The 71512-nt window shown below is 44.2% G+C and overlaps 4 protein-coding genes and 1 pseudogene across 5 annotated transcripts in view; 1 reads left to right on the top strand and 4 right to left on the bottom strand.

Annotated features, from left to right (window-relative positions):
* Positions 1-8436: 8436 nt before the first annotated feature.
* On the bottom strand, positions 8437-9949 carry LOC139391617 (MAGE-like protein 2). The gene is made up of 2 exons (XM_071138987.1): positions 9931-9949; positions 8437-9206 (listed from the first exon to the last, which is right to left on the bottom strand). The coding sequence occupies exons 1-2, from the start codon at positions 9947-9949 to the stop codon at positions 8437-8439; spliced, it is 789 nt and encodes a 262-aa protein (XP_070995088.1).
* Positions 9950-11824: 1875 nt separating this feature from the next.
* On the bottom strand, positions 11825-17434 carry LOC139392440 (protein FAM8A1-like; annotated as a pseudogene).
* A 29261-nt stretch (positions 17435-46695) lies between these two features.
* On the bottom strand, positions 46696-48112 carry LOC139392044 (myelin P2 protein-like). Its single transcript, XM_071139696.1, has 4 exons — positions 47975-48112; positions 47590-47765; positions 47393-47497; positions 46696-46937 (listed from the first exon to the last, which is right to left on the bottom strand). The coding sequence occupies exons 1-4, from the start codon at positions 48045-48047 to the stop codon at positions 46884-46886; spliced, it is 408 nt and encodes a 135-aa protein (XP_070995797.1). The 5' UTR covers positions 48048-48112; the 3' UTR covers positions 46696-46883.
* Positions 48113-49716: 1604 nt separating this feature from the next.
* On the bottom strand, positions 49717-53052 carry LOC139392352 (large ribosomal subunit protein mL53-like). The gene is made up of 3 exons (XM_071140281.1): positions 52856-53052; positions 51489-51601; positions 49717-49912 (listed from the first exon to the last, which is right to left on the bottom strand). The coding sequence occupies exons 1-3, from the start codon at positions 52948-52950 to the stop codon at positions 49794-49796; spliced, it is 327 nt and encodes a 108-aa protein (XP_070996382.1). The 5' UTR covers positions 52951-53052; the 3' UTR covers positions 49717-49793.
* A 4696-nt stretch (positions 53053-57748) lies between these two features.
* Positions 57749-71512, top strand: part of LOC139392421 (phosphoprotein associated with glycosphingolipid-enriched microdomains 1-like) — a 113287-nt gene continuing 99523 nt past the window's right edge. For both annotated transcript variants that reach the window (XM_071140397.1, XM_071140398.1), the window contains exon 1: positions 57749-57820. The gene's annotated coding sequence lies outside the window, so the exon portion shown is untranslated. The remainder of the gene's footprint in view (positions 57821-71512) is intronic.

Here is a 71512-nt window from a genome sequence, read left to right on the forward strand (position 1 = left end):
CCCACATTCCTCTCTCCCCCCACATTCCTCTCTCCCTCCACATCCCTCTCTCCCCCACATTCCTCTCTCCCCCCACATCCCTCTCTCCCTCCAAATCCCTCTCTCCCCCACATTCCTCTCTCCCCCCACATTCCTCTCTCCCCCACATTCCTCTCTCCCTCCACATCTTTTCTCCCCCTACATCCCTCTCTCCCCCCACAGGGAAATGGAATAGTGATGTCACAAATGTGACATGCTGTTATAAATTAAAAACAGTCCGATTGTACATTGAAGGTTTCTAACATTAATTTCTGGAGAAACATGAACTTGAATGAAGTATAAGACCGAATGTACAACATTTTTATAATGCAATAAGAAAACAACCTAATCTACTGTACCAGGCTTGACCTTCCCCCAACTTGGAATATCTACATTCATAAAAACTTCACTGTAAAGAATGGCTTCCACAGAGTAGGCTAAGTGTCAAACGCTCTTTCTTTCCCACACTGTGTGTGTGTGTGTGTGTGTGTCTGTGTGTCTGCCGTGAAGACTTGGGCGGCTGCCCGTGATATGTACTTTATTATGGAAGAAGAGGCTAGCCAAACATGAGGAGAGAGAGAGAGAGAGAGAGAGAGAGAGAGAGAGAGAGAGAGAGAGCAGAAGAAAGAGAGAGAGAGGAAGAGAGAGGGGAGGAAGAGAGAGGCGAAGGGAGAGAGAGAGGAAGAGAGAGAGGGGGGGAGGGAGAGAGAGAGAGAGGAAGAGAGAGGGGGAGGGAGAGAGAGAGAGAAAAAGAGGAAGAGAGAGAGAGGAAGAGAGAGAGAGGAAGAGAGAGGGGGAGGGAGAGAGAGAAATAGGAAGAGAGAGAGAGGAAGAGAGCGAGGAAGAGAGAGAGGGAGGGAGAGAGAGGAAGAGAGGGGAAGGGAGAGAGAGAGGAAGAGAGAGAGAGGAAGAGAGAGAGAGAGAGAGATTGGGGAAGGGAGAGAGAGAGGGGAAGAGAGAGAGAAAGGAAGAGAGAGAAAGGAAGAGAGAGGGAGGGAGAGAGAGAGAAAGAGGAAGAGAGAGAGAGGAAGAGAGAGAGAGGGGAGGGAGAGAGAGAGGAAGAGAGAGAGAGGAAGAGAGAGGGGGAGGGAGAGAGAGAGAGGAAGAGACAGAGGAAGAGGGGGGGGGGGAGAGAGAAAGAGGGAGAGAGGAGGGTGAGAGAGAGAGTGAGAAAGAACGATGATGAGAGGGAGGGAGAGAGAGGGGGAGGGAAAGAGGTTCTGATGACTGTGTGAACAAGGTCAACTGTAGCTGAGCTAACAGTAAGATTATACTGACGTGGTCCCATAAAAATTCCCCCCCCCCCCTCCCTTCATTCTTAATCAACTGTCCTATCCCCAGTGGTGAACGTCAGTCTAGACTGGCAGGTGTCCTTTACTAGACTCCCATGGATGACTCAGAGTCAGGGAGAAGCTGGACTAATGTCATAACCACAATCATGTGCTGGGGGTTTCCAGTGCCTCCACATAAATCTGCTTTTCCATCCATGAAACAACACTGTTGTCGAGCCAGAGCCTGGATAGTGTTTTCGTCCCAAAATGGCACCCGCTCCTTTATACAGTGCAACACTTTGAACCAGGGCCCATAGGGCTGTAGTCAAAAGCAGTGCGCTATATAGGGAATAGGCTTCCATTTGGGACATGAGCTGAAAAATGTCTCAGAGCACTACACCCAGGGACTCACAGGGAGTTTATTAAGGACAGTTAGAGATTGGAAAACTAGGTCAGGGTCCTGATAAAATTCCCACCATGTTCTTCTCTCTCTGTTACCTGATGTTGTTGAGGAACACAGCCTTCTAATTGGTTCAGCAGGGAGTTTGAAACTATGCGTGTGCTTTGTGCTTGAGGCATGGAGAATCCAGCCAGTTACTAAATAGGACCAGGAGGATGATGAGACAAAGTAGAAGTGCAGCTGAGAAAACAGCCTGAACACACAAACTACAGCCCTGTCATCAAGTGCTTAACATGTTCCCTCTCTCCCCTTCCCAGCCCGGCCCAGCCCGTCCCAGCCCAGCCCAGCACAGCCCAGCCCAGCCCAGCCCAGCCCAGCCCAGCCCGGCCCCACCCAGCCCAGCCCGGCCCCGCCCAGCCCAGCCCAGCCCAGCCCGGCCCAGCCCCACCCAGCCCGGCCCGGCCCAGCCCAGCCCAGCCCCGCCCGGCCCGGCCCAGCCCAGCCCGGCCCGGCCCAGCCCAGCCCGGCCCAGCCCAGCCCCACCCGGCCCAGCCCGGCCCAGCCCAGCCCCACCCAGCCCAGCCCGGCCCGGCCCGGCCCAGCCCAGCCTCACCCAGCCCAGCCCGGCCCAGCCCAGCCCAGCCCCACCCGGCCCAGCCCAGCCCAGCCCCACCCAGCCCAGCCCGGCCCAGCCCGGACGGCTGATAGTACTACACTGACTACGCAGCAGTAGAGGTGGAGCTGACAGCAGCACATGCCAACCCAGCACATTGCACATTGTTACTACTTCAGATGGTTGTGGCCCAGAAGTGCTCTGATTGGCTCGGGAGCCTCTGACATGGGAACAGAGAGAGCCAATGAGGATCGGGCTTTGGGGAGCAGCCAGGAAAGAGATAGTAAATCAATGTGGGATGACTCTCCTTCTGCTTTTGGCTTACAGCGCATTCAGAAAGTATTCAGACCCCTTGACTTGTTCCACATTTTGTTACGTTACATCCTTATTCTGAAAATGGTTTTAAAAATAAATAGATAAAAACAATAATTCCTCTCATCAATCTACACACAATACCCCATAATCACAAAGCAAAAACAGGTTTCTAGAATTGTTCGCAAATGTATTACTGGGTTGTGCCGTGGCGGAGATCTTTGTGGGCTATACTCGGCCTTGTCTCTGGATGGTAAGTTGGTGGTTGAAGATATCCCTCTAGTGGTGTGGGGGCTGTGCTTTGGCAAAGTGGGTGGGGTTATATCCTTCCTGTTTGGCCCTGTCCGGGGGTATCATCGGATGGGGCCACAGTGTCTCTTGACCCCTCCTGTCTCAGCCTCCAGTATTTATGCTGCAGTAGTTAATGTGTCGGGGGGCTTAGGGTCAGTTTGTTATATCTGGAGTACTTCTCCTGTCCTATTCGGTGTCCTGTGTGAATTTAAGTGTGCTCTCTGTAATTCTCTCTTTCTTTCTCTCTCTCGGAGGACCTGAGCCCTAGGACCATGCCTCAGGACTACCTGGCATGATGACTCCTTGCTGTCCCCAGTCCACCTGGCCGTGCTGCTGCTCCAGTTTCAACTGTTCTGCCTGTGATTATTATTATTTGACCATGCTGGTCATTTATGAACATTTGAACATCTTGGCCATGTTCTGTTATAATCTCCACCCGGCACAGCCAGAAGAGGACTGGCCACCCCACATAGCCTGGTTCCTCTCTAGGTTTCTTCCTAGGTTCCTGCCTTTCTAGGGAGTTTTTCCTAGCTACCGTGCTTCTACACCTGCATTGCTTGCTGTTTGGGGTTTTATGCTGGGTTTCTGTACAGCACTTTGAGATATCAGCTGATGTACGAAGGGCTATATAAATACATTTGATTTGATTACTAATAAAACGAAAATATCACATTTACATAAGTATTCAGACCCTTAACTCAGTACATTGTTGAAGCACAGTTTGGAGTCTTGTTGCGGTAGAACACTACACGCTTGGCAAACCTGTATTTGGGGAGTTTCTCCCATTCTTCAATGCAGATCCTCTCAAAGTCTATCAGATTGGATGGGGAGCGTTGATGCACAGCTATTTTCAGGTCTCTCCAACGATGTCAGTGTCACGTCTTTCGTAATAATGGTCGGACCAAGGCGTAGAGATCCACATATTTATTAGACAGTGAAACTTAGAAAAAACAAAACAATAAACAATAAAGGAACCGTGACGACAATGCAGTGCTGACAGGCAACTAGACATAAACAACATCCCATAACACACAGGTGGAAAAATGCTACTTAAGTATGATCCCCAATTAGAGACAACGATAGCAAGCTGCCTCTAATTGGGAATCATACAAATCACCAACATAGAAAATAAACCTAGAACCCCACATAGAAAATATAAACTAGAACAACTCCCCCAATCACGCCCTGAACTACTCTACCATAGAAAATAAAAGCTTTCTATGGTCAGGACGTGACAGCTAGATCGGGTTCAAGTCCGGGCTCTGGCTGGGCCACTCAAGGACATTCAGAGACTTGTCCCGAAGCCACCGTTGTGTTGTCTTAGCTGTGTGCTTAGGGTCATTGTCCTGTTGGAAGGTGAACCTTCGCCCCAGTCTGAGGTCCTGACCAGGTTTTCATCAAGGATCTCTCTGTACTTTGTTCCGTTCATCTTTCCCTCGATCCTGACTAGTCTCCCAGTCCCTGCCGCTGAAAACATTCTCACAGCATGATGCTGCCCCCACCACCATGCTTCACCGTAGGGATGGTACCAGGTTCCTTCCAGATGTGACGCTTGGCATTCAGTACAAAGAGTTCAATCTTAGTTTCATCAGACCAGAGAATCTTGTTTCTTATGGTCTGAGAGTCCTTTAGTTGCCTTTTGGCAAACTCCAAGCGGGGTGTCATGTCCCTTTTACTGAGGAGTGGCTTCCGTCTGGCCACTCTACCATAAAGGCCTCCAATCAAGTTGTAGCAACATCAGGATGATCAATGGAAACAGGATGTTCCTGAGCTCAATTTTGAGTCTAATAGCAAAGGGTCTGAATACTTATGCAAAATGATGGGGTATTGTGCGTAGATTGATGAGGGGAAAAACTGATTTAGTCAATTTGAGTATAAGGCTGTAACGTAACAAAATGTGGAAAAAGTCAATGAGACTGAAAACTTTTGTAATGCCCCATATAACGGGCAGACAGACAGACAAGTATAACAGACAGACAGACAGTCTGCCTGGATAAAGCCTTTAGCCGTGGTATATTGGCCATATAGCACAAACCCCAGAGGTTCCTTATTGTTATTATAAACTGGTTAACAACGTAATTAGAAGAGTAAAAACACATGTTTTGTCATCCTCGTGGTATACGGTTTGATAAACCATGGCTGTCAGCCAATCAGCATTAAGGGCTTAATATAAAACATTATTATTTCTGTCAAGTGACTTGCCGTCATTGTTGCCCTTCTTGAGAAGTTATCAGTCTCTCGCCAATGTTCCATTGCAAGCTGTTCACCGGTGTACGTATAGGAGAGACATTAAGAGATAAACAGAACAGAAAGACTTGAATACCATATTGTCTGGCTCTCCCCTGACAGAACAACAATTACAGCTATTGAAGAACAGAGAGAGAAGCTTCTGCTGAACTACTGGGATTTTTGTTATATAATAACTACTCTTGAGCTTTGGTGAGAATCAATGAATTTTAATTGAGTTCTGCAGGGTATTCCTTATAGCCTCCAGTCCCTCTGGTGAGAGATCTGAAAGAAATTCCAAGCACGGTCTCTCTCTCTCTCTCTGGGTCTCCCTCTCTCTCTGATTCTCCCTCTCTTTCTCTCTCCCCCTCTGATTCGCTCTCACTCTTTTTCTCTCTCTCTCCACATTGTATTAAATCCACTCGGGGCATAATTCTTGCTAAGCCTCTGTCAGTTCTCTGGAGTAGAGGACAACTTTCTTCTCCCAGCAACAAACTTGCTACTGAGAGACCTCAGCAAAGCAACAAACCCTTTGCATGTAGTTCAATGCTGTAACATGTTTGTATAAATGTAACCAGTTCATGCTCTATGTGAGACTGTGGAAGTATGGATAAGAGCATTGAGAATTGCTAAACGTTCTGCTAATTGCTCGAAGGATAAGGCTGGAGTTACAACGAAGCAACGTTCAAGCAATTTTAGTTAGCAGTTGGTAGTGACATCATCTCAAGCATCTTTGCTGTTACATGAAACTACTTTTTATTGACCAATAAAACGGAAGCTGCTTCTGTTTGAGAATCCTAAACTCACCCATGACTTCCTGTCCATTGGGGCGGCAGGTAGCCTAGTGGTTAGAGAGTTGGGCCAGTAACTGAAAGGTTGCTAGATCGAATACCCAGAGCTGACAAGGTTCAAATCTGTCGTTCTGCCCCTGAACAAGGTAGTTAACCTAGGAACAGTGGTTTATCATTGTAAATAAGAATTTGTTCTTAACTGACTTGCCTGGTTAAATAAAGGTTCAATTAAATTAAAAAAATTACCTGTTAGTTTTATTTGTTTATTGCTACAGGATATAGACAAAACGCAGCCTGTACAATTTACCAAGCTAGCAACAAATTCATCTAACATGAGGTAACTAGTGCAGTTCGTGAAGAACAAATTCAGAGAGGTCTGGGTTCACTTAAATGACATTTAATGACTGCCAAAGCATGTACAGTACCAGTCAAAAGTTTGGACACACCTGTAGAATAAGAGTGAAGACATCAAAATGATGAAATACACATATGGAATCATGGAACTCAAAAACACTGAAATGAGTAGGTGTGTCCAAACTTGGCTCCTGTTCACTTTGATCACGGTTCCCACGGGCAACATGACAACTGTGTAGGAGTTCCGAGCCTTTGAATGGATCATGTGACAAAAGCATTCATTTTGATTCGCTGTTGCTTGCAACTAGTTACACAAAGTTGAAAAGTTGTAGCTGAGTTGGTTATAAGTTGCGGGGGGGGGGGTTCAATCAAGAAGAAAATCAGTTGCAAGAAACTAAAGTTGTGTCCAAGTGGTTTCGTTTAACTACAGCCTAGAGATAGTTGTTTAGCGACTGTATTGTTATATGACATTGACTGCTTGTCTGGCATACAGGGGACACTTTTGAAAGTATAATTGCAGCTGTCAAAGAAATGCAATGTAGAAAAACACATTTTGCAAGACAAAAACACTAGCTTAGCGTCATACACACACAGGCACGCAGACACACACAAACAAAATGAGTGGTGTGATACTGTTCTTGTCACGGTGTTGTCTCCTTGTCAGCTGGGGCACAGTCTTTCATTACACTTCTTCAGTTCCAGAGAAAAGAGCCGAGTGGTTAGTCAGTCTGAATAGAACTGTACTGAAGGACATATCACAATACAAGTATTTATTAGACAGACAAGACAGAGGGAACGACACATGGAGAACGAGTGAGCAAGACAGCGAGGGAGAAAGAGCAAGCGAGACAGGGATGGAGAGAGAGCGCGAGAGAGTGAGCGTGAGCGAGAGAGCGAGACAGGGAGAGAGAGAGGGCGAGACGGGGGGAGAGAGAGAGAGAGAGAGGGCGAGACGGGGAGAGAGAGGGCAAGACGGGGAGAGAGAGAGAGAGAGAGGGCGAGACGGGGAGAGAGAGAGAGAGGGCGAGACGGGGAGAGAGAGAGAGAGGGCGAGACGGGGAGAGAGAGAGAGAGGACGAGAGAGAGAGAGAGGGCGAGACGGGGAGAGAGGGCGAGACGGGGAGAGAGGGCGAGACGGGGAGAGAGGGCGAGACGGGGAGAGAGGGCGAGACGGGGAGAGAGAGCGAGACGGGGAGAGAGAGCGAGACGGGGAGAGAGAGCGAGACAGGGAGAGAGAGCGAGACGGGGAGAGAGGGCGAGACAGGGAGAGAGAGCGAGACAGGGAGAGAGACAAAGCCATTGGAAACCACATACGTTTTCTTGCCACTACATGTTGTGGATAACCTTTACACTGTCCCATATGTGTTGACATAAATTATTGTTTCACTATGACATGCACGACTGGCCTAAGACCAATGCCTTATGGACTGACTCAGCAGAGGAGAGCAAATAATGTCCTAGGATGAGCAGTAATGTCTCCACTGTAGTTAACTGAACATGTCGTTGTACAGTGCAGGTGCAGGACAGAGGCTGTGTTGGTTTGAGTGTCATCTGAGTTAAAGGGTGGGACAGACAGACCGGGACAGGCACACACACAAACACACCTTGGTCAAGGAACAAACACAGATCGGGACATCTGCAAGGGACAGACAGTCAGTTGGCATCTGAGTCTCTGTTAAGGCAGAATGACAGGCTGTATAGCACATTAATACATATACTCTCAGTGCTGGTTATGACACCATCATCATCATGAGAACGAGCCAATCAGCATTTGCCTGCCGTGTCCTCAGCCAGCCAATAGAAGGCTGCATCAGCCCTCGCTGTTGCGTGACCTGTGAGAGGATGAAACTAAAGAGAGAGAGCCAGCTGTAAACCCACTGGCCCAGTCAAGCATCCCTTACCACCCCCCCCCGTACCGTCCCATCCTCCCGTATCGTCCTGTACCACCCACCCCTCCCGTCCCGTCTCACCCCTCCGTACCGTGTCACCCCCCGTACCGTCCAGTCCCACCCCGGTACCGTACCACCCCCTGTACAGTCCAAACCCCGTACAGTCCCACCCCCCGTACAGTCCCACCCCCCGTACAATCCCAAACCCTGTACAGTCCCACTTCACTCCAGACTAGCTCAACCTGATGTGTGCAGCTCAATCACATTCACATCAAGTCAGCGGGGTGTGGTACAGCGGGGTGTGGTGCAGCGGGGTGTGGGCCAGCGGGGTGTGGGGCAGCGGGGTGTGGTACAGCGGGGTGTGGTGCAGCGGGGTGTGGTGCAGCGGGGTGTGGTACAGCGGGGTGTGGTGCAGCGGGGTGTGGTGCAGCGGGGTGTGGTACAGCGGGGTGTGGTGCAGCGGGGTGTGGGGCAGCAGGGTGTGGGGCAGCGGGGTGTGGTGCAGCGGGGTGTGGTGCAGCGGGGTGTGGTACAGCGGGGTGTGGTGCAGCGGGGTGTGGTGCAGCGGGGTGTGGTGCAGCGGGGTGTGGGGGGGCGGGGTGTGGGGCAGCAGGGTGTGGGGCAGCGGGGTGTGGGGCAGCGGGGTGTGGTACAGCGGGGTGTGGTACAGCGGGGTGTGGGGCAGCGGGGTGTGGGGCAGCGGGGTGTGGGGCAGCAGGGTGTGGGGCAGCGGGGTGTGGGGCAGCGGGGTGTGGTACAGCGGGGTGTGGTACAGCGGGGTGTGGGGCAGCGGGGTGTGGTGCAGCGGGGCGTGGTGCAGCGGGGCGTGGTACAGCGGGGTGTGGTACAGCGGGGTGTGGGCCAGCGGGGTGTGGGCCAGCGGGGTGTGGGCCAGCGGGGTGTGGGGCAGCGGGGTGTGGGGCAGCAGGGTGTGGGGCAGCGGGGTGTGGGGCAGCGGGGTGTGGGGCAGCGGGGTGTGGGGCAGCAGGGTGTGGGAGGGAGATGGGGGCGTATCATGGAAGAAATGCCCTTTTCCTTTCTCTCAGAGAGAAATCAGACTGAGTCAGGGGAGCAGAGGAATTCAGAGAGAAATCAGACTGAGTCAGGGGAGCAGAGGAATTCAGAGAGAAATCAGACTAAGTCAGGGGAGCAGAGGAATTCAGAGAGAAATCCAACTAAGTCAGGGGAGGAGAGGAGTTTGATGACTGACTAAAGTGAATGATGCAGAGCATGTGTGTGTGACTGAGTGTGACTGTATTCTGTGAATGTGCGTGGGTCTGTGTCACTGTGTTCAAGCAGTCGTTAATAAAATGAAACCATGGAAAGGCGTTATTGTCCTCGGTCGAACTAGAGGCTGCTTCTCTTTTCATTCATTCCATCCAACTGGGTTCTATTAGGAGGAATTTCCCAGGATAGGCTGGCCTACAGGGACACTACTGTGGGAGGAGGAGAGGGGGGAGAAGAGGAAGAGGGGGGAGAGAAGAGGGAGAGAAAGAGAGAGAAGGGGAAGAGGGGGAAAGAAGAGGAAGAGGAGAGAGAAGGGGAAGAGGATGAGAGAAGGAAGAGGGGGGAGAAGAGGAAGAGAGAGAAGGGGAAGAGGAGAGAAGGGGAAGAGGAGGAGAGAAGAAAAAAGCAAGCTTAAGGAGCTTGGAAGAGGAGAGGAAGCCTTGCATGAATCTCCACCAGGCAAGCCAAAAGAGGACTGGTCACCCCTCAGAGCCTGGTTCCCCTCTAGGTTTCTTCCTAGAGAGTTTTTGCAACCCACCGTGCTTGTACATCTGCATTGCTTGCTGTGTGGGGTTTTAGGCTGGGTTTCTGTATAAACACTTTGTGACAACTGCTGATGTAAAAAAGGCTTTATGAATCAATTGATGAAGTCTATATTTTGCTCTGGTTTGTGTTCTACTATCTAGCGCCCCCCTGTGGCTACTAATCGGAATGTTCACTGAATATGGTTGTATTGTGGGAGTCTCACAACAGTGTTGGTGGTGCTGGTGAAACATGACATAAACATGACATGAACATGACATGAACAGAGACACGATAAGCCACAAAGGAAAATATCCATGATAACTGCACTACCTCACCACCACCAGATATACTCTAAATCAACAGTATAGCTCTACACATTGTATAGTGTGAAAAATGACAAAATAACTTCAGTGGTCAATTGCAAACTCACTTGAGAGTGGTCATTTACGCCACTGAAGGCTAGCCTTGACCGACCAAGCCTGCGTACGGTCATTTGAATACCCTGCGTGATGGGAATCCAGACAAGACCAGAGGTGTGTGCCTTCCTACACACTAACACATCTTATACACGCACTAGTCTACACAGACACATCCAGCAGACCTCTTATCAGCGAGGAGGAGGAGGAGGAGGGTAGACATATTGTATAACATCCAGATTCTGATCTGTGAGTCAGAATGAGAACTGCCTCAGTCTGGTTCTGCTGAAGAAAGGACTGGACAGTATAATGCAAACCTGCTGCTGAATATGTGGCCCAGCCAGCCAGATAGACAGACTGATACACAGTCAGCCTGATAGATAGACAGACATACAGCCCGATACACAGCCAGCCTGATAGACAGACAGCCCGATACACAGCCAGCCTGATACACAGACAGCCCGATACACAGCCAGCCTTATATCAAATCAAATTTATTTTTTATTTTTCAAATCAAATTTATTTATATAGCCCTTCGTACATCAGCTGATATCTCAAAGTGCTGTACAGAAACCCAGCCTAAAACCCCAAACAGCAAGCAATGCAGGTGTAGAAGCACGGTGGCTAGGAAAAACTCCCTAGAAAGGCCAAAACCTAGGAAGAAACCTAGAGAGGAACCAGGCTATGTGGGGTGGCCAGTCCTCTTCTGGCTGTGCCGGGTGGAGATTATAACAGAACATAGCCAAGATGTTCAAATGTTCATAAATGACCAGCATGGTCGAATAATAATGAGGCAGAACAGTTGAAACTGGAGCAGCAGCACGGCCAGGTGGACTGGGGACAGCAAGGAGTCATCATGTCAGGTAGTCCTGGGGCATGGTCCTAGGGCTCAGGTCCTCCGAGAGAGAGAAAGAAAGAGAGAAAGAGAGAATTAGAGAAAGCACATTTAAATTCACACAGGACACCGAATAGGACAGGAGAAGTACTCCAGATATAACAAACTGACCCTAGCCCACCGACACATAAACTACTGCAGCATAAATACTGGAGGCTGAGACAGGAGGGGTCAGGAGACACTGTGGCCCTATCCGAGGACACCCCCGGACAGGGCCAAACAGGAAGGATATAACCCCACCCACTTTGCCAAAGCACAGCCCCCACACCACTAGAGGGATATCTTCAACCACCAACTTACCATCCTGAGACAAGGCCGAGTATAGCCAATAAATAAAAAGAAAGAAAGAAAGAAAGAAAGAAAGAAAGAAAGAAAGGACGGACGTCCTTCCGTCCGTCGATCTGTTGGCCTAGATCTGTTGGCCTAGATCTGTTCTACAGGCGTTCTGTTCAGTTCCAGAAGCCCACAGTTTGGGTTTTGTTCAATAGAGATTTTTTTTTTTTTTCAAAACTTAGTGAAACAGAACCTGTTTTCATTTTCCGTTGCAAAGTGTTGGTGTGCCCTACTCGACACGACATTGATGTAAAGGGTATCAGTCATCTAACCCCTCTGTGCTGCACCACGATAGTTCCAGCTACGATATCATAGACAGTCCTGTTGTGTTGAAAGAAGAAGAAGGTGGTGAAGATGGAGAACAGGAAGTTCTTTTTCAACGCCCGCACCGTGGAGCTGGGAGGGGAGAGAATGGGTTGGATGACGACCCGCACCGTGGAGCTGGGAGGGGAGAGAATGGGTTGGATGACGACCCGCACCGTGGAGCTGGGAGGGGAGAGAATGGGTTGGATGACGACCCGCACCGTGGAGCTGGGAGGGGAGAGAATGGGTTGGATGACGACCCGCGCCGTGGAGCTGAGAGGGGAGAGAATGGGTTGGATGACGACCCGCACCGTGGAGCTGAGAGGGGAGAGAATGGGTTGGATGACGACCCGCACCGTGGAGCTGGGAGGGGAGAGAATGGGTTGGATGACGACCCGCACCGTGGAGCTGGGAGGGGAGAGAATGGGTTGGATGACGACCCGCACCGTGGAGCTGAGAGGGGAGAGAATGGGTTGGATGTTACTATTACAAGACATGATAATAAATAATACTAATTACATAGCAAACTACACATGTAATACCAGGTTAATATCAGTGGAAACAGTACCAGAAAATGAACTGCTACCAAAACAAGGGTTATTTGTCAAACTGACTCAGTTGGTAGAGCATGGCACGTGCAACAGGGGACTAGTACGAAAAAGTAAAAAAAAATGTATGTACTTACTACTGTGAATCGCTCAGGATAAGAACATCTGCTAAATTACTCAAATGTAGATCGGCATTAAAACCCACTTTCAAAGACAACTTTCTCCATCTCAGGAGATCGGCTTCACATTTATGTAGTACCTTATAAACTCATAATACTCAGGCTCCAGTGTGCCTTTCATTTACAACACTCAGGCTCCAGGCGTTCATGGTCACACCTTTCCATATGGAAACATAGTAGTACCAGTGGCAGATGGCTGTAGGCCAAACAAACATATTCATATCTGTTTTCAACGCTAACCAAGATGTGTCACATGTAGTCAGCGACTTACGCAGATAGGGTGACGTTAGATGCCGGTACCACCAGGACCCAGTTGGGTCGGACCAGGACTGAGCTGTCGCATGTCACGACTTGAAGACCCAGGAAGATCTTCCCCGGGGTGGCACCGCCCAGACCCCAGAAGATCTGAGAGGAGGAGAACAGAGAGGTGGTCAGAGAGATGCTGGTAATATAACACATGAAGTGAAAGATTCTTCAGAGAGATTGATGTTGATACAATCCACACATATCCTCCGTGCTTCTACACCTGCATTGCTTGCTGTTTGGGGTTTTAGGCTGGGTTTCTGTACAGCACTTTGAGATATCAGCTGATGTACGAAGGACATCAGGACAGGTCCAGAGCTACTGCACCTCACAGAAACAGACCAGCACCCTGTAGACCAGAGCTACTGTATCTCACAGAAACAGACCAGCACCCTGTACACCAGAGCTACTGCACCTCACAGAAACAGACCAGCACCCTGTAGACCAGAAATACTGCACCTCACAGAAACAGCACCCTGTAGACCAGAGCTACTGCACCTCACAGAAACAGCTGGTAATATAACACATGAAGTGAAAGATTCTTCAGAGATTGATGTTGATACAATCCACACATATCCTCCGTGCTTCTACACCTGCATTGCTTGCTGTTTGGGGTTTTAGGCTGGGTTTCTGTACAGCACTTTGAGATATCAGCTGATGTACGAAGGACTATATAAATACATTTTGATTTGATTTTGATTTGTGGTAGGAAGGAGGTGATTCAGGTCTTTTCCATTGTGAATACAGAGCTTTAGGTTTGCACACATTTTCAATGCTTTGTTACTTTATGGGTAACCAATATAACCCATATTAAGCTCATTGAAACAGACCAGCAACCTGTGCCTGTATTCACAAAGTGTCTCAGAGTACTGTAGGAGTGCTGATCTAGGATCAGGTCCCTCCTCTAATTCATTATGATTTAGAAGGCATAACTGACCCTAGATCATCACTATGACTCTGAGATGCTTTATGGTTACAGGTCCAGAGCTACTGCACCTCACAGAAACAGACCAGCACCCTGTAGACCAGAGCTACTGCACCTCACAGAAACAGACCAGCACCCTGTAGACCAGAAATACTGCACCTCACAGAAACAGCACCCTGTAGACCAGAGCTACTGCACCTCACAGAAACAGACCAGCACCCCCAGAGCTACTGTACCTCACATAAACAGACCAGCACCCTGTAGACCAGAGCTACTGCACCTCACAGAAACAGACCAGCACCCCCAGAGCTACTGTACCTCACATAAACAGACCAGCACCCTGTAGACCAGAGCTACTGCACCTCACAGAAACAGACCAGCACCCCCAGAGCTACTGTACCTCACAGAAACAGCACCCTGTAGACCAGAGCTACTGTACCTCACAGAAACAGACCAGCACCCCCAGAGCTACTGTACCTCACAGAAACAGACCAGCACCCTGTAGACCAGAGCTACTGCACCTCACAGAAACAGACCAGCACCCCCAGAGCTACTGTACCTCACATAAACAGACCAGCACCCTGTAGACCAGAGCTACTGCACCTCACAGAAACAGACCAGCACCCCCAGAGCTACTGTACCTCACATAAACAGACCAGCACCCTGTAGACCAGAGCTACTGCACCTCACAGAAACAGACCAGCACCCCCAGAGCTACTGTACCTCACAGAAACAGCACCCTGTAGACCAGAGCTACTGCACCTCACAGAAACAGACCAGCACCCCCAGAGCTACTGTACCTCACAGAAACAGACCAGCACCCTGTAGACCAGAGCTACTGCACCTCACAGAAACAGACCATAACACTGTAGACCAGTGCTACTGCACCTCACAGAAACAGACCATCACCCTGTAGACCAGTGCTACTGCACCTCACAGAAACAGACCAGAACCCCCAGAGCTACTGTACCTCACAGAAACAGACCAGCACCCCCAGAGCTACTGTACCTCACAGAAACAGACCAGCACCCCCAGAGCTACTGTACCTCACAGAAACAGACCAGACAAGCACCCTGTAGACCAGATCTACTGCACATCACATAAACAGACAAGCACCCCCAGAGCTACAGCACCTCACAGAAACAGCACCCTGTAAACCAGAGCTACTGCACCTCACAGAAACAGACCAGCACCCCCAGAGCTACTGCACCTCACAGAAACAGCACCCTGTAGACCATAGCTACTGCACCTCACAGAAACAGACCAGCACCCCCAGAGCTACAGCACCTCACAGAAACAGCACCCTGTAGACCAGAGCAACTGCACCTCACAGAAACAGACCAGCACCCCCAGAGCTACTGCACCTCACAGAAACAGACCAGCACCATGTAGACCAGAGCTACTGCACCTCACAGAAACAGACCAGCACCCCCAGAGCTACTGCACCTCACAGAAACAGACCAGCACCATGTAGACCAGAGCTACTGCACCTCACAGACCAGCACCCTGTAGACCATAGCTACTGCACCTCACAGACCAGCATCATGTAGACCAGAGCTACTGCACCTCACAGACCAGCACCCTGTAGACCAGAGCTACTGCACCTCACAGACCAGCACCATGTAGACCAGAGCTACTGCACCTCACCTCACAGACCAGCACCATGTAGACCAGAGCTACTGCACCTCACAGACCAGCACCCTGTAGACCAGAGCTACTGCACCTCACAGACCAGCACCATGTAGACCAGAGCTACTGCACCTCACAGAAACAGACCAGCACCCTGTAGACCAGAGCTACTGCACCTCACAGACCAGCACCATGTAGACCAGAGCTACTGCACCTCACAGAAACAGACCAGCACCATGTAGACCAGAGCTACTGCACCTCACAGAAACAGACCAGCACCCTGTAGACCAGAGCTACTGCACCTCACAGACCAGCACCATGTAGACCAGAGCTACTGCACCTCACAGAAACAGACCAGCACCCTGTAGACCAGAGCTACTGCACCTCACAGACCAGCACCATGTAGACCAGACCTACTGCACCTCACAGACCAGCACCCTGTAGACCAGAGCTACTGCACCTCACAGACCAGCACCATGTAGACCAGAGCTACTGCACCTCACAGAAACAGACCAGCACCCTGTAGACCAGAGCTACTGCACCTCACAGACCAGCACCATGTAGACCAGAGCTATTGCACCTCACAGAAACAGACCAGCACCATGTAGACCAGAGCTACTGCACCTCACAGAAACAGACCAGCACCCTGTAGACCAGAGCTACTGCACCTCACAGACCAGCACCATGTAGACCAGAGCTACTGCACCTCACAGAAACAGACCAGCACCCTGTAGAGCAGAGCTACTGCACCTCACAGACCAGCACCCTGTAGACCAGAGCTACTGCCATCATCTTCTGCAGGTCCTCCATGGACGTGTTCTCATCCATCTCCTCAACTATGAAGTGGGTGATGAACTTAGTGATGTCCCTGTGGGGGAGAATAGAATAGAATAATTATGGCCTACTATGATAATTAAAATGAATGTTCATTAACATGGTATTTTCTTATATTTTTTCTCTCATTCAAGGCCAAGGAAACTATAAAAGGCTAGACTGATTGACTCACTTCATGCCACTAAAGTGCAGAATGATGGTTGCATTGACACAAAACAGAATAAAGAAGTCCACCGTCTCAGCCAGGAAACTGTGGAGGGGAGAAGGGGTGGTGTATTCCAGACCTGTAGGGGAGAAGACAACTTCAGGGAATGTACCCAGGTAACGACAGTACAATAATCTGCCCTGCTTTAGACAAAGTTCAACTAACTTCCAGAAACCCCTGATCAATCCATTTCACTTTGTTCAGCCGAATCAGTCAATGTCTACGTGATTTGCCTTAGGTCTGGAGGGTTCAAGAACGGACATAAAACAAATGTGTACTATTCAGATCAAGGCCTCAGCAGATTGTATGCATGAGTGTGTACCCATCATGGTTAGCCAGCTGCTTGCTCAAGAGGCTATTCATGTGATCCTGTGCCATTAAAGCCATTAAATATTGTCATGAACAAACAGAAGAAAGGTGTTGTCTTTGTGTACATGATATGGATTCCCTGTAGCTATTTGACAAAGTAGGCCTAGTACAAAACCAAAAACGAGTGGCAGCCTTTCTAGAGTTATCGTGATTTTTGTAACCATTGACTTGTTGTAATTAGTGTACTTGTTTCGGGTGCGTTTCCGTTCTGTTGTTGCACCGGCCTTGTATCATGAGGCGGTGTCCCAGCTGTCATCTGCTGCCCGGTCGGAGTACCCGTGGTCGGGGGCGCAGATTCCCAGATAGTTGTACCCGTATCGGGCATCTAAAGTTGGTTGTCCTGCGGGCCACGGAGTTCCAGTCGGCGCTTGATAGTTTCTAACTACGGGGAAATTGCATGGAGAAAAAATGAAACGTAGTCAGAGTCATGCAGCTTTGACAATTTGCATAGCCCCGCCCCAGTAGTACTGCCACGTCAATTCCTGCGTCTTTGCGCAGTATTCAGTTGTAGCGTTGACGTGTGTTTGCGCTTCTTGGCTCGAACTCGGCCCATTCTCTGTAGTAGTGTCTGTGGCCATGGTTCAACGATTTCTAAATCTCACAAAAATCCTTTAAAACCTCTATCCCTAGCAGATCATATTTGCTACAGTTATCCACGCAGAACAGAGGATTTAAACCCAGAGGCGCAACATCACGAGACTTCTGGGAACGCTTGCTAAGCAGACCATGTTTGATGAGGTTTAAGGGCGATTGGCATCCAATACGTGTTGCATTACCGCCACCTACTCGAGTGGAGTATAACTCCCTTATACTTTTCTTGAAAAAAGTCAAATAAGTCAACAAATACACTACCATCTAACCCTGCACCAGTGGAGGCTGCTGAGGGGAGGACGGCTCCTAATAATGTCTGGAAAGGAGTCAATGGAATGGTATCAACCACATGGAAACCACATAGTTGATGTATTTGATACCATTCCGGCCACTATTATGAGCCTTCCTCCCCTCCACTGCCCTACACTCATTAAAAACCCACCACCCTACTCCACTATTTAAACCTATCTAGTCCTACCTCAGGCCAACAACCTGAAAGGACGGGACACCACCACTCAACACACCCTTTAACTCTTCTGACGTCAAATCTCTACACCCAAATTCCTCTCTGTAGCAGCTACCACAACCTCTATGTTCTGCAATTTACATCCAATCCCCGTAGTAAGGTTCGTAACTATTGCTATGAATGCTAAAAAGCCAATCTTACTCAAGCATACACTACCGTTCAAAAGTTTGGGGTCACATAGAAATGTCCTTGTTTTTGAAAGAAAAGCTACTTTTTTTGTCCATTAAAAGAACATCAAATTGATCCGAAATACAGTGTAGACATTGTTAATGTTGTAAATGACTATTGTAGCTGGAAATGGCTGATTTGTAATGGAATATCTACATAGGCGTACAGAGGTCCATTATCAGCAACCATCACTCCTGTGTTCCAATGGCACGTTGTGTTATTTAATCCAAGTTTATCATTTTAAAAGGCTAATTGATCATTAGAAAACCCTTTTGCAATTATGTTAGCACAGCTGAAAACTGTTGTTCTGATTAAAGAAGCAATAAACTGTCCTTCTTTAGATTAGTTGAGTATCTGGAGCATCAGCATTTGTAGGTTCGATTACAGGCTCAAAATGGACAGAAACGAAGGACTTTCTTCTGAAACTTGTCAGTCTATTCTTGTTCTGAGAAATTAAGGCTATTCCATGCGAGAAATTTCCAAGAAACTGAAGATCTCATACAACGCTGTGTACTCCCTTCACAGAAAAGTGCAAACTGGCCCTAACCAAAATAGTTATTAGGTTAAATCCTTAGGCTATGAGTAGGCCAGTTATTAGGTTATATCATTTGGCTATGAGTGTGCCAGTTATTGTACTGAAAATGTTTTTAAAAGCAACATGTAAAGTGTTTTTCCCATGTTTCATGAGCTGAAATAAAAGATCCCAGAAATGTTCCACAAAAAGCTTATTTTTCTCAAATTTTGTACAAAAATGTGTTTACATCCAGGTTAGTAAGAATTTCTCCTTTGCCAAAGATAATACATCCACCTGACAGGTGTGGCATATCAAGAAGCTGATTAAACAGTATGATCATTACACAGGTGCACCTTGTGCTGGGAATAATACAAATCAACACAACACAATGCCACAGACGTCTTAATGCTAATGATTCATGCAAATGTTTCTATGATAAACATTGTTTTAGAGAATTAAAGCTAATATATAGGTGTGTTGACTGTGATAAAGGCAAGGTATTATGGGCGGTGAAGGCAGATGAAGTAGGCAGTGGCCTGGTGCATACATTTGAAGTCGAGCGTTTACATACACTTATGTTGGAGTCATTAAAACTCATTTTTCAACCACTCCACACATTTCTTGTTAAAACAAACTATAATTTTGGCAGGTCAGTTAGGACATCTACTTTGTGCATGACACAAGCAATTTCTCCAAACTTGTTTACAGACAGATTTTTTTAAAACTTATAATTAATTCACTGTATCACAATTCCAGTGGGTCAGAAGTTTACATACACTAAGTTGACTGTGCCTTTAAATAGCTTGGAAAACTCCAGAAAATGATGTCATGGCTTTAGAAGCTACTGATAGGCTAATTGACATCATTTGAGTCAATTGGAGGTGTACCTGTGGATGTATTTCAAGGCCTACCTTCAAACTCAGTGCCTCTTTGCTTGACGTCATGGGAAAACCAAAATAAATCAGCCAAGACCTCAGAAAAAAAAATTGTAGACCTCTACAAGTCTGGTTCATCCTTAGGAGCAATTTCCAAGCACCTGAAAGTACCACGTTCATCTGTACAAACAATAGTATGCAAGTATAAACACCATGGGACCACGCAGCCGTCATACCGCTCAGGAAGGAGACATGTTCTGTCTGCTAGAGATGAACGTACTTTGGTGCAAAAAGAGCAAATCAATCCCAGAACAACAGCAAATGACCTTGTGATGAAGTGGAAGGAAACAGGTACAAAAGTATCTATATCCACAGTAGAGTCCTATATCGACATAACCTGAAAGGCCGCTCAGCAAGGAAGAAGCTACTGCTCCAAAATCGCCATAAAAAGCCAGACTACGGTTTGCAACTGCACATGGGGACAAAGAATGTACTTTTTGGAGAAATGTCCAATGGCAGCATCATGTTGTGGGGGTGCTTTGCTGCAGGAGGGACTGGTGCGCTTCACAAAACAGATGACATCATGAGAAAGGAAAATTAGGTGTATATATTTAAGAAACATCTCAAGACATCAAGTTAGCAGCTTGGTCGCCAATGGGTCTTCCAAATTGATAATGACGCCAAGCATACTTCCAAAGTTGAGGCAAAATGGCTTAAGGACAACAAAGTCAAGGTATTGGAGTTGCCATCACAAAGCCCTGACCTCAATCCTATAGAAAATGTGTGGGCAGAACTTAAAAAGCGTGTGCAAGCAAGGAAGCCTACAAACCTGACTCAGTTACACCAGCTCTGTCAGGAGGAATGGGACAAAATTCACCAAACTTATTGTGGGAAGCTTGTGCAAGGCTAGCCAAAACGTTTAACCCAAGTTAAACAATTTAAAGGAAATGCTACCAAATACTAATTGAGTGTATGTAAACTGACCCACTGGGAATGTGATGAAAGAAATAAAAGCTGAAATAAATCATTCTCTCTACTATTATTCTGACATTTCACATTCTTAAAATAAAGTGGTGATCCTAACTGACCTAAGACAGGGAATTTTTACTTGGATTAAATGTCAAGAATTGTAAAAAACTGAGTTGAAATGTATTTGGCTAAGGTATTTGTAAACATATGCCTCAATGCAGTCATATTGGTGGTTTATTGGAGGAGTGGCTTTCAGTTTGTTATTTTTGGCCACCCATCACATAAGAGTGAATGTCATTCCAGTTCATCTGAATGTCATTCCAGTGCACTGCTTGCTATGAATTCTATCTGATAGTGTATGCATGTTTAGTTAAAAAAAAAATACAAATAATGTCCTGTTGGGAACACTGATAAGTGGAGAGCAAGGTGGGCCGGGCCTACCCAGGCCCAGCCATGCCTAGGCGGCTGGGTCAACAACAAACTATTATTACCAGTTAAGTTAATACACCCTGCACATTCCAGGCATGTGTGGTGGACTCACCACAAGGGAGCAGCAGTGTCTTTCACACATTTAATAAAAAGTTAAACTTGTAGTTTTTAGAATTGGGCAGTTTTCTATCTGCTTTAGCTTCAGCCAAACTTTTAACCAATTTCCATCTTTTAAAGTTAACCTATTCTGTCACCGTGAACGACAGGTAGCCTAGCGGTTAGAGCGTTGGGCCAGTAACCGAAAAGTTGATGGTTTCAATCCCCTAGCCGACTAGGTTAAAAAATATGTCTTTGTGTCCTTGAGCAACACCCGCATTGCTTTTGTAAGTCAATCTGGATATTTAGAGCGTCTGCTAATGTGAAAAAAATGAACTAATTAAAAGTTCAATGCCAGCATCAGCCCAAGATCATTTGCAGATGCCGAGACTTTTGTCATTTATATTTTTGAAGATACATTAAAAGCATGAGAATTGGATAGAATAAGACTAGATTCTAACAGCAAAGAGGTGATCAGTTTTGTCATGATTCAGTGGGCTAAGTGTGTAATGCGCATGTCAACATCCAGCAGTAAATGCACCATCCTCTGTGATCTTTAACTGGACGAAGCTAGTTAACAACATGTGTAATACAGTGGCAAGAAAAAGTATGTGAACCCTTTGCAATTATCTGGATTTCTGCATAAATTGGTCATAAAATTAGCTCTGATCTTTATCTAAGTCACAACAACAGACAAACACAGTCTGCTTAAACTAATAATCGCTGAAGTTGGAGACTTGTATCTCCCTCACTAACTTTAAACATCAGCTATCTGAGCAGCTCACCGATCGCTGCAGCTGTACACAGCCCATCTGTAAATAACCCACCCAACTACCTACCTCATCCCCATATTGTTATTTATTAACTTTTTTTTTTGTTCTTTTGCAAACCAGTATTTCTACTTGCACATCATCATCTGCACATCTATCACTCCAGTGTTCATTTGCTAAATTGTAGTTGCGTCGCTTCAATGGCCTATTTATTTCCTTACCTCCGTACTCCATTTGCACTCACTGTATATAGATTGTTCTATTGTATTATTGACTGTACGGTTGTTTATCTCATGTGTAACTCTGTGTTGTTTTTTGTCGCACTGCTTAGCGTTTATCTTGGCCAGGTCGCAGTTGTAAATGAGAACTTGTTCTCAACTAGCCTACCTGGTTAAATAAAGATTTTTTTTTAAAATAAAACATAAAATAACACACAAATTGTTGTATTTTTTCTTGTCTGTCTGTATTGAATACATCATTTAAATATACACAGTGTAGGTTGGAAAACGTATCTGAACCCCTAGGCTTCTCCAAAAGCTGGAGTCAGGAGTCGGCTAACCTGGAGTACAATCATTGAGACGAGATTGGAGATTTTGGTTAGAGCTGCCCTGCCCTGTAAAAAACACTCACCAAAATGTGAGTTTGCTATTCACAAGAAGCATTTCCTGATGTCAACCAAGCCTCCAACAAAAGAGATCTCAGAAGACTTAAGATTAAGAATTGTTGACTTGCATGAAGCTGGAAAGGTTTACAAAAGTATCTCTAAAAGCCTTGATGTTCATCAGTCCACGGTAAGACAAATTGTCTATAAATGGAGAAAGTTCAGTACTGTTGCTAGTCTTCCTAGGAGTGGCCATCCTGCAAAGATGACTGCAAGAGCACAGAGCAGAATGCTGAATGAGGTTAAGAAGAATCCTAGAGTGTCAGCTGAAGACTTACAGAAATCTCGGGAAAATGCTAACATCTCTGTTGAAGAGTCTACGATACGTAAAACACTAAACAAGAATGGTGTTCATGGGAAGACAGCACGGAAGAAGACACTGCTGTCCAAAAAATAATAATTGCTGCACGTCTGAAGTTCACTAAGGAGCATCGGGATGTTCCACAGTGCTACTGGCAAAATATTCTGTGGACAGATGAAACTACAGTTGAGTTGTTTGGAAGGAACCCAACACTATGTGTGGAGAACAAAAGGCACAGCACACCAACATCAAAACCTCCTCCCAACTGTAAAGTATGGTGGAGGGAGCATCATAATTTGGGGCTGCTTTGCTGCCTCAGGGCCTGGACAGCTTGCTATCATCGATGGAAAAATGAATTCCCAAGTTTATCAAGACATTTTGCAGGAGAATGTAAGGCTATCTGTCCGCCAATTGAAGCTCAACAGCAGTTGGGTGATGTAACAGGACCACGACCCAAAACACAGAAGTAAATTAACAACAGTGCTATGTTCTAGTGCTCTGTTCTGTACTAGTGCTCTGTTATAGTCGTCTATTCTAGGGCTTTGCTCAAGTGCTCGGTTCTAGTGCTCCGTTCTAGTGCTCTCCTCTGCTCTAGTGCTCTGTAATGTGCTCTGCTCTGTTCTAGTGCTCTGCTCTGCTCTAGTGCTCTGCTCTGTTCTGTTCTAGTGCTCTGTACTTGTGCTCTGCTCTGTACTTGTGCTCTGCTCTGTTCTAGTGCTCTGTTCTAGTGCTCTGTTCTAGTGCTATGTTCTAGTGCTCTGCTCTGTTCTAGTGCTCTGTTCTAGTGCTCTATTCTAGTGCTCTATTCTAGTTCTCTGCTCTGTTCTAGTGCTCTGTTCTAGGGCTGTGCTTTGTTCTACTGCTCTGCTCTGTTCTAGTGCTCTGCTCTATTCTAGTGCTCTGCTCTGGGGTTGTGCTCAAGTGCTCTGCTCTGTTCTAGTGCTCTGCGCCAGTGCTCCTCTCTGTTCAAGTGCTCTGTTCTTGTGCTCTGCTCTGTTCTAGCGCTATGATCTAGTGCTCTGTTCTAGTGCTCTGCTCTGTTGTAGTGCTCTGTCCTAGTTCTCTGCTCTGTTCGAGTGCTCTGTTCTAGTGCTATGTTCTAGTGCTCTGTTCTGTACTAGTGCTATGTTATAGTGCTCTATTCTAGGGCTTTGCTCAAGTGCTCTGTTCTAGTGATCTGTTCTAGTGTTCAATTCTCATGATCTGTTCTAGACCTCTGCTCAGTTCTAGTGCTCTGCTCTGCTCTGTTCTAGTGCTCTGCTCTGCTCTGTTCTAGTGCTCTGCTCTGCTCTGCTCTAGTGCTCTGCTCTATTTGAGTACTCTGTTCTAGTTCTCTGCTCTGTTCTAGAGCTCTGTTCTAGTGCTCTGTTCTAAGGCTGTGCTTTGTTCTACTGCTCTGCTCTGTTCTAGTGCTCTGCTCCGGTGCTCTTCTCTGTTCTAGTGCTCTGTTCTAGGGCTGGGCTTTGTTCTACTGCTCTGCTCTGTTCTAGTCGCTCTGCTCTGTTCTAGTCGCTCTGCTCAGCTCTTGTGCTCTGTTCAAGTGCTCTGCTCTGTTATAGTGCTCTATTCTAGGGATTTGCTCAAGTCCTCTGTTCTAGTGCTATGTTCTAGTGCTCTGTTCTGTACTAGTGCTCTGTTATAGTCGTCTATTCTAGGGCTTTGCTCAAGTGCTCGGTTCTAGTGCTCCGTTCTAGTGCTCTCCTCTGCTCTAGTGCTCTGTAATGTGCTCTGCTCTGTTCTAGTGCTCTGCTCTGCTCTAGTGCTCTGCTCTGTTCTGTTCTAGTGCTCTGTACTTGTGCTCTGCTCTGTACTTGTGCTCTGCTCTGTTCTAGTGCTCTGTTCTAGTGCTATGTTCTAGTGCTCTGCTCTGTTCTAGTGCTCTGTTCTAGTGCTCTGTTCTAGTGCTCTATTCTAGTTCTCTGCTCTGTTCTAGTGCTCTGTTCTAGGGCTGTGCTTTGTTCTACTGCTCTGCTCTGTTCTAGTGCTCTGCTCTATTCTAGTGCTCTGCTCTTGGGTTGTGCTCAAGTGCTCTGCTCTGTTCTAGTGCTCTGCGCCAGTGCTCCTCTCTGTTCAAGTGCTCTGTTCTTGTGCTCTGCTCTGTTCTAGCGCTATGATCTAGTGCTCTGTTCTAGTGCTCTGCTCTGTTGTAGTGCTCTGTCCTAGTTCTCTGCTCTGTTCGAGTGCTCTGTTCTAGTGCTATGTTCTAGTGCTCTGTTCTGTACTAGTGCTCTGTTATAGTGCTCTATTCTAGGGCTTTGCTCAAGTGCTCTGTTCTAGTGATCTGTTCTAGTGTTCAATTCTCATGATCTGTTCTAGACCTCTGCTCAGTTCTAGTGCTCTGCTCTGCTCTGTTCTAGTGCTCCTCTCTGTTCTAGTGCTCTGCTCTGCTCTGTTCTAGTGCTCTGCTCTGCTCTGCTCTAGTGCTCTGCTCTATTCGAGTACTCTGTTCTAGTTCTCTGCTCTGTTCTAGAGCTCTGTTCTAGTGCTCTGTTCTAGGGCTGTGCTTTGTTCTACTGCTCTGCTCTGTTCTAGTGCTCTGCTCCGGTGCTCTTCTCTGTTCTAGTGCTCTGTTCTAGGGCTGGGCTTTGTTCTACTGCTCTGCTCTGTTCTAGTCGCTCTGCTCTGTTCTAGTCGCTCTGCTCAGCTCTTGTGCTCTGTTCAAGTGCTCTGCTCTGTTCTAGTGGTCTGCTCTACTGGTCTGCTCTGTTCTAGTGATCTGTTATAGTGCTCTGTTCTAGGGCTTTGCTCAAGTGCTCTGCTCTTTTCTAGTGCTCTGCTCTAGTGCTCCTCTCTGTTCTAGTGCTCTGCTCTAGTGCTCTTTTCTAGTTCACTGCTCTGTTCTAGTGCTCTGATCTATGGCCTGTGCTTAGTTCTACTGCTCGTCTCTGTTCTACTGCTCTGCTCTGTTCTAGTGCTCTGCTCTATTCTAGTGCTCTGTTCTAGTGCTCTGCTCTGTTCTAGTGCTTTGCTCTATTCTAATGCTCTGTTCTAGTGCTCTGCTCTGTTCTAGTGCGCTGCTCTGTTCTGGTGCTCTGTTCTAGTGCTCTGCTCTGTTCTAGTGCTCTTCTCTGTTTTAGTGCTCTGCTCTATTCTAGTGCTTTGCTCCGTTCTAGTGCTCTGTTCTAGTGCTCTGCTCTATTCTAGTGCTCTGCTCTGTTCTAGAGCTCTGTTCTAGTGCTCTGCTCTATTCTAGTGCTCTGCTCTGTTCTAGTGCTCTGTTCTAGTGCTCTGCTCTGTTCCAGTGCTCTGCTCTATTCTAGTGCTCTGCTCTGTTGTAGTGCTCTGTTCTAGTACTCTGCTCTGTTCTTGTATTCTGTTCTAGTGCTATGCTCTGTTCTAGTGCTCTGCTCTATTCTAGTGCTCTGCTCTATTCTAGTGCTCTGTTCTAGTGCTCTGATCTATTCTAGTGCTCTGTTCTAGTGCTCTGCTCTATTCTAGTGCTCGGTTCTAGTGCTCTGCTCTGTTCTAGTGCTCTGCTCTATTCTAATGCTCTGTTCTAGTGCTCTGCTCTGTTCTAGTGCTCTGCTCTATTCTAGTGCTCTGTTCTAGTGCTCTGCTCTGTTCCAGTGCTCTGCTCTGTTCTAGTGCTCTGCTCTGTTCTAGTGCTCTGCTCTATTCTAGTGCTTTGCTCTATTCTAGTGCTCTGCTCTGTTCTAGTGCTCTGTTCTAGTACTCTGCTCTGTTCCAGTGCAATGCTCTATTCTAGTGCTCTGCTCTGTTGTAGTGCTCTGTTCTAGTACTCTGCTCTGTTCTTGTACTCTGTTCTAGTGCTCTGCTCTAATCTAGTGCTCTGTTCTAGTGATCTGCTCTCTTCTCGTGCTCTGTTCTAGTGCTCTGCTTTATTCTAGTGCTCTGCTCTGTTCTAGTGCTCTGGTCTAGTGCTCTGCTCTATTCTAGTGCTCTGTTCTAGTGCTCTGCTCTGTTCTTGTACTCTGTTCTAGTGCTCTGCTCTAATCTAGTGCTCTGTTCTAGTGATCTGCTCTATTCTAGTGCTCTGTTCTAGTGCTCTGCTCTATTCTAGTGCTCTGCTCTAGTGCTCTGCTCTGTTCTAGTGCTCTGCTCTGCTCTAGTGCTCTGCTTTTTTCTAGTGCCACGCATATCAGCATCTCCAATCAGACAGAGCAGGTGCAACAAAATCTCTTCCGGAAACAGTGACGAGGGGTTGGACAGCTGTTGAAAAGCTGTGCTAGTTTATCTCTCTCTCTCTCTCTCGCTCTCCTCCTCTCTCTCTCTCACCCCTCTAACCCCTTCGCTCTATCTCGCTGTCTCTCTTCTGTCAAGGGGGTGTATTTGCTGACTGGGCTGCACCGGCCTGGTTGTAAGGTCTGGCTGGCCTTAATGACTGTGCTGGCTGGTTGAATGGAGCCAGTCAGGCGGACAGAGATTGAACGGCCATGAGGTTGATCCCCACTGACAGACCCATAGGGTGACTGGTCCAAAAATAATCGGCCGCAAATAAAAGCCTAGTCCCGCAAACGCTGACCCCTGTGGAACCCACCAACGTGAGGGGTTTACGGATTGGATTGGGTTTAGTAGCTGTGTGTGTGTGTGTGTCTCGATGTTTCGATGTGTGTCTATGTGGGTATGCAGTGTTTGTGTGGCTGAATAGCCGAGCTTCAGCTGCCCGACAATGATTTTATCATACAGTTAGCACTCGGTCACTCATCTACCATTCTACTATATGTAGCCTGTTAGCACTCACAGCTATGCCTGCCGGTCACTCATCTACCATTCTACTATATGTAGCCTGTTAGCACTCACAGCTATGCCTGCCGGTCACTCATCTACCATTCTACTATATGTAGCCTGTTAGCATTTACAGCTACGTCTGTCGGTCACTCATCTACCATTCTACTATATGTAGCCTGTTAGCACTCACAGCTATGCCTGCCGGTCACTCATCTACCATTCTACTATATGTAGCCTGTTAGCACTCACAGCTATGCCTGCCGGTCACTCATCTACCATTCTACTATATGTAGCCTGTTAGCACTCACAGCTATGCCTGCCGGTCACTCATCTACCATTCTACTATATGTAGCCTGTTAGCACTTACAGCTACGTCTGTCGGTCACTCATCTACCATTCTACTATATGTAGCCTGTTAGCACTCACAGCTATGCCTGCCGGTCACTCATCTACCATTCTACTATATGTAGCCTGTTAGCACTCACAGCTATGCCTGCCGGTCACTCATCTACCATTCTACTATATGTAGCCTGTTAGCACTCACAGCTATGCCTGCCGGTCACTCATCTACCATTCTACTATATGTAGCCTGTTAGCACTCACAGCTACGCCTGTCGGTCACTCATCTACCATTCTACTATATGTAGCCTGTTAGCACTCACAGCTACGCCTGTCGGTCACTCATCTACCATTCTACTATATGTAGCCTGTTAGCACTTACAGCTACGTCTGTCGGTCACTCATCTACCATTCTACTATATGTAGCCTGTTAGCACTCACAGCTACGTCTGTCGGTCACTCATCTACCATTCTACTATATGTAGCCTGTCTTTTTTGTCCTTACACATCTATGAAGCACTTGTCTTTAAAGGCAAAGTGGTATTCCCACCAGACAGACACTATAAAGGACCTGAAGGTCTAATCCCTTTCCCTTTAAGGTCATTATTCCTAAAAATGGAGAAGGTTCTAAAAGTCCCTGCTTGTCAAAACATATCACTGGAGAGCAGGGTGTGATTTCTGTGTTTCTATGTATTTTTTATTTAACCCTTATTTTACCAGGTAAGTGGACTGAAAACACCTGGGGAATAGTTACAAGGGAGAGGAGAAGGTTCTCTGTGTGTGTGTGTGTGTGTGTGTGTGTGTGTGTGTGTGTGTGTGTGTGTGTGTGTGTGTGTGTGTGTGTGTGTGTGTGTGTGTGTGTGTGTGTGTGTGTGTGTGTGTGTGTGTGTGTGTGTGTGTGAGTGAACTTTGCCCCTTTGTTTTGTCAACAGAGGTTAACTGTGCAGCGACCTGATGGACTGCTGTAATATGCCTTTAGGAGGGAGTGGTCCAGACAGACAGCATCATCTGTCCTCGTCTGACCTGCGTCAACACCTTCATTGGCTGACAGGTGACCTTTTATCCCATATAGTGGGAAAGAATGTTATGAGTGCCAAGCGGTTTCCATGACATCTATAGTGGTTTCCTTCACCCCTATAGATATCATTGATCTTTCTGGGGAAATCATGCTATAGTATACTTTTTTTTTTAAATGGCCTTTTGCCCATATAGTTACTCGAGTCAGAACCACATGTTTTAGAAAAATGTAGTTTATGTAAATTTTTTAGAAACATTTAATGCCGTTTCTCTTGTGTATGTTGAGTCAAATATGTTGAACGGCCTTTTGACCTCATTAAACCTTAATCTGACAGGAATTCTGTGAAAATCTGTTGGTCTTTAGAGAGCTGTCAAAAGCCCTTACAAGAAACAGGGACTTTTAAGGAGGTTCTTCTTCTAGTAAACAATTTTGATAAAACTATCAAAAAGAGTATAAATGATTTTGAATGTCTGTGAAATGTTTCTGTTGGTTTTCAGTTGTAAAATGGGATAGATGTATTTCGATGAAAGAATGGTTGTCTGTTCAAATGGTTTTCTCATACAACAATGTCAAAGGATATGGTGCACAAGAAAAAAAAATGTTTGCATAACTTAAAGGGCAATTTTATAGGCCCAAACAAGCAGAAACAACACAAAAACAACCCAACCATTGCACCATGAACACACCTGTCCAAGAATACACCTGTCCAAGAACACACCGTGACATGAACACACTGTGACATGAGGACACCTGTCCATGTGAACTCTATCTGATCTATCATTTTGTCAACAAAACTCCATATACTACCCACCACTGCAGACCTGTATAATGTTTTTGGATGGCCTTCGCTTCATACTCATCGCCAAACCCAATGGCTCCAGGTCATCTATAAGTCTTTGCTAGGTAAAGACCCGCCTTATCTCAGCTCACTGGTCACCATAGCAGCACCCACCCGTAGCATTCCCTCCAGCAGGTATAGCTCACTGGTCACGACCAAAGCCAACTCTTCCTTTGGCCACCTTTCCTTCCAGTTCTCTGCTGCCAATGACTGTAACGAACTGCAAAAATCACTGAAGCTAGAGACTCATATCTCCCTCACTAGCTTTAAGCACCAGCTGTCAGAGCAGCTCACAGATCACTGCACCTGTACATAGCCCATCTGTAAATAGCCCATCTGTAAATAGCCCATCCAACTACCTCATCCCATACTGTACTTATTTTTCTCCTTTGCACCCCAGTATCTCTACTTGCATCATCTTCTGCACATCTACCACTCCAGTGTTTAATTGCTATATGTAATTCCTTCGCCACCATGGCCACCATGGCCTATTTATTGCCTTACCTCCCTTATCTTACCTCATTTGCACACACTGTATATAGACTTGTTCTACTGTATTTTTGACTGTATGTTTGTTTATTCCATGTGTAACTGTGTTGTTGTATATGTCGAACTGCTCATTGTAAATGAGAACTTGTTCTCAACTAGCCGGCCTGGTTAAATAAAGGTGAAATATACATATATATTATTTAAATACATAAACAACTACAATGACAATAGTATAGATCAATCCTCAAGCTTCTTAGTGGGCATGTAATCACAAGACATAGAAAACTAAACAAAACAATAAATCCCTCATGTTAATCATTCCCCCACCCCTCCCTTTATCTCTTTGCTGTTTCCCACATGAATCTGTCCTGTACTGTTGCACAGGTGAAAGAGCGACCTTACAGGGTAGGATTAAAAGTTTAAAATGGTGATTTTCAAAACCTGCAAGGAGTTTCTATCTCAAATGAGGGTATTTTCTTGCTCACCATGTCACTGCAAATCTCAGTGTTGATGATGTCATTATGGTTTTTTTCGACAAAACTTGTTTTTCGACAAAAAAATGTTTTCACATATGTTGACCCTGGTATTGTGCTTGATATAATGATCATGAGGTTGAAAAGTGGTGGAATTGTATTATTTAATTCAATATTAGCCAGCTCTGATGTTTCCAAAATGCTTCTGGGCCTTTTTCGAGGGATGCTGACATGTTTGCTTGATGCTGCGACTCCTGAACTGAACATTCAGTCTCTTTCTCTTGCTGACCTGGTGCTACTGTATTCAAACACACTACTCTAAGCCAACCAATGGCTTACCCCCAGACATAGGCGGAGTTCAATGACCTCGCCGAATTGGAAGAGTTTCAACTGAGAGTTTAATTTTAAAGAAGGGAACACAGCATTCCTGAACCCCCCCTAAAGAGAATGTGGTCACGCACGTGAGTGTCACGCACGTGAGGAGAGACAGACCCAGGCGCAGCGGATGTAGAGTTCCACATATTTATTATAAAGTGAAACTTAGCAAAAACAAAACAATAAATCAATAAACTAACAATGAAACGTGACTACGTTGTGCACATGCACAAAACACAAAATAATATCCCACAAACACAGGTGGGAAAATAGCTACCTAAATATGATGCCCAATTAGAGACAACGATTGCCACCTGCCTCTAATTGGGAATCATACAAATAACCAACATAGAAAAATAAACTAGAACACCACATAGAAATAATAAACTAGAATACCCTCAGTCACGCCCTGACCAACAACACCATAGAGAGCCCTTGTTTCTTTCTTTTCATCAAGGGAATGTCACTAACTCCACCAAAGAAATTAGGTGACTTCAGAATAATTCTGAATCTTACTCAGTGAAGCTCCCATATCCATTAAAACATAAGTAATATTCTAGAATTGTATAATTATTTGAAAGAACTTTCAGAATCTATTTTAAGCTCTGCCCACAGCTAGCTTCTTTTATGAACAGACATATTTTAAATTAATATTCAGAGAATTCTTCATTGTCCTGCATGTTTACCTCTTTATCAATCCGCATGCTGTTCCTTGTTAACACTGTTTAAACTTTTATATTTTTTATATATTTCTTATTTACAATGACGGTCTACCCTGGCCAAACCTGGACGGCGCTGGGCCAATTGTCCCAATGGGACTCCCAATTTCAGCCGGATGTGATACAGCCTAGCTCGAACCAGGGATTGTAGTGACACCTCTTGAACTGAGATGCAGTTCTAGGAGTAGTACTAACTGAACCAGGTGCTCTGCTGATTCAGCAGGAGTAGTACTAACTGAACTAGCAGGAGTAGAACAAACTGAACCAGGCTCTCTGCTGATTCAGCAGGACTAGTACTAACTGAACCAGGCACACTGCTGATTCAGCAGGAGTAGTACTAACTGAACCAGGCACTCTGCTGATTCAGCAGGAGTAGTACTAACTGAACCAGGCACTCTGCTGATTCAGCAGGAGTAGTACTAACTGAACCAGGCGCTCTGTTGATTCAACAGAAGCAGAACAAACTGAAGAGGGCACTCTACTTATTCAGCAGGAGTAGAACAAACTGAACCCGGCACTCTACTGATTCAGCAGGAGTAGTACTAACCAAACCAGCAGGAGTAGTACTAATTGAACCAGGTGCTCTGCTGATTCAGCAGGAGTAGTACTAACTGAACCGGCAGGAGTAGTATTAACTGAACCAGGTGCTCTGCTGATTCAGCAGGTGTAGTACAAACTGAACCAGGCACTCTACTGATTCAGCAGGAGTAGAACAAACTGAACCAGGCACTCTGCTGATTCAGCAGTAGTCGTACTAACTGAACCAGCAGGAGTAGTACTAACTGAACCAGGCGCTCTGCTGATTCAGCAGGAGTATTACTAACTGAACCAGGCACTCGGCTGACTCAGCAGGAGTAGTCCTAACTGAACCAGCAGGAGTAGTACTAACTGAACCAGGCTCTCTGCTGATTCAGCAGGAATAGTACAAACTGAACCAGCAGGAGTAGTACTAACTGAACAAGGGACTCTGCTGATTCAGCAGGAGTAGAACAAACTGAACCAGGCACTCTGCTGATTCAGCAGGAGTAGTATTAACTGAACCAGCAGGAGTAGTACTAACTGAAACAGGTGCTCTGCTGATTCAGCAGGAGTAGTACTAACTGAACCAGGCTCTCTGCTGATTCAGCAGGAGTAGTACTAACTGAACCAGCAGGAGTAGTACTAACTGAACCAGGTGCTCTGCTGATTCAGCAGGAGTAGTACTAACTGAACCAGCATGAGTAGTATTAACTGAACCAGCAGGAGTAGTACTAACTGAACCAGGCTCTCTGCTGATTCAGCAGGAGTAGTACTAACTGAACCAGCAGGAGTAGTACTAACTGAACCAGGCGCTCTGCTGATTCAGCAGGAGTAGTACTAACTGAACCAGCAGGACTAGTACTAACTGAACCAGGCACTCTACTGATTCAGCAGGAGTAGTACTAACTGAACCAGCAGGAGTAGTACTAACTGAACCAGGCGCTCTGCTGATTTAGCAGGAGTAGTACTAACTGAACCAGCAGGAGTAGTACTAACTGAACCAGGTGCTCTGCCTATTCAGCGGGAATAGTACTAACTGAATCAGGTGCTCTTCTGATTCAGCAGGAGTAGTACTAACTGAACCAGCATGAGTAGTGCTAACTGAACCAGGCTCTCTGCTGATTCAGCAGGAATAGTACAAACTGAACCAGCAGGAGTAGTACTAACTGAACAAGGGACTCTGCTGATTCAGCAGGAGCAGAACAAACTGAACCAGGCACTCTGCTGATTCAGCAGGAGTAGTATTAACTGAACCAGCAGGAGTAGTACTAACTGAAACAGGTGCTCTGCTGATTCAGCAGGAGTAGTACTAACTGAACCAGGCTCTCTGCTGATTCAGCAGGAGTAGTACTAACTGAACCAGCAGGAGTAGTACTAACTGAACCAGGTGCTCTGCTGATTCAGCAGGAGTAGTACTAACTGAACCAGCATGAGTAGTATTAACTGAACCAGCAGGAGTAGTACTAACTGAACCAGGCTCTCTGCTGATTCAGCAGGAGTAGTACTAACTGAACCAGCAGGAGTAGTACTAACTGAACCAGGCGCTCTGCTGATTCAGCAGGAGTAGTACTAACTGAACCAGCAGGACTAGTACTAACTGAACCAGGCACTCTACTGATTCAGCAGGAGTAGTACTAACTGAACCAGCAGGAGTAGTACTAACTGAACCAGGCGCTCTGCTGATTTAGCAGGAGTAGTACTAACTGAACCAGCAGGAGTAGTACTAACTGAACCAGGTGCTCTGCCTATTCAGCGGGAATAGTACTAACTGAATCAGGTGCTCTTCTGATTCAGCAGGAGTAGTACTAACTGAACCAGCATGAGTAGTGCTAACTGAACCAGGCACTCTGCTGATTCAGCAGGAGTAGTACTAACTGAACCAGCAGGAGTAGTACTAACTGATCCAGGCGCTCTGCTGATTCAGCAGGAATAGTACTAACTGAACCAGGCACTCTGCTGATTCAGCAGGAGTAGTACTAACTGAACCAGCAGGAGTAGTACTAACTGAACCAGCAGGAGTAGTACTAACTGGTAGGGCGTGGAGATGTTCCTGACCACCTCACATGACCAGGAAAACTCTGATCACATGAAGCACAATTACTGCCAGCACTGGTTAGGTGATGTGGTCAGGAAAACACCTGGCCCTACTCTTTGAGTAGCCTGCCTTCGGACAAGCAAAATCCTTCCAGAGGGATTTATAGCTTGCCTTATATATTTCACAGACAGAGACCAATTAGTTGAATTATGTCTGTTTTCTTCCTTCTCCCGGACAGGAACACACATGGCTGGAGACTCACTGATGTTCACTACAAAAATGAGTTGAAATTGGCAGTAGCCTGAAGTTGCCATATGGGCGTGGTTTGGGAATTCAATTAGCTTATTGCAACAGGCCAGCTTAATCAAGCACAACTAAAACATTTGAAATTATTTCAAATAGTATTTAAACCCAGGTCTGCAAATGAATCACTCCCTCCTCCCTCCTCCTCTTAAAAAAAGAAGATCTCTGACTTTCAGCCCAGTTTGAAGCCTTTTCTTCCTCTGAGTCACATGGCTGACTCTCCCTTCTGCTTTTCTGGATCAAAAGTGCCTCATGAGAAAAAAAAGCCAACGACATATGACCCACTGAGGGTGTTTGTTTGCTTTGACGTCCAGCTGTGTAGTCCAGGGAAAAGGAGCCTAGCTGTATTGTGTGTGAGTTGTAATGGGTGCAGTTGTTTAGTAAACTAGTAGACTGAAAACTATATAAACTGCATACCATATAAAAAAAGATCTGAGCACTGGAAACCTCTATGTAAATCCCATCAATTATCACTGTAGTTTGAGGTGAACAGCAAGAGACAATGGAACAATAGGAACTAACAACCAACAATGGCCTGTTGTGATTTCACTAATATAGACTTGAAGGTTAAAGTGAGGGTGCCTGTTTTGTTTGTAACTGGTAGACAGCCACTGTCGAGCCACTTAGAAGTCAGCTCATGACGGACTGTTTCCTTTTTCCTCTGAAATATCACAGGCCCCGTTACAGCACCCTGTTATCTTTCCACTACCATGTGGGGAAGTGCGTGTTGTGTACAGCGTTGTGCCTAGAGGTGTTCGAGAGGGTTCGGATTCCGATTGTTTTGTGTTCATGAGCCAAAGTCAAGAGCTAACGTTTTTTTTTTTTGTGTATACATTTTGTGATGAATCCCTGACAATATTAACATCTGTAACCAAAGTAAACGTTGTTAGGATTTTATCCTGGAGTTGATTTTCTAAGTGTTTCGGTCTCTTTTGTTTGACAAACTGGAATTGATTCCCAATATGGAACTTTACTGTGTACTCTACCATTAAGAAGAGGTACATTACTTCACAAGCAGTCCGATACTGTTGAACGAGCCTCAGTCAAACGGTACTACGTCTCTTTTAGTCTCTCACGTCATAAATAATGTTCGCTCAGCAGTTGTGTGACATAAGAGAAAGAAATCAGGCCATATACATTAGCGTAGAAATAGAATGAATAAAAACGGGCGGCTCCATTCAAGTCAATTATGACATAATGGGTGGACTGGCAGACATTTTGAGTGTACCCCATGCCAGGAAGTAAAAGTGATGTGTTGAGTCAAATCAACTGACATTACAAAAGATACATTCCATTTCACGAGCCACATCAGTTAGCATCATTTGAATGAACATTATACACTGAGTATACAAAACATTAAGAACATCTGCTCTTTCCATGACAGACTGACCAGGTGAATCCAGGTGAAAGCTATGACCCCTTGTTGACATCACCTGTTAAATCCACTTCAAACAGTGTAGATGAAGAGGGAGGAAGCAGGTTATAGAAGGATTTGTAAGCCTTGAGACAATTGAGATATGGATTGTGTGTGTGTGCGCCATTCAAAGGGTGAATGGGCAAGACAAAAGTTTAAGTGCCTTTGAACGGAGTATGGGAGTAGATTCCAGGCACAAACTGTCTGAGTGTGTCATGAACTGCAACGCTGCTGGGTTTTTCATGCTCAACAGTTTCCCGTGTGAGCCAACTTGACACAACTGAGTTTATTTATTTATTTTATTTTTACAGGGACAGTGCACAATAATCAAGGTTTCAGTATAAGTGCTGTTTTAGCCAGCTGGATCATTTTCAACTGCAGTCCCTGGGCAGGTTATTAAAAACAATAACAAAACAGACTGTGGGAAGCATTGGAGTCAACATGGGCCAGCATCCCTGTGGAACGCTTTCAACACCTTGTAGTCCATGCCTCAACAAATTGAGGCTGTTCTGGGGTCAAAAGGAAGTGCAACTCAATATTAAGGTGTTCCTAATGTTTTTCACACTCAGATTGAGGCTCAGTGTACATTACAGTGTACATTACCATGGCAACCCAGCATCAGTTGATAGAACATTCCAAAATACCATGGAAACTATTGCATCACAATACCAGGCAGCCATTGTGAGTGTACCCATGAATTTACCAGTCAAATTGCCAGGGTTAGAGCTTCCACGTCTGTTATATAGTACACCACAACAACAGCATGGCCTGACTTGATAACACCCATGCACCTGCATTAGAAGGCCGTGTTAGCACAGTTCCCCATAATATAACATCTTACAGCTACTAGTCATTCACACTCTTCACGTTTCCGTTGGAAAACAGGAATCAGGACAGACACAACATATTACTGTGTACCCAAAATGACCCTTTCCTTAGTAGACACTTAGCACAGTAAATTCTGACTCTAGTCTACACAATAGCCTGACAGTCAGGCCATGTCTATGAGATGGTCCTGTTCAGGCCATGAGAGATTATCCAGGCATATGCAATGGAGATTATCTGTTCAAGTTAGTCCCGGATAAGCCTTAACCTGTCTCAGGGACACCGACCCTAAATAGTCAAGATTATTGGGGTGCACTTAAGCTGCATTTACACAGGCAGCCGAATTCAGATTTTTTTGGGGCAAAATAGCGGATCTGATTGGTCAAAAGATCAATTCGTGAAAAAATGATCAGACTGCCTGTGTAAAATGCAGCCATATAGGCCGACCTTTGCACCTCTCTTGAAGCTTAAGACCTGAAGACTTGTGTTAGCGTCTCAAGCTAATGTCCACACTTAAACTTAGCTCAACAGGCTAACACAGTCTTGTAGCATCTAGAGGTCCCTGGTTATGAACCCTGGTCAGTCACAAGGGCACAAAGGTTTTATGCCCATATATCTTCAATGTCAGATCCCTAGCCTCTACAGACACATTGCTCCTCCTTCACATCGTTCCCTCTCCATTACCCTACAAAAGGATTATAGATATAGTGTTATAGATCATGTTTTGAGATGCACCATGAGGAGGAGTGAGAATGCCAGTAAAAGCTGGAAAAAATGTCAGACTGGTTGGTTGACTTGAAAGTTGTTGGACAGAAGTTCCTTTATCTGGGTTTATTCAACACTCAACAAACGCTTGCAGGCTTGTCAATTAAATATGTATCACGTTTCAGGAGAAGACCCAGCTGCAGACAATGTTGAAGTAACAAAGGTTTATGACTAGAACACGGGGCAGACAAAACTACAGGTCAAAGGGCAGCCAGAGGTCAGTAATCCAGATCAGAACGGCAGGCAGTCTCAGGGTCAGGGCAGGCAGAGGTCAAAAGTCCAGGGTGGTGTGACAAGGTACAGCAATAGCAGGCAGGCAGGCTCAGGCCAGGCAGAATGGTCAAAACTGGGGAAACAGGACAGGAGCAAAGGGCTTGACGAACAAAGCGAACTGGCAACAGACAAACAGAGAACACAGGTATAAATACACAGGGGATAAATGGAGAAGATGGGCGACACCTGGAGCGGGGTGGAGACAAGCACAAAGACAGGTGAAACAGATCAGGGTGTGACAGTATGCCTATAGCTCATTGGATTGGCCAGCCATGATTCTTTGGAAGGCAGCACATGCACAGTAAAGCAGCTTTTTATGCTGTTTATCACCCCCCCCCCCCACCCCCCAACCCCCCACCCCTCCACCCTTTGTTTTCTTCCTCTTTTTCTACTCCTTCTCTCATCCTTCCTGTGGGACTACAGAGTTGCTGATGTGAGAAAGGAGGCCCCTTCTCAAAGGGGGTCCAGGAAGGGGTCAGTCTCTTGGGGTTGACGTCAACTTCAAACAAGGGTTTAATCCCTTCAAAACAAAGGTTTTTTTATAAATACATTTTTGGATGCTGTGAGGTGTTTTATTTATTTTAGTTACCTTTATTTAACTAGGCAAGTCAGTTAAAAACAAATTCTTATTTTCAATGACGGCCTAGGAACAGTGGGTTAACTGCCTTGTTCAGGGGCAGAACGACAGATCTTTACCTTTGTCAGCTCGGGCATTCAATCCAGCAACCTTTGGGTTACTGACCCAACGCTCTAACCACTAGGCTACCTGCTGAGGTGTGACTGACGGACAGATTCTTAGACTTCTCTGAACTCTCATTCAAAACTGTATTTTCTTTGACCCGTCATCATTTCCAAGAAAACTACCCAGAAATCTTTCTACTGATCTTTGCCAGAAAGAAAGAGAACTGTCTGTGTTGTTGCTTCTCTGGACTCAGACAAGCCAGGCTGTCCTATCCTTCCTTGCATAACATAGCTTTAGTGCCCAGAGATGTTCTGTTGAAATAAGAGACAGTTCATCTTATCCTTGGTATGACTACATTTGGGAGTAGTTCAGTTCAATGGAAACCTTGTTGCATGGCAACCAGCCTCCCCGCAGTTCCGCCGGGGCCAGGGCTGACATACCTGACCTTCCTACCCAGCAACCCCCTCTCTACCCAGCAGGCCGCAGGACCAGGCTGAACCCAAAGTCCACTTCACTCCAGAGCAGACTCGGGTTCAAATAGTATTCAAAATCGTTCAAATGCATTAGTTTGGCTTGGTTGGGCTTGCCTGACACAATTGCACCAATGGGATTGTCCCACAAGTGTAAACACTGCCCACCTGGCATTCCAAGCAGGTTCAACAAATGCTCGTAGCCAATTGAAATATTTAAAATACTATTTGAACCCAAGTCTGCTTTACAGCTCCTGTTACAACCTGAGTAGAGCAATAACAAGACAGAGAGGATAGAAGAGGAAGATAGAAAAGGAGGATAGAAGAGGAGGATAGAAACGGAGGATAGAAGAGGAGAATAGAAGAGGAGGATAGAAGAAGGGAATAGGAGAGGAGGATAGAAGAGGGGAATAGGAGAGGAAGATAGAAGAAGGGAATGGGAGAGGAGATGAGGATATAAGAAGGGAATAGGATAGGAGGATAGAAGAAGGGAATAGAAGAGGAGGATAGAAGAAGGGAATAGGAGAGGAGGATAGAAGAAGGGAATAGGAGAGGAGGATAGAAGATGGGAATAGGAGAGGAGGATAGAAGAAGGAAATAGGAGAGGAGGATAGAAGAGGAGGATAGAAAATGAGGATAGAAGAGGGGAATAGAAGAGGAGGATAGAAGAGGGTGTATAGAAGAAGGGAATAGGAGAGGAGGATAGAAGCGGAGGATAGAAGTGGAGGATAGAAGAGGGGAATAGGAGCGGAGGATAGAAGAGGGGAATAGAAGAGGAGGATAGAAGAAGGGAATAGGAGAGGAGGATAGAAGAAGGGAAGGGAGAGGAGGATAGAAACGGAGAATAGAAGTGGAGGAAAGGAGAGGAGAATAGAAGAGGAGGATAGACGAGAAGGATAGAAGACAAGGATAGAAGAGGAGAATAGAAGAAGGGAAGGGAGAGGAGGATAGAAACGGAGAATAGAAGAGAAGGATAGAAGAGTAGAATAGAAGAAGGGAATAGGAGAGGAGGATAGAAGAGGAGGATAGAAGTGGAAGAAAGGAGAGGAGAATAGAAGAGGAGGATAGAAGAGGATAATAGAAGTGGGGATAGAAGAGGGGAATAGGAGAGGAGGATAGAAGAGTGGAATAGGAGAGGAGGATAGAAGAGGGGAATAGAAGAGAAGGATTGAAGAGGAGAATAGAAGAAGGGAATAGGAGAGGAGGATAGAAGAGGGGAATAGAAGAGAAGGATAGAAGAGGTGAATAGAAGAAGGGAATAGGAGAGGAGGATAGAAGAGGAGGATAGAAGAGAAGGTTAGAAGAGGAGAATAGAAGAAGGGAATAGGAGAGGAGGATAGAAAATGAGAATAGAAGTGGAGGAAAGGAGAGGAGAATAGAAGAGGAGGATAGAAGAGGAAGGATAGAAGTGGAGGATGGAAGAGGAGGAGAGAATATGGGAATAGAAGAGGATGATAGAAAAGGAGAATAGAAGTGGAGGATAGAAGAGGGGAATAGGAGAGGAGGATAGAAGAGGGGAATAGAAGAGAAGGATTTAAGAGGAGAATAGAAGAAGGGAATAGGAGAGGAGAATAGAAGAAGGGAATAGGAGAGGAGGATAGAAAAGGAGAATAGAAGTGAATGATAGAAGAGGAGGATGGAAGAGGAGGATAGAAGAGGAGGATGGAAGAGGAGGATAGAAGTGTAGGAAAGGAGAGGAGGATAGAAAAGGGGAATAGGAGAGGAGGATAGAAAGGAGAATAGAAGTGGAGAATAGAAGAGGAGGATGGAAGAGGAGGATAGAAGAGGAGGATGGAAGAGGAGGATAGAAGTGGAGGAAAGGAGAGGAGGATAGAAAAGGGGAAAAGGATAGGAGGACAGAAGAGGAGGATAAAAGAGGGGAAAAGGATAGGAGGATAGAAGAGAAGGATAGAAGAAGGGAATAGGATTTGGAGGATAGAAGAGGAGAATAGAAGAAGGGAATAGGAGCGGAGGATTGAGAATAGCAGTGGAGGACAGAAGGGGATGATAGAAGAGGAGGACAGAAGAGGAGGATTGAAATGGAGGATAGAAGAGGTGGTTTGAAGAGGAGGACAGAAGAGGAGGACATGTGAGTGGATGGAATACTGCGAGTGGAGCTTTCCAGATGTGAAACAAATGATGTGATTTAATTCCTGTAATGCCCAGGATGTCTGGTCAACAAGCCCCTGTGTAAAAATCAATCAGACACAAACATTTGCACACACACACACAGCCTCAACAACATCCCTGTGGGTGTGTGAATTGTACAAATGCTAAACAGACACTGTATCCGTCCTTGTACTCTAGAATGTATCAGTCCCAGTACTCTAGACTGTATCAGTCTCTGTAGTGTAGACTGTATCAGTCACTGTACTCTAGGCGGTATCAGTCCCTGTAGTGTAGAATCTATCAGTCCCTGTACTCTAGAATGTATCAGTCCCTGTAGTTTAGAATGTATCAGTCCCTGTCATATAGACTATATCAGTCCCAGAACTGTAGACTGTATCTGTCTTTGTAGTGTATAAAGTATCAGTCCCTGTACTCTATAGTGCCTGTAGTGTAGTCTGTATCAGTCCCTGTACTCTAGACTGCATCAGTTCCTGTAGTGTATACTGTATCAGTCCCTGTAGTGTAGAATGTATCTTTCCTTGTAGTGCAGAATGTATCAGTCTCTGTATTGTAGACTGTATCAGTCCCTGAAGTGTAGAATGTATCAGTCCCTGTATTGTAGACTGTATCAGTCACTGTAGTGTAGACTGTAACCATGCCTGTAGTGTAGACTGCATCAGTCCCTGTAGTGTAGAATGTGGCAGTCCCTGTGGTGTAGTCTGTATCAGTCTCTGTAGTGTAGACTGTATCAGTCTCTGTACTCTAGACTGTATCGGTCTCTGTAGTGTAGACTGTATCAGTCCTTGTACTCTAGACTGTATCGGTCTCTGTAGTGTAGACTGTATCAGTCCCTGTACTCTAGAATGTATCAGTGCCTGTACTCTAGGTTGTGTCAGACCTTGTATTGTAGACTGTATCAGTCCCTGTACTCTAGACGGTATCAGCCCATGTAGTGTAGACTGTATCAGTCCCTGTATTGTAGACTGTATCAGTCCCTGTACTCTAGAATGTATCAGTCCATGTAGTGTAGACTGTATCAGTCCCTGTAGTGTAGACTGTATCAGTCCCTGTAGTGTAGACTGTATCAGTCCCTGTAGTGTAGACTGTATCAGTCCCTGTACTCTAGAATGTATCAGTCCATGTAGTGTAGACTGTATCAGTCCCTGTAGTGTAGACTGTATCAGTCCCTGTACTCTAGAATGTATCAGTCCATGTAGTGTAGACTGTATCAGTCCCTGTAATCCAGAATGTATCAGTCCCTGTATTGTAGACTGTATCACTCCCTGTATTGTAGACTGTAACCGTCCCTGTAGTGTAGACTGCATCAGTCCCTGTAGTGTAGACTGTATCAGTCCCTGTAGTGTAGAAGGTACATTCTGTACATTTCTCTTCTTTTTAATCCATGCGTAAACAATGACAGAAGCCTAATGAGTATCCCTAAATACAGTCTTTTCCTCTTCACACAACTTTGTTTTGTTAAATAATTTCCAATGTTTACTATGACGCTGACAGATCTAATGTTGGGCTCTCTTTTATCACTCTCTTCCTGAGGAGATTCCTCCCTGCGCTGTAACTACATCTGGCCATTGTATCACACAGCCACAGCTACAGTTACAGAGGATCACTAATCTACCAGCTGTTATAGTAAGATTGTACCCTTTCCTTTTTACATGAAAAGTCCTGCTGCATCCCTTTCACACAGGGCTGAGTCTCAAACGGCACCCTATTTCCTATATAGTCCACTTCTTTTGACCAGGCCCTCTAAAGTAAGGCACTACTGTATATAGGGAATGGGTGTTATTTGGGACACAACCAGAAGCAGCTGAGAGCCATGTAGTCTAAGACTAAGGTATTATTTTAGGCCCTCTCTCTCCCTCTCTCTCTCTCTCTCTCTCTCTATCTCTCTCTCTCTCTCTCTCTCTCTCTCTCTCTCTCTCTGTCTCTCTATCTCTTTCTCTATCTATCTCTCTCTCTCTCTCTCTCTCTCTCTCTCTCTATCTCTGTCTCTCTATCTCTTTCTCTATCTCTCTCTCCCTCTCTCCCTCTCTCTGTCTCTCTCCCTCTCTCTGTCTCTCTCTCTCTCTCTCTCTCTCTTGCCTCAAAATTAACTTGTACCCTTACACACACACACACACACACACACACACACACACACACACACACACACACACACACACACACACACACACACACACACACACACACACACACACACACACATAGACACACACACACACACTAATAACTTACTGTTGAAATCATCTGAGCCTTGAGTCATCTGTCCAACAGTACTCATGTGACCTACTGTCATCAGTATGAACATCTAAATACTGTGTTCCAGAATGGAATAGAGATAGATAAACACGTCAACAGATCCATCTCAAATGGGATATATTTTGTTCAAACTTTGTGTGGCCAGGAATCTTCCAGTCGGGTGTACAGCTATTTGTATTTTCAAATTGGCTCTATTACACTGTACCAGACACCTTCACTGCACGTTTCTATTGGGGGTTTGATCCTACCAACATTTCTAGTGGGAGTTTGATCCTACCAACATTTCTATTGGGGGTTTGATCCTACCAACATTTCTAGAGGGGGTATGATCCTACCAACATTTCTAGTGGGAGTTTGATCCTACCAGAATTTCTAGAGGGGGTATGATCCTACCAACATTTCTAGTGGGAGTTTGATCCTACCAGAATTTCTAGTGGGAGTTTGATCCTACCAGCATTTCTATTGGGGGTTTGATCCTACCAACATTTCTAGTGGGAGTTTGATCCTACCAGCATTTCTAGAGAGGGTATGATCCTACCATCATTTGCAACTGTGATGAACTTGGCATCCCACCCACTGTGCAAATGTTATACAGTGTAGGCAGTGGCCTGTTTGCATTGTCCTGCCTAAATGGGATGTCGGTGGAGAGTTGGCCCACAGTTCCACCTGTTTCAGCTGTTTTCGCCATTAACCCCAATCAGTATATCTGCTCTCTTTCCTGCCAAGGGAACGTGGCTGTCGGCTAACTGTCGCACACTGAAACAATCTCCGCTTGAGTACCCACCAAAGGGAGTGACTCCACAGGTTCCACAATGCCTTGCGTTTCCTAAGTTACGCACTGCCGCAACTATGTGGCCTTCAAAATGGGAAATGTTCAAGACCAAAAAAAAGGAAAGAAATACATATCCTGTGTGACCTCTAACACTGGTCCTCTCTGACCGTCTAAAAGCATTCACATCCCAGTGAGGTATGTCTGGTGGTCTTCTGCCAACAACAAGCATAGATCACGAAGAGCTCCTGGGACTCCAAGGGCTAGCTACTTGACCACTGGGGTTAGCCTTCCTTCCAGAAGAGCATTTTGAAGTGCTTAGCTTTCATTTGTCTTATTCTGTCCAAGTCAGGGAGAAATGTGTTATTGGAGCAGATACTGTCCACTTTTACTTGGGGTTTAGATGGAAAAGGTTCCCAATGCCCCCTGTTGCTATTCAAAATATCACAGGTCTTCAACTCCTGCCAGTCCTGTTATGACTCAAACTACTTAGATTTTGTGTAAACACATCTGAACATAGAGTCAATGTATGTATGGATGTACAGTAATCCTCCAAAATCTACATTCCATATCAGAGTATGTGAGCGGAGTTGAGCAGTATACAATCGCGCTCATCGCTCATGAAGCCGGGCTTGCCCAGTGAGCCACCTCCTTTCCAACCGCTCCGCTAAAAACAGTTCAGAACTCACAGGAAAAGAAACTGCCGCTCCAAATTCGCTTCATTCTTTAAAATCACAATTCAGCCAACACCCATCTATTTTTGTGTCTACCTGAACCTACCATTTGGTTTTGAAGTATTGAAACCAAACCATATGATTTGAATGAAAAGTATTTGAATAACACGAAAAGTTGAATGTAAGAAGCCTCATTATTTCAAATAGTCTACATGTCATATTAAACATCATATCAACTCTGTAAATAGGTCAGGAGCCAGACAGGGAGTCTAAGAAGGAAGGAAAATGAATTGTTTAGGCTATATTATTTCAAGGCTATAGCCCACAAATAAATGCATTGTGAAGCATTTGTGAGTCCAACACACTAGGCTGGCAGGGACATTAAGCGCTCAGCATTTAAACAACATTTTGTTGTATTAAATCATTATAGTCTATAAATTGCGCCTATAGGCTGTGTAAATACAAATGAAATGAAAATGCCTTACTAGGCTCAATCTACAGTGCCTTTGAATACATTTTTAGAAACAGGAGTTTGGCCAGAATCTGGGGCTTCAGGCTCATGCGATCGTGCCTGGAGAGCAGGTCGGCAGCGGAGAATATCCTCGCCGCGCTTGCAGGGCCGCTGGGGATGCTCAACACCATTTTGGCCACTCTTGCCAATAGCTAGGCCTAATGGTTTTTTAGGCTAAATAACCCAATCAAAACGGAAAGCTCATTGAAAGTTGGAATATGCCAGGCCTATTGGGCCAAAATCAATTATGGCCTATTGTATAGATAATATAACCACAATGAAAGAAACTTTTAAGAGATCTGTTTTTAGTTTATAAATACTTTGCTACAATTACACACTTAATTATCTACCCAATGTGTTCCTTTATTTTAGTATGTGCACGTAGTAAGTAGCCTATACCATCATGCTTTGGGGATATGTGCCTTTTCAGATTCATCAATGAGTATTTAATTGTGGACATTACATATTTGCACTGCCTCTCTTGCTCTTGGTCCTCATCTTTGTAAGTCACCTTGATTTTGCACTTCTGTATTTGATCAGTTTCTTTATGAACATATTTAGCGAACTCCATGACCGTAGCTAAAGCAAGGAGCTATAGCAGCACACAAGTAGACCATAAATGCATGCTGGTCCGGGTATGCCCTAAACTCGTGAAGTGAGCGCTATTGGAGCGAAATTGGAACGGGCGAGAAGGCGGAGACTTCAGCCTTTGGGAATCTCGCTCCGCACTCCAGTCGAATTGGGTATGCTCCGCTCCAAATTCCGCTCACATACTCTGTTCCATATCAATTTGGCTTGTACAGTGTTTAAAAGAGTACATTAGTCAGTTGGGCTATCAATTAAAGCTATGGATCCTGTTGACCTGGACCTACGTATTTGTTAGTATTAAATAATGGGTCATTTCGAATGCACGGTAGCGCGTAAGGCATCAGTAGCCATGTTGATTAAATGCTCTGCTATATGTCTGTGTCTGACTGCCAAAGCAATGCAAATAGGCCTAACCTTGGTCAGATTATTAACGTATACTCTGTTAAACACTAGGCATTGGTAAAGCCAAAAGCGCTGTCAAATATCCATGTTTGCGATCATCAAAGAACGCAATTGTTGCAGCAAAACACAGAAGTTTGTCACAGATCATTGTTTGTCATTTTATGTACTGAGAAATGTGACTACATTAATAGCTGAAAGCTCCCACGTGTTGTGTTAGTCTATGAATAATATGTATTAATGTCTCATGTCTTGTTATTCTTAAACGTTTCAAGTTAAAGAGGAAAATATACACATTAATCTTCAGCGGTCAATATTGTCCCTACTGTCCCAACACGTGGAGAATCCAACCAAGACATCATGCAATCATTTCAAATGAGAACAAGAAGGCAATTTTAAGGTTTTAATTCAAATCAAAACAATGTTTATAACCAAATGTATCATATTAGAGTAGTACAATGCATAAATATGCGTTGGCAATACAATAAAGAATATGAGCAAATACGTGCAGCGTTGCTGCTCATTGAACTGAGCCTGTCGTTATCCAATCATCGAGGAAAAATGGTCACGAGTCCCATCACGCCTCCTTCACGTATGTCCTCACCGCAACCACATCCCCCATCACGCATTTCTGAAAGGATGAGGAGGGAGGAAGGTGAAAGGAGAAGAAAGGAGAACAGAGGGGAAGAGGGAAAAAGAGTTTGTTGGTCAGAGTTGAGATGTTTCAGGTGCAGGCTAGGAGCCAGGAATACACATTCCAGCATATGTTGTAGGTTTGAACACGATAAAACACTTGTTCAGTCAAAAATGCATGAAGTGTTAAATGTAAAAGGGTTGAGATTATAAATTCAAGTGTGATTTAACTTTCCCAACCAGTTTTATTGGCAACATTTCAACTTTATTGTTATACAAAGTTTAGTCAAATTACTTTCTCATATCATAAATTATTTGACAGTAATCTGTCAAATGCAGAGGTTATTAACAAATAAACAAACACTACAAACAATCAACAAAAAGACTACAGGACCATGTAGGCTATTATAAAGTCGTTTTTTAAAATAAGAAATTAAATAAACTATTCCTTACCGCTATCAACTTTCCATCACCAGTTACCTCTCTCTCTATTATCGTCTCTTTGCCGTCCCAGTTCTGTTTTTGCACAAGGTTGCCATTTTCAAGAGTAAAAACGGTCTGAAGATTAAAGGAAAATTGTAAGTTATTTCCAATGACTAGGTTCACCCAAGTCAACGGACTTTCACACATAGATTTTGATCCCAACCAACCATTGTTTTTCTGTCGTCGGCGGTTGTTTCCTCGAAAGGCTCGTTGAGTTTGAATTTAATCTCAACCGTTTTGAAAGTGCTCTGGGATTTCACACAGATCATTCCTTGGTCGTCCATGTTGATGATGAGACTGGGCTTGGTGCGGTTTCCCACCTGTCGAGTCGCGAAGCCAACACCTGCACAGCGAAGAACAAACAAACTGTCAAGTGGGATCTATTGGTCGTGTGGTGGGGTGCAACCAAAAGCATTATCATGCATAATTACTTTTATATAAATACAAATGACAATCTTTATCGTATTATATAAAATATGTTATGTTATCATTATATTTACTCCTATTATACGTTAATCAATAATTTATTCAAGATTACAAAAAATACCATACCCAAAGCTTTCATGTAGTCATCAAAGTTATCGCTGGAAATCATTTTCCAGGTCCCCACAAACTTGTCAACCATCTTTCCAGTTATCTGTAATATCCCCAACAGTGCGATCTATCTTTCCAAAAATCGAATCTACTCTCTCTGATGAGAACGATCCATGGTTTTAAAGGGATCTAGGCGACGCACGCATGCTAATGCGGACCAATCACAGCCACGGACGTCACGGTATGTAGTTCGGCAATTTCCAGTGTAGGAATAATGGTTGGAATGGGTGAAAGGTTTTTGAGTGCCACATCTACTGCTGTGCCAAATTACATTTAGCTTACTATGTAAGAGGCAATGGGTTTCACAATGTCCTTTCAAATGCTGAAAGAGTGTCTATTACTCTGCAAATAGTTCACTGATCACAGGTTAAAAATTATGACAGAGCCAGATAATGTAATCTAGTAGCATACATCTGAATGGACAAAATTATTAAACTTGGTAGGCAAAAAAAAAACACTTTCCCATCAAATAAGTTTCATGCTATCTAAAGTAAATAACTTCAAAAAGTGAACGTACTCCCAATTAAACTGGACCATTCAGTAGAGGCCATATGTGGACAGCTGCTTGTCAAACATCTCATGGCGAAATCATGGGCATTAATATGTACTTGGTCCCCCCTTTGCTGCTATTACACCTTCTGTGAAGGCTTTACACTAGATGTTGGAGCATTGGTGCGGTGACTCGCTTCCTTTCACAAGAGCATTAGTGAGGTCGGGCACTGATGTTGGGCGATTAGGCCTGGCTTGTAGTCTACGTTCCAATTAATCCCAAAGGTGTTCGATGGGGTTGAGGTCAGGGAGCTGTGCGGGCCAGTCAAGTTCTTCCACACCAATCTTGACAATCCTTTTTTGTATGGATCTCGCTTTGTACACAGGGGCATTGTCATACTGAAACAGGAAAGGGCCTTCCCCAAACTGTTGCCACAAAGTTGGAAGCACAGAATCATCTAGAAAGTCATCGTATGCTGTAGCGTTAAGATTTCCCTTCACCGGAACTAAGGGGCCCGAACCATGAAAAACAGCCCAAGACCATTATTCCTCATCCACCAAACTTGACAGTTTGCCCAATGCATTCGCACATGTAGCGTTCTCCTGTCATCCGTCAAACCCAGATTTGTCCATTGGTGAAGCGCGATTCATCACTCCAGAGAACACGTTTCCACTGCTCCAGTCCAATGGCGGAGCGCTTTACACCAGTAAAGTACACTTAGGCTTGTGTGCGGTTGCTCAGCCATGGAAACCCATTTCATGAAGCTCCTGACGAACAGTTCTTGTGCTGACGTTGCTTTCAAAGGCTGTTTGGAACTCAGTAGGGAGTGCTGCAATCGAGGACAGACTATTTCTTCCCCCTTCGGTAAGCTTGTGTGGCTTTCCACTTTGCGGCTGAGCCGTTGTTGCTCTTAGACATTTCCACTTCACAATAACAGCACTTACAGTTGACCGGGGCAGCTCTAGCAGGGCAGACATTTGACATACTGACTTGTTGGACAGATGGCATCTGATGACAGTGCCACGTTGAAAGTCACTGAGCTCTTCAGTACGGGCCAATGTATGTCTATGGTGATTGCATGGCAGTGTGCTCCATTTTATACACCTGTCAGCAACGGGTGAGGCTGAAATAGCCAAATCCACTCATTTGAAGGAATGTCCACATATCTTTATTTACAGTGTATTTCTATAATTGACTTAAAAACAACAAATAACATTTCAATAAAGTATTTTATTATAAACATTCACAAATATACATAGACACATAGAAAAATACTGAGGGAGGGGACTACTTCTTGGCTGTAATTTTGGCCTGGGGGTCCTTGGCCACACATCGTGACTGCAGTGCAGTCAGCATCTCCTTGCTGGTCAGTCTCGCTCCCTTCATCATTAGCCTTTCTCCATCCACTGTAGAGAAAGGGGAAAACACAGGTAAAGAAGTTGTTTCGCTGAGGCACTATAAAAGGTATGCAAAACAAAAAATTGGAAACTGTTACCTGGTACCAAATGGTGAAGACTAGGACCCTAAAGAACCCAACAGGCTAGATTACTACTATGTAGGATAATTATGATTTCATTGTGTAAATACCTGGTCATTGCATCAAATTTCTTTAAGCTTTTACTACAATGGTCACCAACCCTGAGACTAGAGTGTTCCAGGGTGTGCAGAGCAGGCTATTTAATCCAGGCCAACATCTAGAATCAGGTGAGTTAATGCTGGGCTGGCACAAAAGCCTGCATATATACATATATATACAGTTTGGACACACCTACTCATTCAAAGGTTTTTCTTTATTTTTACTATGTTCTACATTGTAGAATAATAGTGAAGACATCAGAACTATGAAATAACACATACGGAATCATGTAGTAATCATTTTCCAACATTTGTTTAACCATTTTTCAGTTACTACATGATTCCATATGTGTTATTTCATAGTTGTGATGTCTTCACTATTATTCTACAATGTAGAAAATAGTCAAATAAAGAAAAACCCTGGAGTGAGTAGGTGTGGCCAAACTTCTGACTGGTACTGTACATCTCCAGGACCAGGACTTGTGACAACTGCCTTGATACACTTAGCCTGAAATCCAGAACCTGTTTTGCTAACATTCCACTCCTAGTACCCTGTGTCATTTAGCCATCATTCCCCTCCTAGTACCCTGTGTCATTTAGCCATCATTCCACTCCTTGTACCCTGTGTCATTTAGCCATCATTCCCCTCCTAGTACCCTGTGTCATTTAGCCATCATTCCACTCCTAGTACCCTGTGTCATTTAGCCATCATTCCACTCTTTGTACCCTGTGTCATTTAGCCATCCTTCCACTCTTTGTACCCTGTGTCATTTAGCCATCATTCCACTCCTTGTACCCTGTGTCATTTAGCCATCATTCCACTCCTAGTACCCTGTGTCATTTAGCCATCATTCCCCTCCTAGTACCCTGTGTCATTTAGCCATCATTCCCCTCCTAGTACCCTGTGTCATTTAGCCATCATTCCACTCCTTGTACCCTGTGTCATTTAGCCATCATTCCCCTCCTAGTACCCTGTGTAATTTAGCCATCATTCCACTCCTAGTACCCTGTGTCATTTAGCCATCATTCCACTCTTTGTACCCTGTGTCATTTAGCCATCCTTCCACTCTTTGTACCCTGTGTCATTTAGCCATCATTCCACTCCTTGTACCCTGTGTCATTTAGCCATCATTCCACTCCTAGTACCCTGTGTCATTTAGCCATCATTCCCCTCCTAGTACCCTGTGTCATTTAGCCATCATTCCCCTCCTAGTACCCTGTGTCATTTAGCCATCATTCCACTCCTTGTACCCAGTGTCATTTAGCCATCATTCCACTCCTAGTACCCAGTGTCATTTAGCCATCATTCCACTCCTTGTCATGCTAAACAGACTGATACCCAGACTATAACCTCCATAGGCCTATATGAAGTAAATGTGAGGTAAAAGTCAGGTTTATTCTACTTACTGAATGTGATGTCCACCACTGGTTCAGACTGGTCGTGTTTCACTTCTGTCATCACCTCACAGTTCATATTGGTCGATCTGGCCTTCTCAGACCCAACCAGGACCAGGAACTCCCTGCAAGGACACCAACATTGAACGTCACACTAACAGGGGATGCACGTCTGTGTGGGTTGACCCCTCACCCGAATAAGATCTATAGATCAATTTCACCCATTTAGAGGATCAAGCAATCTGTCAAATACCTACCAGCCATCCCTTATTCCAGTGGCTCCGGTGATGCTTATAGACTATTTTATAGAATGAGCCTTGTGGCTACACACTCTGCCCAGAGTGGGTGAAAATGTGCATGGGTGATGAAATGTCACTTCCTGGTGTTATCAAATACATTTAACCAAGATAAATATGATAATTAATGTTCTGAATTGTTCAGTGGGGTTGTCCTCCAACATATCATTAACATTACATCCAAAAAGTCGGATTTCGTAACCTAATAAATCCGACAAAAAGCACCGAGCTCTGTTGACATAGCAGTGCAGGTTTCTCGTAAAAATTGGGGATTTTACATTTTGTGGTAATGGTCTTCAAAGTTGTTTCTGTGGGTCACAAACATTTTATTTTGCTTGACAGGAAGCTGAATGAAATGTAAAAGGCTTTGAAAATAAAACGCTTGCTATATGCTCAGTGCTCCGTTTACATATCACAGAGATAATTCTGCCCATTGTACAAGGGTAAAAACTCCAATAATTTTTTAACAGATTATGATAGAGACATGAGGTTTAGACTTTTTCGAGGGTTATCAATTCAATTAACATAATACTTTCCCCATTGGTCAAAATATGCGTTTTTGATTGGCCACGCCACTAGACTGTGTAGATAGTTTGTAAATCTGGAATAAACAGTAATAAACACATTGCGTGATGATGCTTGCCAAATATGACGGTTAGGCACACAGCCAGTTATATTCTTACATGAGCCTATAGCGGGAATGGCAGTGAAGCGGGCACCTGAATGACAAACTCAATCTGACAATCTGAACGGTTTAGGATAGGTAACGTTACAGATTTAAGACAGCTAGGCCTAGCTAGAAACTAATAACCTTCATAAATATGTCTATATCAACAATAAGCAGTACTTTTGCGCAATAATTACTGGTTGCACAGATGAGATAACATTCAACGATAGTGTGATTGTCTGTGTCCTTCTGTGTGGAATAAGAGATGTATTATTTGTCCTACAGTACAGAAGGACCCAAATGTTGTTTCACATCATGACATGGTCAATTATCTTTCATAGACTGAATAAAGCACATGTTGACTAGAAAAATAGATATTAACGTGTCCTAGGTAGAAAAGTGACAAGTATTCTTACCGTGTGGAACGAACATTGGATTCAAACGGACAAAACTGAACAACAATGTTCTTGACCGTCTTAAGCACCACCGTCGTCTTGCTTGAAGCCGCCATGTTTTCGCAACGATGACCTTTCAACCCGGGCGATGTTCAAGAACATCTCGAGTGGAGATTCGACAGAGTGAATATATTTTTTGATCTGTTCTCGTTCATTTATTTACCACCCAGAGTACATCTACGTTACTTCGTTTCACCACCGGGGAATTAGTTCACTCGCGGGTACGGTTTCAGAACCGCCTACATGCTATGATCATTTTTACAGATTTATATCCGCAAATTTACCTAACACGCGCACAAAAAATGTACACCACTAGAGGGGAGTAGTGGATAACACAAGTAAAATCTCGGTAAATTATCACTTTCACCCTATTCTCATTCCGCACAAGATGGTAATAATGGATAAAATATGACTAATAATACGAATTTATCATGATCATAATTTACCAGTAACAATTTTGCACGGTGTGGCTCAATAGGTTTAATAGATTTTTTTATTATTTTTTAATTTCACCTTTATTTAACCAGGTAGGCTAGTTGAGAGAACAAGTTCTCATTTGCAACTGCGACCTGGTCAAGATAAAGCACAGCAATTCGAGACATTCATCAGCACAGAGTTACACATGGAATAAACAAAACATAGTCAATAATACAGTAGAACAAAGGAAAACAAAAAGTCTATATACAGTGAGTTCAAATGAGGTAAGATAAGGGAGTTAAGGCAATAAATAGGCCATGGTGGCGAAGTAATTACAATATAGCAATTAAACACTGGAATGGTAAATGCGCAGAAGATGAATGTGCAGTAGAGATACTGGGGTGCAAAGGAGCAGGTGGTGAAGTAATTACAATATAGCATTTAAACACTGGAATGGTAGATGTGCAGAAGATGAATGTGCAGTAGAGATACTGAGGTGCAAAGGAGCAAGATAAATAAATAAATACTGTATGGGGATGAGGTAGGTAGATAGATGGGCTGTTTACAGATGGGCTATGTACAGGTGCAGTGATCTGTGAGCTGCTCTGACAGCTGGTGCTTAAAGCTAGTGAGGGAGATATGAGTCTCAAGCTTCAGAGATTTTTGCAGTTTGTTCCAGTCATTGGCAGCAGAAAATTGGAAGGAAAGACGACCAAAGGAGGAATTGGCTTTGGGGGTGACCAGTGAGATATACCTGCTGGAGCGCGTGCTACGAGTGGGTGCTGCTATGGTGACCAGTGAGCTGAGATAAGGCGGGGCTTTACCTAGCAGAGACTTGTAGATAACCTGTAGCCAGTGGGTTTGGCGACGAGTATGAAGCGAGGGCCAACCAACGAGAGCGTACAGGTCGCAATGGTGGGTAGTGTATGGTGCTTTGGTGACAAAACGGATGGCACTGTGATAGACTGCATCCAGATAGTTGAGTAGAGTGTTGGAGGCTATTTTATAGATGACATCACCGAAGTCGAGGATCGGTAGGATCGGTAGTCAGTAGATAGGATAGATAGGATAAGTAATGCTGTAATTCAATGCTAGCCTACTTTATAAAATATACAAGTTTATGTAGGCTACATCAAATCATATTCACTTCGTCCAAAATAATATGAGATTAATAAAATGAATAGGTTATTATTGGATTCACTTCATTTCCATTGGACATAATAAATTAGACAAATCCATGTGTATCCTAAATGGTTAAAAAATATTTTTCATATTTTATGCCATTCACTTAATATTCAATAAACACTAGCGACTGTTTCTGAATTACTTGACACAGCTGATTACTGTTTACTGAGATTAAATCGCTACTGACATCCTCTGCTAATCTACTGATTGATGATGTTTATGTCTAAAATTAAGTTAGGGTGGAGAGGACTGACCATCCGGGGCAATCTGTTATACGTTGAGTCAATAGCAGAGGTAACACACACACACACACACACACACACACACACACACACACACACACACACACACACACACACACACACACACACACACACACACACACACACACACACACACACACACACACACACTCCCTGTCATGCTCTGAGTCAATATAGCAGAGGTGCCACTTTAAATAGACACCCAAACACACAGGTAACATAATCAAGTGGACAAGTATCGTGGCGGTATAACACAAGCTGCTGTTGTTTCCTGATAGAACCAGAATGGAAGGGGTTAAATGCACAAGACACACCGCAAAACTTTTATTAGAATTCTACTGTGTTGGTGGTTTAGTCAGATGCCATTTGTGTTTGAGGCGGGGGGAGGGGGGGGGGTGTATGTGTGTCTGTGGGTTTGTAGCCTACAAGGCTTTATCAATACAGACATTTTCTGATTCCACCAGGAAAGTTGTCAAAAATTATTTTCACACAGAATGTAAAAGCAATGTGGCTTTGGGTTGTAATGAGAAGCGTTGGGTGAATGTGGCAGTATTTGTTAATCAGATACATTTATGTCACACTTAATTTAAGGCCAGCCTTCCTGTGTAATGCACCAGGGAATATGGTAGATATGTTCGGCCACAGACTCTGTGTCCTCTCAGCCATAAACAGTGTGTGTAGACAGTACAATGATAACAGCTGTGGTGGGTTGTGAGTGTGACTGTGAGAAAGCCAGGGGTGTAACTCTCACTGGGGGTCTGTCACCCCCACATTCTGAAATTGCATTTTTGCAACGAGGCACCAGTGTGCTTTAGGACCACGCGGACACCTCAGAGCAGTCTGGTAGGCAGTTTAGAGGGTTTATCCGACTTTTAAAACATTGTGTATTACTCAACATACATCAACAAAATATTGTGCAAAAGAAAGTTTCCACGCTGCCACGCTTTTCTTTTGTATTGTTAGCGGAAATAACAAGCTTTTATTTTTAACCATACTGTATTCATCATGGGGGTAAATAGCGTTTAGAAATATCTGACATCCCCACACCCCCACCCTGGTCCTTCTCTGCCATTAACAGACATTTTTCAGTTAAGAAGCGGAATTAACAGGCTTTCTTTTTAGCTATACAGTATTCATCATTGTGATAAATAACCCAAGTGTTTTCTCTCTTCCCAAGCTCCCCACACCCTCCTCCGGTCCTAAACTTAGAACCTCTCATCATGTTCTGTTCAGTCAGAGGACCAAGTCATCAGCCCTGAGTTTCCTGAGTTGCCGCCAGCGACCAATGCCTTGTGATGATTTGACAGTAGGAGTGAAGAATGAACAGTCACAATCTATATATAGCCATAAGGCTTGAGGCAAGCATTTCCTGGCTATATCAACCTCCCTCCTCCTCTTCTGCTAGCTTTTCCCCCCCCTTTACTCTGACCATGACAATCAGCCCTACTGGGACCAGTGGCAAATGGCCTAAAGTCCTAAATGAAGTAAGCAGGGAGGGGGGTTGGCTCAAAGAAACAATGTAGAGGAATTGACCAGGAAGGGGTCGACTCCTAAGAATAAAGGTTAAATAACAGTATGGGGTGTTTGTATTTTATTTTCCACTTGTTATGTGCACTATGAGTGGCTAAATATAAACTGTGACCATGCTGAATCATTCTTTCAACCAGCCAGGCAGGAAGTCAGAGACGACTGTTATTGTCTTATTTAATGTATTAAGTAAGCAAGGGCTCACTCCCAAAAGAGCCATTTGGGTTAGTTGAAGACAGACAGACTATAGCCTGTGTGTAAGCTCCTGTTGTTCTTAATACTCAACTATCAAGGTATCTTGCTGTGCAATAAAAGTGGTGTTCTACTATAATGGTGTAACTGAAATTATTGGTAAACAATTAAATGGCATCATAATAACATACAACATCTTAGATGTAGCCTACTTACTTTGACTCTACATTAAACATCAAATACAGTTTGAATACACTTTATACACATGTAAAGCTTTGAAATAGAGCATTCGATAGCATCCATTGATGAGGCTAGCGTAGCGCAATTTGTCATAAACCTCTCCACGTTCTGAGTGCAATTACGCACTACATGTCCCAGAGACCATACTTGTTTTACGAAGCGATGTACGATTGTGTTGTGAACAAGATTAGCGTGAACAACAACAGTGGAATCGGTGGTTTGCCTTCAAAATACAAGTCCCGATTGAAACACGCAAACGGATATAGTAGAATCATTCCACAATTTGACTAAATAATGCTAAACAAGGTTGGAATGCTGTTATATAAATTAAAGAAAAGACGTGTCGTTATTATAAAATCGTTATTTTACAAAACATCCGTTGAAAAAGCACTGTGGACATTGGGGGCATACTCATATTGCAATGCACAGCCTTCCGTGAAATGGGGTATCAGCCTACTCAGTGACACCCACATATTAAAATTCTAAAGAATTTACACAAATATTAGCGTCTTAGCTCTTATTGTAGGACTATAACTATGGGAAATCAGCTCACTATTCAGCCTATTGTGCGTATTGGATGTTCATTGCAATTTACAGCCTCCCCTATGGATCTTGGGTCTATGAAATGGGGTATCAGCCTACAAAGTATAATAAGAGGTACGATGCTAATATTTGTGTGTAAACTCATTAGAATTGTAATCTGTGGGTGTCACTGAGTAGGCTGATACCCAATTTCATGGACCCAAGATCCATAGGTGTTCTTTGTGTCAAATAAACTAATTATTGCATTTTGATGAGTTTATATAACAAGTTCCATTTTTTTTGTGCATTATTTAGTCCAATTGTGGCATGATTGCACTATTGTTATCCCTTTCAATGGGGACTTTTATTTTAAAGGCGAACCGCCGAATCCACTATTGTTGCTCACGCTAATGTTGTTCACAACACACTGATGAGAGCTGTCACTCCTCCCCAACATTTTGCCGGAGAATAGGAAAGGAGTAGGCTCGGTCTGCGTGCAGAGGCAGAATTGCACCGTACTACGTCTGGGAATATTCGTGCACGGTGGAGAACGCGCCTCACAGCTCCTCTGCTTTGAATAGTAGGTTTGTATAGGGTTTACTAATACTTATCAGTTTTATGTTAATCATTTAATAAATGCGGGTTTTTTTGAGGTGGTGGAGCCTCGCTTAACAAATCCAACGAGTTTCAATTCAACAGTAGCCTAACCGAATGCTATTCATGGATAATCTTCTCCGGTAAGTGTTCTCCAGACTCCATCTACGAATGTAGAAAGTTGCGCCTTAATGTCAAACAGGTCCGTTTATTTCTAATGGCAGATGTGTGTGTTTGGTTTCTATGTGCAAATTCCGAAACATAGATTTATTTATTTATTAATTCTGCTGCAGCACCGCCAGGCAAGGAAGGTGGGCTTTGAACAGCCCCATTGAATGAACCAACGATTTTGGGAATATTGATGATGGGGGAGATAGTGGACTTGGGCTGCAGGGAGACTGATATTTGATGAAAGGCCTTTGTCGCTTGAACTAATTGGAGCGCTGAATCAAAGTTTCTGCTCTGTGAGGCTACTAGGCTATTTGATATATTAATCAATGCAGCAGTTAAACATTTGGGCATCAATTCGAAGTTGAATGCAGTAGTCTACATCGTGTTTGCTGATCTGCGTTTGTCATGAGTTCTCGGTTTTCGCTGAGAAGCAAATGAATTTGTCTCAATATATTAAGGCTCCTTGGTATTTCTTTGTATGCTTTTCAAAAAGCCACATGTTTTATGGATAGGAAGACACAATTGTCATACATGGAATTACTGTAAAGAAGTTAAGCTTTACACTTTGAAGACAAATGTAGAGATTAGAGTGTGGGCCTACATCATATGGAATTTTGTCGGTCTATTATCTTCAAGCCTGCCCTCTTTAGTTTAGTAAATTAAGTGAGTTTATAGTAAGTTAAATGAAGTACTTGCCACTCAATCTTCATAATAGTGACGTTCATCTGGTGTTGAGATGCAAATGTACTTCCTGCATGGGTACAGAGATAAACTGGTCCTATAGCCACACAGCAAGACCAGCAGCAGGTTACAGTAGGCCTATTCTATTCTATTCTACAATAGCATCCTGATGGTATATTGAGATGCTCATTGTTCCCCTGCAATGGCCGCCATAACATAAGCATAATATAACAGAAGCATATCAGAAGGGTTGAGGTCAGATTGATGACTGGGCCAGTAGTCTCTGAGCCAAAGACTTCATGTACCCTGTCATTAGACAGACAAACAGCATTGGCTTTATTGACAGCAACAGGCTTAGAGGTTTCTTCCCTACCACTGGCCTAGCAGGCTGGCACTTTCTGTTCCCCGGTGCCAAGAGAAACACCCGCCCTCGTTCTGTGTGTTAGTCTACTGTGTTTGTAGTCATTGTCTGTGTGTGTTGTGTTGTGTTGTGTAGTCTGTGTATGTCTACTGGAATTAGAAGAGGAACTCGTGGTTTAAACTTTCACAGATTCTCTGGCCAGTTTGGCCGTATGCAGGGCAGACAAGACTACTTCTGTAGCATAACAATCATCACGTTGTTTTGACCAAATGTTGGATCTGAGAATAAACTTCCCTCGGGGAGTCTGTAATTCTCTCGTGGACTGTATCACACTGAGTTTATTGACCGAGAGTAGTTCGTTTCTCTGAATGTCTTGATATAGACAACCCACTGGGCAAAAACTGGTTGAATCAACAATTTTTCCAGTTAATTTCAACCCCCCCCCCCAGCAATCTATGTGATGACTTTGAATTAACATGGAATACTGAAAACAAATTTGAACCTAAATCCAATGACATAGTGATTTTTTTTGTTGAATTTCAAGTTGAATTCACGTACAGTAGGTTAAAATCTCAACCAAATGTAAATCAAAACTAGACCTTGAACTGAAGTCTGTGCCCAAGTGGGATGCCTTTATGTCAGCCAAGTTGAAACTGGCTATTAGTTTAATTAAACACAGGTGCAATATGCAGAAGTCGTTCCACTTCTTCCTAGTTGCTAGAATTCGGATAGTGTACCTAATTTCAGTTTGTGACAAAACAAGCAATATATAGTGTAGAGAATCATTGTACCAACTAAACCGATGTGAAATATAATTTCCATAACAAAAAATATTGTATTTTCAGCTGTTTGAAAAGCTGGTGTACAAAACCGAAAGTAAAAGACGCAAAAAACGAGCGCACATAGAGCAGATCTACCGCTTCTTAGACTTGCTTTCAATGAGAATGACAGATCTATAACTCACATTTCTAAGTGAATTTGGTCGGGTCGACCCAAAAGTTGCATATTGCAGCATTGACGGCTGCGTTTGTTAATACCAGTTTAATACACCCTCAGGTCAAATATGTGGATTAATCAGCTAGACACTAATAATGTTTGTGTTGGACAAAATTGATTGAAGCAGACAATTGTGTATGCGCCACATTTCTGTGATATATTTAACCCCTGCACTAGTGGTGTATCATGTCCATGTTTATAATTAGCTGTAGGGTACTGGCAGCTGTTGTGGAGAAGACTTGAAGTCAACTTCAGCACACACCACTACATTCTCCTAACACACAATGTGAAGAAGAATTTGTTTCGTAGAGGTGAAAGCTTTTGTTCACACACACACCTTCTGAGTGACATGACCGCACTTAATTTGTGGTAAATTCCACAATAACAGAATAGCAATGAGGCTCCGATTGTTTACTTAAAATGTATGTCAAACAAAAACCTTAATTTCAAAGTTTAACAAACCATACAACTGTGCACAAGGACTACTTTTAAGAATTTACATGCAACGTTATACAAAAACACATTTACTGGCAGAAATGTGTTTGGTAACAGAATTTCAGAAAGATCATGGTGATGTATCGTTAAAAGGTACACAAAGGTATACATGGGCTACCATTCCAACATTTGGGGTCACTTAGAAATGTCCTTGTTTTTTGAAAGAAAAGTACATTATTTTGTCCATGAAAATAACATCAAATTGATCAGAAATACAGTGTAGACATTGTTAATGTTGTAAATTACTATTGTAGCTGGAAACGGCTGATTATTAATGGAATATCTAGGCGTACAGCGGCCCATTATCAGCAACCATCCAGTAGTGCTCAGTAGAGTATAGTTCAGTAGAGCTCAGTAGAGTATAGTATAGTTCAATTCAGTAGAGCTCAGTAGAGTATAGTGTAGTTCAGTTCAGTACAGTAGAGCTCAGTGGAGTATAGTATAGTTCAATTCAGTAGAGCTCAGTAGAGTATAGTGTAGTTCAGTTCAGTACAGTAGAGCTCAGTGGAGTATAGTATAGTTCAATTCAGTAGAGCTCAGTAGAGTATAATGTAGTTCAGTTCAGTACAGTAGAGCTCAGTGGAGTATAGTATAGTTCAGTACAGTAGAGTAGAGCTCAGTAGAGTATAGTACAGTTCAGTACAGTAGAGTAGAGCTCAGTAGAGTATAGTATAGTTCAGTACAGTACAGTAGAGCTCAGTAGAGTATAGTGTAGTTCAGTTCAGTACAGTAGAGCTCAGTGGAGTATAGTATAGTTCAGGTCAGTAGAGTATAGTATAGTATAGTTCAGTACAGTACAGTAGAGCTCAGTAGAGTATAGTATAGTTCAATTCAGTAGAGCTCAGTAGAGTATAGTATAGTTCAATTCAGTAGTGCTCAGTAGAGTATAGTTCAGTAGAGCTCAGTAGAGTATAGTATAGTTCAGTACAGTAGAGTAGAGCTCAGTGGTGTATAGTTCAGTACAGTAGAGCTCAGTAGAGTATAGTTCAGTTCAGTACATTAGAGCTCAGTAGAGTATAGTATAGTTCAGTACAGTAGAGCTCAGTAGAGTATAGTATAGTTCAGTACAGTAGAGCTCAGTAGAGTATAGTATAGTTCAGTACAGTAGAGCTCAGTAGAGTATAGTATAGTTCAGTACAGTAGAGCTCAGTAAAGTATAGTATATTTCAGTACAGTAGAGCTCAGTATAGTGTAGTTCAGTACAGTAGAGTATAGTTCAGTTCAGATCAGTAGAGCTCAGTAGAGTATAGCATCGTTCAGCTCAGTACAGTAGAGCTCAGTAGAGCATAGCATAGTTCAGTTCAGTACAGTAGAGCTCAGTAGAGTATAGTATAGTTCAGTTCAGTACAGTAGAGCTCAGTAGAGTATAGTATAGTTCAGTACAGTAGAGCTCAGTAGAATATACAGTAGAGCTCACTAGAGTATAGTATAGTTCAGTACAGTAGAGCTCAGTAGAGTATAGTATAGTTCAGTAGAGTAGAGCTCAGTAGAGTATAGTATAGTTCAGTACAGTTCAGTAGAGCTCAGTAGAGTATAGTTCAGTACAGTACAGTAGAGCTCAGTAGAGTATAGTTCAGTACAGTAGAGCTCAGTAGAGTATAGTATAGTTCAGTAGAGTAGAGCTCAGTAGAGTATAGTATAGTTCAGTACAGTTCAGTGGAGCTCAGTAGAGTATAGTTCAGTTCAGTACAGTAGAGCTCAGTAGAGTATAGTTCAGTTCAGTACAGTAGAGCTCAGTAAAGTATAGTATAGTTCAGTAGAGTAGAGCTCAGTAGAGTATAGTATAGTTCAGTACAGTTCAGTAGAGCTCAGTAGAGTATAGTTCAGTACAGTACAGTAGAGCTCAGTAAAGTATAGTTCAGGTCAGTAGAGTATAGTTCAGTACAGTAGAGCTCAGTAGAGTATAGTTCAGCACAGTACAGTAGAACTCAGTAGAGTATAGTGTAGTTCAGTTCAGTACAGTAGAGCTCAGTGGAGTATAGTATAGTTCAGGTCAGTAGAGTATAGTATAGTATAGTTCAGTACAGTACAGTAGAGCTCAGTAGAGTATAGTGTAGTTCAGTTCAGTACAGTACAGTAGAGCTCAGTAGAGTATAGTGTAGTTCAGTTCAGTACAGTACAGTAGAGCTCAGTAGAGTATAGTGTAGTTCAGTTCAGTACAGTAGAGCTCAGTGGAGTATAGTATAGTTCAGGTCAGTAGAGTATAGTATAGTATAGTTCAGTACAGTACAGTAGAGCTCAGTAGAGTATAGTGTAGTTCAGTTCAGTACAGTAGAGCTCAGTAGAGTATAGTGTAGTTCAGTTCAGTACAGTAGAGCTCAGTAGAGTATAGTGTAGTTCAGTTCAGTACAGTAGAGCTCAGTAGAGTATAGTGTAGTTCAGTTCAGTACAGTAGAGCTCAGTGGAGTATAGTATAGTTCAGGTCAGTAGAGTACATTATAGTGTACTCAACTCTAGTGTGCTCTACTGTATTGCACTGTGTTGAACTATACTAAACTTTTCTTTACTGTGCTGTGCTGTCCAAACTTGTGAACCCAACTGTGATTTGTGACTACTATGATTTCTCATTGTAGCCCATTCAATTGCAGAAATTCCGTTACCGATTTAGTTTCTGAAAACCCTGTTACCTATTTGGTAATCCACTTAATAATTTAATTAATAACAGTAAAAACACTATAACTCATTTATAGGTCTTCCTTTATTTGTTACTTTTATGAACTTTCATTATCCTCTGTTCTCATTGGGGAGAGAAACTAGAACGTATGTGTGGGTTTTTGGTAATGTTTCTTTAAAAACATTTTTTTTTAAAAATATAAATGTTGCTATTAGTCTTCACAGGGGTCTTTACTTCTACATTGTGTTGATATATTTATAATACCTTTTAAGACTTTTTCTAGTAGATGCTATCTGTTTGACCAGAAATCGAAGCCTGATGTTGAAAGATGGAAAATGGTTGAAAAATGTATATATGCCTTAATTTATTTAAAAAAAAATATATACTCTTAACATGAACTATGGACAAGTGTTTCTACAGCTGGGAGAAGGAACCATGTGTGAAGTTGTCTGCACTGCACCAACTGGGCCTCTCAATCCCGATGACACAGACACCTGGGCCTTAGTGATGCTGTAAACTGATACCATCATTTCTTACAATATTGTATGATTTAAAGCTGCAATATGTAAGAATTTTTTGGCAGAGCAATTTCTTCCAATAGTCCTTACAGATCTAGGCTTGTGTATATCGGTGGCTAGAATCCACTTCAGAGGCTTGAGACATGTTTGCTTCCAATCACTGGGGATGTAAACAGCGAGGTGTCTGGTTCTACACGGACACTCTGAGGCAATTACTGCAATATGCTCCATTTGACAACTTTACCATTAAACTGGTTCACCTCGGGCTGAGAGTTAAATCCTGTGTGTGTGCGTGCGTGTGTTTGCATGTCCTTGTGTCTGTGTGCATGCTTTGCATGTGTCTGTGAGTGTGTTTATATGAGATTATGATTTTAACCTCACAGGCTCCATAAAGTAGTTTAGGAAACAGGAAGTACTCTTGAGCCACCTCAGAGCCGTTTCTCTCCCTGAGTCACACTGTCAGCAAGCCTCTGCCAGAAGGTGTTTTGGCAACTGTGGTTATAGTTAAAAGGCTTGGCTGGCTCTAAAACTTCTTACGTATTCTAATTTCCTGGCATCAAAAGCCTCTATCTTCAGAGAACTTCCATTCCTTTCCCTCATGCAAGCCTAAATTATTGAAGGAGCGGAGATACATTTTTTCTTCAGTTTAGACTACAAAACCATTTCCAATGTTCATCATTTCCCAAATAGCCATGGAATTCACAATTGACTCACCAGTAACTGTAAATGCTTGCTTATTCTAGTTTAATACTATCCATGTGTTTCACTTTTAAATGCTTAAAAACCCCTTGAAGATGGCAGAAAAAGGTAGGGAGGGCTGGAGGGAGGGAGGGAGGGCTGGAGGGAGGGAGGGAGGGAGGGAGGGAGGGAGGGAGGGAGGGAGGGAGGGAGGGAGGGAGGGAGGGAGGGAGGGAGGGAGGGAGGGAGGGAGGGAGGGAGGGAGGGAGGGCGAAGCAAAGGACAAACTTAATAAGAGGGATGTAAAAATATATACACACTATACACACAAAGAGAAGAAAGAAAGAGGGAGAGATGAAATGCTAATCATATAATGAAGGTATTGATCTCTGTTCGTCGGACCGTTGCTGGTGCTATTTAAAACCTCCTCACTGCTATTGACCCTGGCCAAAATGATTTTCCATTTGGATGTGAACATTGTTAGACTGCTAGTTGTCATGGCTTTCAGAGCATGTTAATACTGGCAATGATTGGAACAAGAACAACTAAAGAGCTGTAGCAGACTGGTACACTTCTCAAAGGTCATTGTATGTAAAACATCACAGCACAATTAAAACATATATGGCACGTGGAAACCGAAGGAGGGTGGTCTATGGTGATAGGTGGGATGGCCTGAGAGTGGCTGAGGGTTGGTCTATGGTGATAGGTGGGATGGACTGAGGGGTGGGATTACAGAGTTGAGGTCTATGGTGATAGGTGGGATGGGCTGAGAGTGGCGGAGGGGGTGGGATTACAGAGCTGAGGTCTATGGTGATATTTGGGATGGGCTGAGAGTGGCGGAGGGGGTGGGATTACAGAGCTAAGGTCTATGGTGATAGGTGGGATGGGCTGAGAGTGGCGGAGGGGGTGGGATTACAGAGCTGAGGTCTATGGTGATAGGTGGGATGGGCTGAGAGTGGCTGAGGGGGTGGGATTAAAGAGTTTATGTTCAGTCATGTATTATTGTTATGTGACTGGTGTTACATACCATTTATAATACAGGCTTAGTTATTCTGATTGACTAATGAATTATAATACAGACTTAGTTATTCTGATTGACTAATGAATTATAATACAGGCTTAGTTATTCTGATTGACTAATGAATTATAATACAGGCTTAGTTATTCCGTGACACACTGACCAAGTAAAACACCTTTCAGATCAAGATCACTCAATCTTGAACATGCCATCTTGAACATGTTTCCTTAATGATCACAGTCTCTGTACTCCAACCATATGATTGATATGGTTATCCAGGTCCCTGTCCACCCTGCTACGACCTCACACATCTCATTAGCTCAGGTTTTGTTTTGGTTGTTAGTTTCCCGTCAAGGCACTGCAATCGATTGTGACAGACTGCAACTCATACAGTTGTGTTATGAGGAAGTGTGTCATTTGTCTGTTTCTGATGATTCATCGGGTTTTCACGTCACGTCATAACAGCGATATTCTCCTGGGATATGCATCTCAAATGGAATCCTGTTCCCTATATACTGTAGTATCGATGGGGAAGGGGGGGAGGTCAAAGGTCGGGATGTGTCTTTCATAGCTTGTTCTCCATCTTCTTTTTAAATAGGGAGCCAGTTTTGTTTTAGGCACTTTTATTTCCGTGACTGATCGACACTGGTTTTCTCATGTCTCTCTCTTGTCCTTCTGCAGCAGACACATGGTGAGCGATATGTTTAAAACGATGAATCGCAATAAAATCGCAGTGTCAAATAGCAATACATATCGTATCGTGACAATCGCATGTACATATCGTATCGTGACAATCACATGTACATATCGTATCGGCACCTAAGTATGGGGATAATATTGTATCGTGAGGTCCCTGGCAATTCCCAGCCATACTACAGAGTGCACTACTTTTGACAAGAACCCTATGGGCCATAGTAGACTATATAGGGAATAGTGCCCTGTACACCACTGTGAACACAGCAGTGAGGGTAGTGGTGTTAGTGAAGGCCCCAGCAGGGTACAGGGTAGTGGTTTAGTATAGGCCCCAGCAGGGTACAGAGTAGTGGTTTAGTATAGGCCACAGCAGGGTACAGGGTAGTGGTTTAGTATAGGCCACAGCAGGGTACAGGGTAGTGGTTTAGTATAGGCCCCAGCAGGGTACAGGGTAGTGGTTTAGTATAGGCCCCTGCAGGGTACAGGGTAGTGGTTTAGTATAGACCCCAGCAGGGTACAGGGTAGTGGTTTAGTATAGGCCACAGCAGGGTAAGGGGTAGTGGTTTAGTATAGGCCACAGCAGGGTACAGGGTAGTGGTTTAGTATAGGCCACAGCAGGGTACAGGGTAGTGGTTTAGTATAGGCCACAGCAGGGTACAGAGTAGTGGTTTAGTATAGGCCACAGCAGGGTACAGGGTAGTGGTTTAGTAAAGGCCCCTGCAGGGTACAGGGTAGTGGTTTAGTATAGGCCACAGCAGGGTACAGGGTAGTGGTTTAGTATAGGCCACAGCAGGGTACAGGGTAGTGAACACCGGGCATACAGAATACTAGCTACACCCTGTTCCTCTACAATCAAGACTGTATAATAATCTAATGACGCCCAGACACATATCAGACACCTGGTTGTCAGGTAGGCAACGCCTTTAAAACATGTTGTCACTCTTGGCCTGTCAGTGTTTTCTAGGCTTTGGAATGTTGGCTCACCATTGTCTGATTGCAGGTCTCAGATTGGTGTTTAGTCCCTACTGTACACACAGTATTACTACTGCCAGCCGTCTTTGTCCAGACTCCAGACACACCTCACATCACGTCGTGTCTGATCTTGCCCGTCCAGATCACTCACTCACTCACTCACTCACTCACTCACTCACTCACTCACTCACTCACTCACTCACTCATCACTCACTCACTCACTCACTCACTCACTCACTCACTCACTCACTCACTCACTCACTCACTCACTCACTCACTCACTCACTCACTCACTCACTCACACACTCACTTTCTCACTCACACACTCACACACACTGTTATCCAACCGGGGGCCCTTAGCAATTTTCTCAGGCTAACAGGAAGGAGGGAGATTTGGGCTGGTGTCTGATAGTTGTGGTGTTGTTGGGCTGCCTGTGTTGCGTCTCGGCTGCTGCACTGCTGAAATAAACATTTCCCAGGTATCACCTGGTGACCGGCCATTTCAGAGTAAACACTGTCCTGGCACCCCAATGCTGAAATAAACATTTCCCAGGTATCACCTGGTGACCGGCCATTTCAGAGTAAACACTGTCCTGGCACCCCAATGGTGGAACCAACTTCCCGTGATGCTAGGAGTCCCCGCCATTCTTCCAAAAACGTCTTACTCTGAAACCCTACCTCTTCAAAGACTATCTTAAGGAAGACATCTCTTACTTTTTATTTTCACTTGCCTTTTCCTAATAGGACTGATATTGCTGTGAAATCTATGCACGCATGACTGTAAGTTGCTTTGGATAAAAGAGACTGTTAAACGGCTTATATTATTATTAGAATTCTGGGAAGACAGATGAACGAGCTTCTGCACAATCACTAAGGGAGCTCTTTCTAAAGCGCCCAGTTCAATTGTACATAGGAGCATTTTTTTAAAATCTCTAAATGGCTAAACTAGTGAGAAATATATGTGATTATAAAAATATATATTCTGATATTGAATTATTTCACCATATTTAATGAATTAATATATTACACTCTAAGTATATTAACATTAATTTCCAATGGTGTTGTACTTAATCAGGATAAACAGCTGAATGAGTCCAAAAACACGCTGTGATTGATTTATTTTGATGATGTACCAGAAATCACCAAAACAGGTTTGCCCATCTTTATTGAGGAAAAATGTACATACTACCACTGTGATATATGATTGTCTCACCTCGCTATCTTCAAATAAATGCACTGATTGTAAGTCTGTCTGGAGAAGAGCTTCTGTTAAATGAATACAGGTGTGATGTGAAGTCAGAAGTCTCCATCAGGATTGTGGTTAATCCTGACACATCAAACCAAATCAAAGTTTATTTGTCACGTGCGCCGAATACAACAGGTGTGCACTTATTCCCCTCGTGTCATTACTACAGATCCCTGATGAGAAAACAAAGCTGTGTGCATCCAGCTATAAGTCATGTTTTCTCTCCAGATGAACTGGGTCATGTGACACTTACATAGAGCTACGTAGTTGACTCCTGCTGTAAGTCATGTGACACTAACATAGAGCTACGTAGTTGACTCCAGCTGTAAGTCATGTGACGCTAACATAGAGCTACGTAGTTGACTCCAGCTGTAAGTCATGTGACGCTAACATAGAGCTACGTAGTTGACTCCAGCTGTAAGTCATGTGACACTAACATAGAGCTACGTAGTTGACTCTTGCTGTAAGTCATGTGACACTAACATAGAGCTACGTAGTTGACTCCAGCTGTAAGTCATGTGACGCTAACATAGAGCTACGTAGTTGACTCCTGCTGTAAGTCATGTGACACTAACATAGAGCTACGTAGTTGACTCCAGCTTGAGGCTGACTATTTTTTGGGGAGATGACTTGCTGGACTGCTGTGGCTTCGGTCAGCAGTATGGAGTCTGATAGGATAGGATAGGACCGTGTGTGTGTGTGTGTGTGTGTGTTCCCGGTCCCTTGGTCATGTAATGGTGCTGACACAGCAGAGCCCTAGTTGCCAGTCCAGCCCCAGGTCAGCGCACTGCAGTGTGTGTGTGTGTATGTGTGTGTGTGTGTGCGTGTGCGTGTGCGTGTGCGTGTTGCTGCCGCTGCTGCTCCTGCTCCTGTATAATGTGACGGAGGGAATAACCTCATCTCACACCACTGGATAACAGCACTGCAGACACACACACACACACACACACACACACACACACACACACACACACACACACACACACTGCAGCTCTGCCGCCCTTTGACTAGGTGGCGCTGTAAAAAGAAATGGGTGTTGTCGTAACACTTCCTGTAGAGGAAGGCATTATCTGTGTTTTTAAAGCAGGTCTCACTGAGAGGCAGTGTGGTGGTGTCAGGTGTTGATGGGAAACAGGACCTTCATTCAACAGCAAACACCACCCAACATCCCTGGAGGCCTTATGCATAGGGCTCATCAACACAAGATAATGAACCCTAGACACAAGATAATGAACCCTAGACACAAGATAATGAACCCTAGACACACAAGATAATGAACCATAGACACAAGATAATGAACACGAGACACAAGATAATGAACACAAACAAACAACCGTTTGTCTATTTGTATATCAAGAAGGGTCATCAATGGTTTATGGTCCCTGAGGGGCTATCAAGAAGGGTCATCAATGGTTTATGGTCCCTGAGGGGCTATCAAGAAGGGTCATCAATGGTTTATGGTCCCTGAGGGGCTATCAAGAAGGGTCATCAATGGTTTATGGTCCCTGAGGGGCTATCAAGAGGAGAGTCATCAATGGTTTAGGGTCCCTGAGGGGCTATCAAGAAGGGTCATCAATGGTTTATGGTCCCTGACGAGATATCAAGAGGAGATTCATCAATGGTTTATGGTCCCTGAGGGGCTATCAAGAAGGGTCATCAATGGTTTATGGTCCCTGAGGGGCTATCAAGAAGGGTCATCAATGGTTTATGGTCCCTGAGGGGCAATCAAGAGGAGAGTCATCAATGGTTTATGGTCCCTGAGGGGCTATCAAGAAGGGTCATCAATGGTTTATGGTCCCTGAGGGGCTATCAAGAGGAGAGTCATCAATGGTTTAGGGTCCCTGAGGGGCTATCAAGAAGGGTCATCAATGGTTTATGGTCCCTGACGAGATATCAAGAGGAGATTCATCAATGGTTTATGGTCCCTGAGGAGATATCAAGAGGAGATTCATCAATGATCTATCTTCCTCGAGGAGGAATGTGATTAGAAATGTGATTGAAGGTGGAGTCTCCTTGCAGAGAGGGGACACCTTGTTACCAGTCTGAGAAAGACCTTATATACCTGCTGTTCTCTTCATCTCCCCCTGTCTTCTCCCGCTCTCTCCCTCTCTCTCTCTCTCTCTCTCTCTCTCTCCTTCCCTCCTCATCCCTCTCTCTCTCTCTTTCTCCCTCTCCCCACCCTCTCAATTCAATTCAATTCAAGGGCTTTATTGGCATGGGAAACATGTGTTAACATTGCCAAAGCAAGTGAGGTAGATAATATATAAAGTGAATATATAAAGTGAAATAAACAATAAAAATTAACAGTAAACATTACACATACAGAAGTTTCAAAACAATAAAGACATTACAAATGTCATATTATATATATACAGTGCTTTAACAATGTACAAATGGTAAAGGACACAAGATAAAATAAATGAGCATAAATATGGGTTGTATTTACAATGGTGTGTGTTCTTCACTGGTTGCCCTTTTCTCGTGGCAACAGGTCACAAATCTTGCTGCTGTGATGGCACACTGTGGAATTTCACCCAGTAGATATGGGAGTTTTTCAAAATTGGATTTGTTTTCGAATTCTTTGTGGATCTTTGTAATCTGAGGGAAATATGTCTCTCTAATATGGTCATACATTGGGCAGGAGGTTAGGAAGTGCAGCTCAGTTTCCACCTCATTTTGTGGGCAGTGAGCACATAGCCTGTCTTCTCTTGAGAGCCATGTCTGCCTACGGTGGCCTTTCTCAATAGCAAGGCTATGCTCACTGAGTCTCTCTCTCTCTCTCCCCCTCTCCCACCCTATTCTCTCTCTCTCTCTCTCTCTCTCTCTCTCTCTCTCTCTCTCTCTCTCTCCCTCTCCCACCCTCTCCCTCTCTCTCTCCCTCTCTCTCTCTCCCCTTCTCACTAGTTCCCCCCCTTCCCTCCTCATCCCTCATTCTTTCTCCCCTCTCCCCACCCTCTCCCTCTCTCTCTCTCCCCTTCTCGCTAGTTCCCCCCCTTCCCTCCTCATTCTTTCTCCCCCCCTCCCCACCCTCTCCCTCTCTCTCTCTGGATGGAAACCTCCCAAGGAGCAGGATCTGGTGTCCTGTCTGTCGGTAGCCTTGCGTGGGCAGAGGGACGGGGACATGGAGCTGTGTTTGTCTGATATTTTTCATCCTAATTACCCACAGTGCACCACACCATGTAGCTCTTGTACTTTTCACAATTAAAGGGGGACCTTCCTCTTCCTAATGGCTGGC

Source organism: Oncorhynchus clarkii, chromosome 32, assembly GCF_045791955.1.
Source record: "Oncorhynchus clarkii lewisi isolate Uvic-CL-2024 chromosome 32, UVic_Ocla_1.0, whole genome shotgun sequence".
Classification (NCBI taxonomy): Eukaryota; Metazoa; Chordata; class Actinopteri; order Salmoniformes; family Salmonidae; genus Oncorhynchus; species Oncorhynchus clarkii.

Excerpts from the sequence above, each read along its gene's own strand:
- LOC139392044 (XM_071139696.1), bottom strand. The coding sequence starts at position 48,047 with ATGGTTGACAAGTTTGTGGGGACCTGGAAAATGATTTCCAGCGATAAC. Across the intron at positions 47,766-47,974 it reads TGACTACATGAAAGCTTTGG|GTGTTGGCTTCGCGACTCGA; the intron begins GTATGGTATTTT and ends TTCGCTGTGCAG. Across the intron at positions 46,938-47,392 it reads GTGATGGAAAGTTGATAGCG|AAATGCGTGATGGGGGATGT; the intron begins GTAAGGAATAGT and ends TCATCCTTTCAG.
- LOC139392352 (XM_071140281.1), bottom strand. The coding sequence starts at position 52,950 with ATGGCGGCTTCAAGCAAGACGACGGTGGTGCTTAAGACGGTCAAGAAC. Across the intron at positions 51,602-52,855 it reads TCCAATGTTCGTTCCACACG|GGAGTTCCTGGTCCTGGTTG; the intron begins GTAAGAATACTT and ends GTGTCCTTGCAG. Across the intron at positions 49,913-51,488 it reads AGTGGTGGACATCACATTCA|TGGATGGAGAAAGGCTAATG; the intron begins GTAAGTAGAATA and ends CTTTCTCTACAG.